Source organism: Nuphar pumila, chromosome 12, assembly GCF_984573655.1.
Source record: "Nuphar pumila chromosome 12, dmNupPumi1.hap1.1, whole genome shotgun sequence".
In the NCBI taxonomy this organism is placed as follows: domain Eukaryota; kingdom Viridiplantae; phylum Streptophyta; class Magnoliopsida; order Nymphaeales; family Nymphaeaceae; genus Nuphar; species Nuphar pumila.
Genome location: NC_143260.1, coordinates 3441494 through 3513582, shown reverse-complemented (window position 1 = coordinate 3513582; position 72089 = coordinate 3441494). Strand labels below are relative to the sequence as shown.

Sequence of the window (72089 nt, the reverse complement as noted above, 5' to 3'; positions counted from 1 at the left end):
TACGTATAGTAGTAAAATCACCATCCTTGTATTAGAATTTGAAGGGACTCGTTTTCTTCGCGAACAGTTTGCAAAACAAACAACCTACTTTACACAAAAGAACCCTTTTTCCAGGGAGAGCTTCGACGAAAGCTCGTTTCTTTTTGTGACCGCCGTTTTTCTCATCTTTGGTCAACCCCTTCACAGAGGACCCTCTTCCAGGGAGAGTGTGATGGACTCGTTCCTCTGTGATACTTTTTCAACTTCATTTTTTTTTTTCGGCCGCCTTTCTATAAGAGAAGCCTAGAGATAAGGAGTTTTGCCGAAAACTTAATTTCTCTTCGAAAGTTCTGTTTTGCAAACACCTCCTCTTTGGGGAAGAGAGGAGTATTTTCAACTTCCCATTCAGGTAAGGGCTAAGCCCGAGTCTCTCTTTTGGGGGAAAAAGAGAGGAGAATTTTGTCGTGGATGTGTCGATTCGATATCAAGCAATTACTTTCATCAAGGATTTCAAGAATATTTTGCCAATTTGCTATCAAAAGTCATTGTTGATCTCAAAAGTTTTCATCACATAAATAATTTTCTTCAACTACCTTTAGTATTATTTCCGAAAGAGTAAGACTTTTGCGAAATAAGAACTGAATTCAAGCTTTTTCTGTTGGTCAACCAAGAGGATGAAGAAAAATCTTCGATATGACCGGCAAAGGAAAATTCGATGATGCTGAAGAGCCATAAGTGAATTTATATTGATCACAACTATGGCACATTCTTAAAGATCATCCAAATAGTGCTTATACATAATTCATTTAAATGAAAGGAAGCAACATCAAAGGATCTTAAAGTTATCAGTAGATGGTATAATGCCTTCATGAACCTTTTAATGGTTATCTGCCTAAGAAAGAGATTTAATTGCAACACCATGCATCTCTAAGATGGTCTTTCCTTATAAACCAGGTAAATGCAAACAAAGGTGAAAACCACATTGCATCCTTTCAATTCTTGAAACTTCCTAACCCAACCACTTCTTCATTGTCAGCCTGAGAAAGCTGAAATGCGGGGTTTGTAACTTCCATTTAGAGTTATGAACCCATGACTCGGGATAACAAAGTGATCCAACTTTGTGTATTTACCAACAGAACAAAATGCTAGAGGAAGAATACAACAACATAACCCAAATATTGTCCAAACCATGCAGCAAATAAGAGATATGAGATTTTTCTTTTAGCATGGTAAAACTCCAGATTAGAACAATATGCACAACTGAAAATCTGAAAGAGTTCCCATGACTGGAAGGCAGCAAGATTGCAATAAAAACATTGACCACTTTCAAAGAATAAAGATGCCATCATTTCTTGGAACCTAGTGCACTTCCTTCAAAGAGAGCTCTCATGGCTTCTTCTTCCATTTCTCTTTTTCCTCCTTTTCTCGTTTCCGAAACAAGGTGGGCAAAATGGATGCTCTGAATGGCTCCCATACCCTTGTCTCAAGAGGAAGATGTTGGGTCCCTTCCTCACGACTTTCTCCTTTTTCTTTTTCTTTTTCCTTCACTCATGTAATGAAGTGATGAGAAACCATCCACAACTCCCATTGAAACCATCTTTTTCTAATATCTATCTGCATCAAGCTCCTTTGAATTGAAAGCTTTTGGTATCTCAAAATCTTGACAATCAGTCAATAAATGTGACATATTTTCTTTGCAACCAGTTAACTTTATTGCAGTTTTTTCTTTTGAATAATCCAATAAAACACTTGTTTTTTGTGGCTAATCTTGTGTAATTTCTTACCAACAATGGTATCTTCGCCCCACTTTTCACTAGGTATCAAGTCATAAAGGAGTGGAAGGGTGCTTCATCTTTTCTCGCTCTGTTCTTGTTTGAAACTTTGAAGCATGATCAGCAGGCCACCATATAAAAATTTTCTCGCTACTTGAAACTATGTAAGACAAAAAGCTAGAGGCTGCCTAACAGCATGAAGCCTTCTTCAGATTCTCTCTAGCCACAATGTGATAAAAACCTCCCATCAACAAAATGACCTTATGGTGTTTGTTTATCCATCAAAGAGAAACCCTTCCTCTTACTTTTTCCAGTTGTTTTCTCTTGCAATCCACTTTGCAACTTCCAATTTTTTTATTTTTGGGATTTGATGAGCCTTACAGCTATTTCTTATTTGTCAATGTGGTATAAAATTCGGAAGTAGAAAACATGACAACCTAATGAAAGACAAGAGTGTTCTCCTTTGAAAGAGGTTTCTCCTCTTTCTAGTTAAATCCTTCCTTGGATCACCACTAACGATTCTCAAATGTTAGTAAGATGTACTATGCATCAATAAAGAACCAACAACAAGGAAAAAAGAAAAATACCCAAATAGAAACTACTAGCCCTGAAACAAGAGAGAGGGAAAAAAGGAACAATTGGTTCATCTCGATTCTTAATAGGTACCCATGAAGAAGGATAGACAAACATTTTATCACCAAGAAAAAACCAAACAAAGAATGCACCAAAAATCTCCAAATCCCAACAAGCAATTGACCAAACAAACAACATAGCCAATGTATCCGTCTTAAATCAATCAACGCGATACCAAATAATCATGAAGGGCAAACATAAAATCGACCACTAGCTCGTACCAAATCAACCAATTCAAGTATAAAGAGAACTTATTCGAAAGTAAAAAACAAGGAAATCGACCCTACCCACTATCAATCAACCATGTCCCACTAAGGGCAATCAAAATTCGAAACAAAAGACGGTCTCCGATGACAGAAAAAGAAAGGCAGTGGAGAGAGAGGGGGGGGGGGGTCTTCTCAAAGTCATCTTTTTGTTTTGCCTTCCTCTTCCTTTTCTTTCTACACCATCAAGAAACCACAAAGAGAGAGAGGGAAACAACCTTGGGGTTGGTGATGTGGGAGTTCTTCCTGATTTCGGAGGAGATGGTGGATCGAAGCTGAGAGGGCGTGACGACGTCGTGGAGGTTGTGGACTTCCATGATGGTGGGTATTGATCTGCAGGCCTGCTTGAAGAACTCGATGGTCCTGCCCCTCGCCTCCTCCAGGCTCGCCGAGTTCGGCGGAACCTTCATCTGCCTCATCACGAACGCCATTGCACCTTCCTGTCGTTGTTGCACCGCAGACTCTGGGTATTAACGGGCTGGTTCGAACTCAAGTGGGTCTCAACACGGATTCTGGCTTTGAGGTGTTGGTACTACCGGTGTCAATAGGTTGGGTTTGACTCAGACCCAATCCGTACCAAACCGTAATGGGTCAGAGTTTGGTGATCAAAAGGAGGTTCCATTAGAATCTGGGTCAAACTCAAAAGATCTGATTAGTATATGGAGCTGAGTATGGTTTGTAAAAGTTTACACCAGACCCCGGCACGACTGGAGTTCTGATTGAACCCACGATTTTTCAATATAAAAATGATAAAAAGATATTATTTTACTGGGTATGGATTGGGTTTGGTTCGTTCAATCTTTTAAGATCCGAGTATGGTTTTTTATAAGACAGACGCAATTAGACCCAAGTCTGGACCCTGTACCCGTACCTCAAAGTCAGATCAAGGTTTGAAACCACCTAGGTCTGAATCAGCTCCGGCCGTTGACACCCCTAGTTCGTACCAGGTGCGGACTCAAGTATGATTAGGTTCAAAGTAAGAAAAACCATACCTGAGTCCTGTAAGAGTAACATGAACCAGACTTGCTCCATACGTGCTAAAGTAACAATTTTTTATCTTTTTAAGCTGAAAATCAGAAATCCTAATTGGAACTTGGGTCAAACTAATGTCTGGTATGAAATTTCACTCCATAAATTAATCAGACTCTTTGGGCTACATCCGTGTCCTCCTGCCAAACACTAACCCCTATAGAGTTTGGTACGGGTCGGATTCAAGACAAACCTGACTCATTGACACTCTTAAGCCCAAGAGACTTGAGTCAACTTGGCTCTGGTCAACTTGAGCCAATTAGAGTAGAACAGGTCCCGACAAGCCAACCCGCATCGAACACCTTTTCCAGGATGTGGAAACTCCTTGGTCCATCCCCACTGTCCAACTCTGTTGGCTGGGGCTAGAGCAGTAACATTAGGGATGGCAGTGCACTGGGGCGGGGGAAAAGGTCTCCACCCCCACCCCCCCATTTCAAAATCTGAACCTTCATCCCCACACGGGGATGGATTTTAACCTCCATCCCTGTTTCATGTCCTCCATCTCCTGTCCAAATGGGGGTGAGGCAGGGCGGGGCCCCGTTTCCCCTTGGTCTATAGTTATTCCTTAAAGGATTGGGAATGGGGCGGGGCGGGGAAAGGCGGGGATTGAGACGGGGATGGGGTGGGGGAAAGCGTAAGTCCATCCCTGCCTCCATCCCGGCACGGGGATAAATTTTAACCTTCATCCACATCTCCATCCCCGTTTCATGCCCTTCGTCCCCGATCCAAACGGGGTGGGGCAGAGCCTTGTTGTCCCCAGTCCACTGTCATCCCTAAGTAACACCAACGCTAGCAAACTAAAATGTGGGTGAGAGAAGCTATGCGTGCTCGAGGAATGTCCCGAGGGGTTAGAGTAGGTTCACGTAACTCAGAAAATCCTTGAGGACCAAGTACGGATGTAAATGGGTTGGACTGGGGTCAGATATGAGTATTGATTGGGATTCGGATTTGGATTCAAAGCAGGATGAAATCAGATAAAACTAAATATGGATATGACTAGCTTAAAACTCGATATTTACACTTAATCGGATTAAGATCATAATTGGATTCATACTTGGGTTTCGGTCATCTACGATTTGGATCGGTTGAAAGCCTGAAACCTGTTTTTAGGGGTAATTTGTCTTTGTTGGACTCTTTCTTGGTTGAATTCTCTGTGACCAACAACATTGTATGATCTGTTATGTTGCTTTAATAAAATATTTTTGTTTTCACTTAAAAAATAAAAGATTTGCTTCTAGACAAATATAAAAAGATATTGAGCCCGACCGATACAGGTAATGATATGATACTTATAACATTCCCTCAAACAACAGAATGCACAAGTTCAAAAGGATTTTTAGAGAAAAAAGTTTGATGGAAGAATGAAATGGATTTCATTTTCCCAATAATACAATCATTACATATGCATTCTTTTTCAATACAAGATGTTTTTAAAAAAGAAAAAAAAACTTAGATACATTTCGATGGCCTAATCTTTTGTGTCATAAATCAACAAATTTTTCCTTAACAAAATTACAAAAAAATTCTTTGAGAATATGAAGGAAGTTCATGCAATAAAGATCTCTCCTCCTATGTCCTTCCCCAATCAGCTTCCCTAACTATCAATCTTGCACCCAATACTTTTTAGATGAGAAGGAAACCTCACATCCACAATTTAAAATTTGAGATACCGAAAACAAGTTTAAATTGAGTTTTTGAACAATCCTAACTTCGAAAACTTTAAAATCTTTTAAAATATTTTTAAACGTTCCAATGCTTTTGATTTCTAAATTAGTTCTATCTGCGGTAGAAACATGAGAACTATAAAAAGGTTTAGTGCATTCAGATAAGAGAGATACAAGAGGAGTCATATGAAAAGAGGCCCTGAAACCAAGTATCCAAGAAAACGTACCAAGAGGATAGGATGTTGAGACGGTGGCATCAGAAAAGTATGAGTGACAAATGTTTTAAGAAATTGTTGAAGTGCTTTCGTTAATTGGTTTATGGTATCCTTAAGGTCTCCTTTTTTATGTGCTTCATCCTTTTTGAATGATTCTTCAATGGTTGTCACCTTCTTCTTGAACTTGAGACAATCTAGTTTGATATGTCCCAGCTCATTACAAAAATGACATTATCTTCCTCCCACCTGTTAAATTATGTATCTCAATATATATATATATATATATATATATATATATATATATATATATATATATATATATATATATACTTATTTCCTTTTTTGTTTCTTTTTACCCGAAAAAGGGTATTTTTGTAAATTCTTATTTTATGCATATTCCCCTTGGAATATGATTGTAATTCTTTTTTTCTTTTTACTTTTTCTTTTCTCTCTTTCTTTTCTTTTTTCTTTTTCTTTTTTATCTTTGGTTTTTGCGCCACATAGGGAGGCTCTCCAAAGAGTCGTTGCCCCAACAACTCTCTTGGGAGCCCCCTTTTGTGGCTCCTTTGTGTGATTATAAATAGGGGTTTCACTCCTTTATAAATAAGGCTTTGGGTCAAAGCCTAAGTGCTCAATAAAGTGATTCCAATATTTTTTATGTCGTGCATTTGTGAGATTTTGTGGGTTGTGCTTTTGTGTACAAGTGTTCTTATCGTGCATATGTGCTTAGTTTGTTATCAAGAATATTAAGGTTTTGATCTTAGTATCTTGTTTAACATACTTTTACATGGTATCAGAGCCTCATTGAAGAAGGAGGATCGTGCATCTCTTCATTTTTGAAGTGCCTCGAAAAATGTGTTTTCAAGCTATTGGAGTTTGAAGTGGATCATCTTCTTCGGGCAATATTTTATAAGTCTCTTTTGTCAAGAAAGACTTGAAAATCTTTTGAAGTACGTGTTATTTTTTATCTTCTATCCTCTCCAATAGGTGAAAAAGACTCTCACTTCTCCCTCAGTTTTAAACTTAGTGGTTTGAACTATTATGTTTAGGCCGACAATATGGAAGCCCATATCAAAGGAAAGGGCCTTTGAGGGTACGTTTAAGGTTCAATACCGGAACCCGAACCCAAATTTACCATCATTGAAAAGGAGGATATTAAGATTCTTGAAGGGAAAAATAGACAAAAAGCCCTAGAAGATTATTCAAAAAAGCATGATGAGTGGAAGATGAAGAACTTCAAGATCTTGTCTTGGATTTTTTCATCCGTAGAAACCAAGATCAATGCCAACATCATTAAGTTCAAAAAGGCCTCCGAAGCTTGATTGTACCGTGAAAATATGTATACTTTAAGGGATTTATCACACAAGTATTACCTCCAAAAGAAGGCCTTGACCCTTCAACAAAATGATTTGTCTATTCGAGAATATTTTGCTAATCTATCGTCTATTTGGGACGAGCTAGCTATGCTCGAACCAAAATGGAGCGGAGAAGCAATTGAGTTAAGACACAAACAACTAGAGGAAGATCGATTCTTCAATTTTTTAAATTGACTTATACCCGAATTTGAACAAATTCGGTCCTCTCTTCTATCCGCCTTCACATCTCTCTCTATTGAAGATGTAATCACTAAGCAAAGTGGTGAAGAAACCCGTATGGGGATTAGTAAAAATAATCCTAGCATCCTTGCTACATCTTCTCAAGATGATTGTGAAGGGGTTAATGTCGTGTCAAGACCCAAGAATAATATGAAGGCCTACAAACCTCCTCATTTCAAAAATCAAGGTCAAGGAAGAAATGATCGATATGGCAAAAGAGACTATAGCAAATTAACTTGCCATTTTTGTAAAGAACCCGGGCATATCAAACTCATTTGCCCCAAATGAAAGAAAATACTTGTTGCGGCTATGGCATCCCAACCAGAGGAACGACTATCTTCATCAAATGAGGTTCTTTCCCTTCAATAAATTGTGGATGCTCTACAACCTCTTCTCAAGGGAGGCATTTTCGGAGCCGTTATGTCATCTTCTTCGCCTCCCGGTAAGACATCTTGGCTCCTAGATTCTGGTGCATCTTTTCACATGACTCCAAGTGCTTGTTCTCTTTCCGATTTTTCTAAAAATTTTCTTTCATCTTTTGTCTCAACGGCAGATGGAACACCTCTTGAAATTAAAGGAATAGGCAATTTTGAAAAACAAGATTTTTTTATTTCAAAAATTTATCTTATACCAAAACTAAACTTAAATTTACTTTCGGTCTCTCAACTCTCAGACTATGGTTGCGATATAAAATTTTCTTCTAATAAATGTTGGATACAAGATCGCCAGTCCGAGAAGTTGATTGGGGAAGGCTGTAGGAGAGGAGACCTCTACTATGTTGATTTTCTCCAAATTCTTAAGAACCAGTTTTGTAATGTTGCTCAAAACAAAGATATTCATGTATGGCATAAGAGACTGGGGCATCCCAACATTGTTAAAATCTATTATTTGCCTTTTATTAAGCATATTTGTAATGAGAATTTTGTATGTAATGAATATATTCTTGGGAAAATAAAAAGTCTACCGTTTACTCAAAGATCCATGTTTAAATCTTTTGAAATTGTTCACTCCGATGTATGGGGTCGGGTCCGACTCCTATGATATCTAAAGGAGGTTTCTCATACTATATTATTTTTGTGGACGATTACACTAGATTTTGTTGGATATATTTTCTTAAACATAAACATGAAGTTTTTTCAATTTTTAAAACATTTTATATGATGATTTTAAATCAAATCAATGAAAGTTTAAAAATACTTAGAACCGACTTTGGTGGCCAATAACTTTCAAATAAATTCAAAAGTTATCTTGAAAGTCATGGTATTCTCCATAAAAAATCTTGTCCAAAAACCTCACAACAAAATGGGTTGGCTGAACAAAAACATAGGCATATCATTGAAATAACTAGAACCTTGCTCATTTCACAGAATATTTCGAAAAGACTCTGGGCTGAGGCAGCCCTTACATCGGTCTATCTCATAAATAGACTCCCATCAAAAAATTTGAACAAAGTTTTTCCATTTGAATGATTATATGAAAAAAACCCTGATTATAGCAGGTTAAGGGTTTTTGGATATAAATGTTTTGTCATTAAAATGATAAACTCTCCCCCAAGGCCATTCCTTGTGCCTTTCTTGATTATTCTGAAACTCAAAAGGGTTTTCGGTGTTATGATATTAAAAATGATAAACTATATGTTTCCAGAAATGTAAGTTTTTTGGAAAACCTCAGTGGTTTCGAAAAACTTGAACATAATGACAAGAATATAGACTATTCGTTTCTATTTGATCTTTTAACTGAAGGTGATGAAACTAGTGATGATGAGTCAAATCAGAATGACTCAAGTGATAATGAAACCAGTCTTGTGTCATCTTCATTTCATCAACATGTCAATGAGGAACCACATAGAGATCCCATAACCTATACTCATAGAGATAGAAATACTTTCAGGAGTGCCCTTGAAAGATATGATGATGCTGGTGGGATTGCTCCTCAAAGTGAGGAGAACCTTCGTAGGACCAAAAGACATAGAAAAATCCCTTCTAGGTTCATCTCATATGAGTCTTTTTCACCTAAACATAGAGCATGTCTAAGCGTCATTCATTCTTACATAGTACCTAAAAACTTCGATGAAGCACAAAAATTTCCTGAATGGATAACCGCAATGGGTAATGAATTTGAAGCTCTGAGAAGAGCCAAGACATGGAAATTTCAAGACCTTCTTAAAGGTAAGAAAGAAATAGGGTGTAGATGGGTATTTAAGGTTAAGAGTAAGAGTGATGGGTCCTTCGAGAGATACAAGGCCTGTTTGGTTGCAAAAGGATATAGTCAAGAATATGAGATTGATTATGAAGAGACCTTTGTCACAGTAGCTCAAATGGTCATTGTCTGATGTCTTATAATCGTTGCCTCAATCAACAAGTGAAACATCTATCAAATGGATGTTAAGAATGTATTTCTAAACAAAAATCTAAATGAAGAATTGTATATGGATGTTTCTTCTGGAATGGAGTCTCCTAAAGGAAAGGTGTTTCACCTTCGAAAAACACTTTATGGTTTGAAACAAGCCCCCAATGCTTGGTATGATAGGTTTAATTCCATAATGATAGAAAATGGTTTTTCATCATGTTTTACTGATACTGCTTTGTTTGTTAGAAAATCCAATGCAAGGATTGTTATTTTACTTTTATATGTAGATGACATGCTTATAACCGAAAGCGGTTCTAAAGGGATTAAAAGCATAAAATCAATTTTAAAGGATATGTTTGAAATGTCTGACTTAGGATTTCTAACATATTTTTTGGGTATTTAAGTAGCATACTCTCATAGAGGGTATTTTTTGTCTCAAACTAAGCTTACATATGAGATTATTGACAGGTCAGGTATTACAGATGATAAGGTTTGTGAAACTTCTGCTATAGTAGGAGCTAAAATGAAGATTGATGTTGGTGTTTTTCTCTCTGATCCTACTCCCTACAGACAACTTGTAGGATTGTTGATGTACTTGAGTATTACCAGACCAGATATCTCACATGCAGTTCATATGGCAAGTCAGTTTCAGCACGCACCAACTTCTGTTCACATGAGTGTCGTCTTACGAGTCGTAAGATACCTAAAGGGTACTCTAAATAAGAGAGTTTTTCTGTCATCTTCTTCTAATTTAAAATTAATTGCTTATACTTACTCTGATTGGGGAGATGACCCAAATAACCGTCACTCCACCACTAGTTTTTGTGTGTTCTTAGGTTATTCACTGATCTCGTGGAGATGTAAGAAGCAACAAAAAGTTTCTCTCTTTTCAACTGAAGTTGAATATCGTGTCATGACAACTACTACCATGAAAATTGTATAGATCCTTCAGCTACTTGAAGACACGGGGATCACTATTGAAGGCCCCACTAAGCTATGTTGTGATAACAAGAGTGCAATTTATATTGTCAAAAATCATATTTTCCATGAGCAAACTGAGCACATTGAATTAGACTGTCATTATGTTTGTGAAGCCTATCTAAAAAGAATCATTGATCTACCTTATGTTACTTCAGAATATCAGTTGGCAGATTTCTTCACCAAAGCTTTATGTGCACCACGATTCAACTTTCTCCTTGGCAAACTTTCAGTCATCATGCCCTAAGTTTGAGGGGGGGTGTTAAATTATGTATCTCAATATATATATATATATATATATATACTTATTTCTTTTTTTGTTTCTTTTTACTCAAAAAGAGTATTTCTGTAAATTCCTATTTTATGCATATTCCTCTTAGAATATGATTGTAATTTTTTTTTCTTTTTACTTTTTCTTTTCTCTCTTTCTTTTCTTGTTTCTTTTTCTTTTTCATCTTTGATTTTTGTGCCACATAGGGAGGCTCCCCAAAGAGTCGTCTGGGGCTCCCAAAGACTCTCTTGGGAGCCCCTTTTTGTGGCTCCTTTGTGTGATTATAAATAGGGGTTTCACCCCTTTGTATTCTTTATGGCTTTGGGTCAAAGCCCAAGTGCTCAATAAAGTGATTCCAATATTTTTTATATCGTTGTGCATTTGTGAGATTTTGTGAGTTGTGCTTTTGTGTACAAGTGTTCTTATCGTGCATATGTGCCTAGTTTGTTATCAAGAATATTAAGGTCTTGATCTTAGTATCTTGTTAGAGATACTTTTACACCACCACCATAGTTATTTCTCTCAAAATAAGGAGGTTTATATGACTTAGCATAATTGTCGAGTCTTGACACAACAAGGACTTCCTCACTTCCTTTGTTTATTCCAAGTCGAGTTTCGGCTTGGTATATTTTGGCAAGAGCAACACTAAGTGGAGTAATTATGATCCTATGCAAAATAGAGGACCTAACTGGCTCAAACTCGGGTCTTAACCCAAATAAGAACATAAAGAGTAGTTCCTTTTCCAATTGCTTTTGCCTCATTTCGATATCGGGTCCTTCCCATTGAGGCTCAAGCATGAAAAACTCATCCCAAAGAGAAGAGAAACAATATCAAAGTAATCTCTCACACTCTTATCTCCTTATCATCTTGTTGTTAAAACCCTTTTTTTTAAGGAAATATTGTCTAGACAAGTCTTTTTGCAGGAACATATTCAATAAAAAGACCCAAGCATCATAAGCTTTCTTAAATTTAACAATGTTGATGGCTATCTTAAGTTTCATGCTATTTAGGAACCAAGATAGGATTTGAGTGTTCTCAACCTCCCAATCCTCCACCTTAATATGATATTGGTTTAATTTGGTCTCCATCTTTTTTGGTAAGTATGAGTTGTAGCTCACATGTAGTTCCACTTACATACCCCGTATCTTTGTACCTTTAGGATGGTTTTTCATGGCGGTGACCCATATTAGATAGATAGAATCATTGAATTTGAATGTGACCACCATCATAGGTTCTTTTTCACCCATCTTATATAGAAAAAGAGAGAAGATAGTAGAAAAAGATAGGTGGGGAAGAGAGAAAAGAGAAGAAGATAGTTGGAGAATGTTGATGGTGAGCTTTCCAAAGCAAGAAAGTCTTCAATCACGCGATCCTCCTCCAAGAAAACTTGTTTATCGTACTCCTTCACTTTAAGCACACTAAGGCTCCTTAATCACGAACACAAACTTGAATCAACATGTTCCAAGAGCCCAAGGCCCTGATACCATGTAATTAAATAAGCAGAAATAATAAAAGTCTCTAAGGGCATACTAAGAGCACAAAGAACAACACAAGTCACCAAAGGGGCCATACAAGAAGCCAATCAATGGCAAACACAAGTGCATACAATAGCCACTAAGGGAAATCACAAGAACATAAAAAAAAATAGAATCTTTATTAATGTTAAATGCTTAAGAAAAAGCATTAGAAACAAGAGGGGATCTAAACCCCTTTGATTTAGGTTTGTACTCCACAAAAATCATAACCCAAACCCAGTCCATGGATTGCTCAAGTTGGATTCTGGTCGAATCTGAATATTATTTGGTTTAGTACTTTTTTGCCCGTAACCGGGAATTCAGGTTGGGTTAGTCGCCTGATACACACCTAACCGGCTGACAACCCTAGTCGGATCACAATTTTAGCAAATTATTGAAACGTTAGCCAACTATCTTAAATACTTAAAACTTGAGGAGACTAAACATAAATTTTTGCTATACGTAGTTTGCTTATAAGTAAATTACTATTTATCTTATAGTTGAGTGGATTGTTTTTGTTCCCTTGCGACTTACAGTGTACAGTTGCGCTAGAGTCTGTTTTGCTTTTGTTGAGTCTGATGTAAGCTGCCCGGTTCAGGTGAATCAATACCCCGAAGGGGCAGCCCGTATACTTGAACTGTAATAGCCTGCGGGCAAAATTGTGAATGAATTAAATGCGTTGAGCTTTCTTTTGTTCACCCTCGTTGTGATTGCTTCTTGTGATTGCAATTTCTCTCCCTCTATTCTCTCTTGCTCTCTTGCACTCTGATTACAAGCTTCCGCGACCGGCAAGCGAGCTGACGAGTAGGCTTGCGGTGGTAAGGAAGGACCGTCGCGCCGCGCTGGCCCATTGAAGGAAATAGGCCCGTGACAAGTGGTACCAGAGCCCGTTTTCGTGCTGGGGAAGGGACTCCGGAGTCAGTGTCGACAGACACGCCGACAGGCTGCGATTTGTGAGCAAGACATCGTGGCGCCTTATCAACACTTGCGCAACACCAAGGGCAAGGCAGTTGCCGGAGCTGAGGAGATGGGTTCACCTCGGGGCCAAGAAGAGTTGACTGCAACTGTTAACAAGCTGGTGGAAGATGTGACTTCGCATGATGAAGCGATTTCACGCGCATGTGAATCATTCAATGGATTGAATGATGTGGTGGCGAGCCTGCAAGAGCAGGTGAACTTACTAATGGGGCAGGTCACTTCGTTGACGACAACAGTGACCGATCTTGAGTTGAGGAACCGTACGTTGCAGCGGACGGTGACCCTGAATGGCGGAAATGGTGAGAGACCATCAAGGATTGATGTACCTAGACCCGCAAAATTCAATGGTTCTCGCGACAGCAAGGCCATTGAGAACTTCTTGTTCCAAGTAAAAGACTACTTGGATATCTAGAATGTGACCCTCGAAGATCTGAGGATCAAGGCTGCAACGGCCTTACTTGATGGTGATGCTATCACTTGGTGGAGGCGGAAACGCAATGACATGGAGAGGGGTCAATGTGTGATAGACACCTTTGACGACTTCAAAGTAGAGTTGCGCAACTACTTCATGCCAAGAAATGCGCAGAGACAGGCTTACCGGATGGTTCGTGAGCTCAAACATACTGGTTCGTTGCAAGACTATGTCAGAACGTTCCAGAAGCTTATGTTGGAGATACCTAACATGCCAGAAGATGACATGCTCAACTGGTTCATTGTGGGACTTCAACCATGGGCACAGTCTGAAGTGGAAAGGAGTAACCCCCGTATTTTGGAAGATGCATATGTGGCGGCTGAGCGCTTAGTTGACACTCAGCGCAAGCCTTTCACCCCATCAACCAAAGTTGGGAAGAAGCCTGACCACGGAGGCAAGAAGGATGAGCAACGCAACGATAAAGGTGAGGCGTCGACACACCATCAATCCGAAAAGAAACAGAACTACACAAAGCATAACAACAGCAACAAGGGTGCAGTTGTGACATGTTGGTTCTGTGGTGATAGACATATCGCCCGGCAATGCCCAAAGCGCCTTGTAAAGGACGACGGGCAAGCCAATGCTGCACAGGAAGAATGCAGCGATACTGAAGGCAGTGACACTGAGACCATGCAACCGAGGATGGGCGCCATGCGATCGATTAACGCAGCTAGAAGTTGCACAGCTAAGAACATGCAGGTCAGTAAGGAACTTATGTACGTAAAAGTCATTATGAATGGAAAGTCTACTTCGGCAATGGTAGACTCCGGGGCCACACACAACTTTGTCTCGCGGGAAGAGGCAGAGCGGTTGGGCTTGAAAACTGGGCCAAAGCAGAGGACTATCAAAACAGTAAACTCTGAGGCCAAGCCCATTCTTGGTGAAGCAAGAGATGTGGCTACTTAAGTGGGGAGTTGGGTCGGCAAAGCCAACTTCTCTGTGGTGCCCCTGGACGATTTCAAGGTGATTCTGGGTATGGAGTTTCTGCGAAGCCAGAATGTGATGATGCTGCCAAAGTTTAACACGTTGACGATCATGGGATCAGACCTGTCCCACACAGTGCAGTGCCTTACGCAGAAAGGCAAGTCTTCAGTGTTATCAGCAATGCAACTGAAGAAGGGTGTCAAGCATGGGGAGCAAACATTCTTAGTTGCAGTGCGTGCAGATGAAGGGAAGGTAGAAGCAGCAGTGCCACCGACCCTAGCCCCTCTATTGGAGGAGTTTCGGGGGGTGATGCCTCCGGAATTGCCAAAGCGTCTTCCGCCAAGACGCGAGGTCGACCACAAGATTGAGTTGACCCCGGGAGCAAAGCCTCCCGCAATGGTTCCATACCGTATGGGGCCAGCAGAGTTGAAGGAGCTGCGCAGGCAGCTAGACGAGATGTTGGACGCAGGCATTGTTCGTCCATCAAAAGCCCCATTTGGTGCCCCGGTCCTTTTTCAGATGAAACATGATGACTCTAAACGGTTATGTGTGGATTACCGGGCCTTGAACAAGGTCACGGTGAAGAACAAGTACCCATTGCCATTGATAGCAGACTTGTTCGATCAGTTAGGCAGTGCCCGTATCTTTTCCAAGCTAGATTTGCGATCGGGTTACTGGCAGGTGAGGATTGCCGAAGGTGATGAGCCGAAAACAACTTGTGTCACCCGCTATGGTGCTTACGAATTTCTAGTAATGCCATTCGGGTTGACAAATGCTCCAGCCACGTTCACGACTTTAATGAACCAGATCTTCTACCCTTACTTAGACAAGTTTGTGGTAGTCTATCTGGATGATATCGTGATCTACAGCAGTAACATGGAGGAACATGTCGGGCACTTGCGAACAGTGTTTCAGGTGCTGAAAGAGAATGACCTCTGTGTTAAACGAGAGAAGTGTCTCTTCGGGCAGGAGGAGATCAGCTTTCTTGGCCACGTTGTGGGGCGTGGTGTGCTGCGTATGGATGGGCAGAAGATAAGGGCCATCCAGAAATGGGTTCCGCCAAGCAAAGTGCCAGAATTGCGGTCATTCCTCGGCTTGGCAAATTATTATCGGCGTTTCATCGAAGGTTATTCCCTCATTGCTGCGCCCCTCACAGATTTGTTGAAGAAGAATCGGGTATGGCTCTGGACAGGAGCGTGCCAAGATGCCTTCGAGGGCTTGAAGAAAGCCTTAGTGAGAGAGCCAGTGCTGCGACTGCCTGATCATTCGAGACCCTTCGAAGTCCACACGGATGCCTCAGACTTTGCCATTGGCGGAGTTATTATGCAAGATGGTCATCCGATCGCATATGAGAGTCGCAAGCTGAAGGATGCAGAGAGGCGTTACACAGTGCACGAACGTGAGATGACCGCCATTGTGTATTGCCTCAGGACCTGGCGGCACTACCTTTTGGGTGCCGAGTTCATCGTCAAGACGGACAATGTGACCACGAGCTATTTTCAGACGCAAAAGAAGTTGACGCCCAAGCAAGCTCGATGGCAGATGTTTTTGGCTGAGTTCGACTTTGCCTTAGAGTACAAGGTTGGAAAAACCAATGTTGTAGCGGATGCCCTGAGCCGTAGGGCTGAATTAGCTGCTGCGCGCGCAGAGTCTTCTGAAGTGCATTTGGAGGGTGCATTGCTGAGCCGCATCCGTGAGGGTACACAGCAGGATCCGACCGCACAACACCTTGTTTCTCTAGCGCAAGCAGGGAAGACTCGGCGATTTTGGCTACAGGACGGCCTCCTCGTAACAAAAGGGGGACGCATCTTTGTACCACGGTGGGGAAGCCTTCGCCGAGAGCTACTCAAGGAGTGCCATGATACACTATGGGCCGGCCATCCTGGCCAGGAGCGGACCTTAGCACTCCTTGAGTGCGGCTACTATTGGCCGTAGATGAGAGATGATGTTGAGGGGTATGTGCGGACATGCCTCATCTGCCAGCAAGATAAGGGGACAAACCAGAAGTCTGCCGGTCTCCTTGAGCCTCTACCAATTCCAGAACGTCCTTGGGAAAGCATCTCTATGGACTTTATTGTTAGTCTGCCAAAGGTAGAGGGCCTCAGTTCTATTTTGGTCGTGGTGGATCGTTTCTCAAAGTATGCCACCTTCATCTCAGCTTCCAAGGAGTGCCCTGCAGAGAAGACTGCAGAGTTGTTCGTAAAGCATGTGGTGAAGCACTGGGGCATACCAAAGAGCACTGTGAGCGATCGCGATGCTCGCTTCACGGACAAGTTCTGGCATGAAGTATTTCGGCTATTTGGCTCTGATTTGCTGTTTTCAACAAGCTTCCATCCGCAGACAGATGGGCAGACAAAGCGCATCAACGGGATACTGGAGCAGTACCTTAGGCACTTTGTTAGTGCCAATCAGAAAAATTGGGTGAAGCTCCTTGATGTGGCACAGTTTTGTTATAATCTGCAGAAGAGCGAATCTTCAGGCTACAACCCATTTGAGATAGCCACGGGACAGCAGCCACTGACCCCGCACACTCTTGCCGCACAAGAAAAGGGAAGGTCATCCTTCGCCTATCAGTTTGTTCGCGACTGGCACGAGCAGAATGAGTTGACGAAGGCATTCTTACACAAAGCGGCGAAGAGAATGAAGAAGTGGGCGGACAAACACCGTCGGCCCGCAGGGTTCCAAGTTGGGGACCAAGTGTTGGTGAAGCTATATCCTGGTCGCACAGGCATCTTCCGCGGGCGGCACCGCGAACTACTCAGAAAGTATGAGGGACCCTTCACCATCACAAAGGAGGTGGGCAAGCTGGCATACAAGTTGGAGTTGCCCCCAGACTTCAAGGTGCACCCGGTGTTCCACGTGTGCAACCTCAAGATGTTCCATCCAGATGATGGAGACCCAGAACGCAGTGTGCCACAACGCGCTCCCATCATGCAAAGGGCCCCGGCAGCACAACGGGCCGAGAAGCACCTCAGTCAGATCCTTCGCCACAAGGTCAACTACTTGGGGCAAGCGAAGAAATACTTGGTGCAGTGGGAGGAAACAGTAGAACCAACGTGGGAGCCTGCATTTCGAATGAACAGCCGCTACCCGGCTGAAGTCAGGGCTTACCACGAAACAGATGGCGCCGAGGACGGCGCATGATTTGAAGGGGGGAGCATGTTCCCTTGCGACTTACAGTGTACAGTTGCGCTAGAGTCTGTTTTGCTTTTGTTGAGTCTGATGTAAGCTGCCCGGTTCAGGTGAATCAATACCCCGAAGGGGCAGCCCGTATACTTGAACTGTAATAGCCTGCGGGCAAAATTGTGAATGAATTAAATGCGTTGAGCTTTCTTTTGTTCACCCTCGTTGTGATTGCTTCTTGTGATTGCAATTTCTCTCCCTCTATTCTCTCTTGCTCTCTTGCACTCTGATTACAAGCTTCCGCGACCGGCAAGCGAGCTGACAAGTAGGCTTGCGGCGGTAAGGAAGGACCGTCGCGCCGCGCTGGCCCATTGAAGGAAATAGGCCTGTGACAGTTTTGGTTATTTTAATAAATGGTGCTTATGTGGTGGTACATACTTATTTACATAGATCTAAGCTCTAAATGCAAAATTTAATCTTTGGATCATGTTTAATATGTTTTATTTACCATTTTCATGTGTTAAAGTTGATTGAAATATAATATTTTATGTCATAGACAACCCTTATTTTAAATTATCAGCCATGATTTTCATTGTTTTAAAAATAGGATCTTATGATAAAACTTTTAGCATAGAAAATAAATCATGCTAAACACATTATTTATCTACCATTTGGTGGCTATTTACATACAAACAAAAACAAGTGCGTGTACCACTGAATGATATCATGGTACCGAATCACCTTACATTTTTTTATTTAATAAATAACGGTAATTCTTACGGTGATTAATTTGGACTTTTGGAGGTCATTTGCTTAACTGAAAATTTGTAAAACATCAAAATTATGGAGTACACATGAATTAAACCTAAGCATCTGGTGGGCACTTGAAAAGTTCTCATTTATTTATTTTTTAATAAGCATTTCCCATTACTCAAATGGTAAAAGCCGTTTAAATTTTTTCGCTGGCCAAATTATAGTGGGTGGAGAGAGAGAGAGAGAGAGAGAGAGAGATTGAGAGAGAGAGAGAGAGAGAGAAGCACCGAGAAAATGGCAGCGAGGGCGGCGATTCTCCGGCACCTCCGCGTCCCGATCGCGGCCGTCCACCGGCCGGTGTGGCGCCTCTCGGCTGCCCGATGGTCTCACTCCGATGATCACCTCGACAAGCAAGAGGTCATCGACCGCGTGCTCAACGTTGTCAAGTCCTTCCCCAAGCTCGACCCGTCGAAGGTACTCCCCCCAAAACCCTAACCCTAACACTGATTCCAGATGGGAAAAGGGGGGAAAACCCTACACTCTAACCCTAATTTCGGGTACTGTGCTTGATTCAGGTGACCCCCACGTCCCATTTCCAGAAGGATTTGGGGCTGGACAGCCTGGACGGCGTCGAGATCGTGATGGCGCTGGAGGAGGAATTCAAGCTCGAGATCCCCGACAAGGAGGCCGATAAGATTGATTCGTGCGAGTTCGCGATCGAGTACATCTCCAACCACCCCATGGCCAGTTGACGGAGTCCTCGGGTTCAGAAACTAGGGTTCTCCAGTTTTTCTCTCTTTTTTTGTTGGTTTTATGTTCGTGATTTGGTGTTTGACAATGAACCATTCTGAAATTCGCTCCGATCGATGGTGTCGGTGAAATTCGATAAATGGAGTTCGAGGTTTGCTCGGATAAGAGGACCTTTCTGTTTTATAATCGAATTCTGACAACTCTGAATTGAATTGATGACTAGTTTTGATGGAATTCGTATTTTAGACTGAATTTTAGGTACAATTTAGCTGTTTTTTCCCTATGTTCAACTTCAGAAAGCATGTGAAAGGTTGGTTGATGTCTTCTAAATCCAATCGATTGCTCGAAGTTTAATTGTTCTTTTTTTTGTTTGGATGCGTGCGTGTGTTTTAAACCAAAATTTAGGCATGTGATGGTTGTTTGCTGTTGGTGATGTTTGAAACATAGGTTGGATACTTGAATTCTTTCTTTTTTTTATTAATTTACTTATTAAGTGCAGAAATAAAAGGGAAAAAGTTGCATCTGTTTGTGAGTGGTCAGTGCGATTGAACCTTGAAATGAAGGTTGTCATTGTTCTCAGTTGTCTTGTGATTTGTGTTTCAATTGAGTTTTCCTTGCTTTCAGGTGAAGTGCAAAACAGAATTCCTCACCTCGTTTCACCATCTACTCAAGTATGAAAAATGTCTAAACTCTTCCAAACAATAATAAGCTTGAACAGTGGTGGATGCTTCAGAGGGCACCGTAGCAATATCTGACTGTCGCTTCACATTTATGCTTAACATTGACCAGCTATTGGTGGAAACTGAAAACCAACCATTAACTGAACACTTGAACTGTTTTTAGTCCATATGAATGCCACTGGAAACATAGATAGGGAGTTCCTACTGGTAGCTGGAGCCCATTGTAGCCCCACAAGATTGGAAAACGGGTTGTATGGGATCTTTCTAAAGGATGTGATATCCTGCAAAATTCAAACAGGCCCTTCCAAATTCTTATTCTTTATCAAATATTAAAATGCATGTAGGAATATAATATAATTTCTTTACAAGTATGTTACTAGTTTTTGAAATGTTGCAATGGTGTTCTATTATATATAGGCACATTAATATATTTACTCCCTTTAAAGAGCATCTTATAAAATGGAGGTGGGAAACAAAGTGCGTGGTTAAGTTCTCATTTGGAGAGTAACTTTTATGACTTTTTCTTCCCCTACTTAGGAACAATATCTTCATTAGTCCTTGACTTTCCTGACCTAGTATTTATGCTTGGAATGATCTTGAGAAGTTGTTTTACTGCACTCACTTATCTTCCATGTAGTGTAAAAATTGCTAAACTGATACTATGACATGATTTTTATGTGTTAACCTAGTTTCCTTTTTATGATGCTGTTACACTAAATTGATTATTATTTTTTTCTTATCCTCAAGTATTTGGACTGTTCTTGATCTTTTTGTCATTGTGAAGTTGTTTCATATCAATCTTATGTTGGAATTAACAAACACAATAACTTACAGTTTTAGTGTCTTGTCATACATGGTTTCCTATATTCTGTGTTAAAATGTATCATTCAATCTTTGTAATCTTATATATATTATATATATATAAAGGATGATACATATACATATATGGTATATATGCATATGTATCTTCCTAATTATATATATAAAATATATATTCTCTATTATTAGGCATAGGGGTAGTTTAGTCATTTCTCCTTTTTTACGCATATTCCATTTGGAATGTGTTTGTAATTTTATTTTTCTTTTTCTTTTTTCTTTTTCATTTTTTGTGGTTTGCGCCACCTAGGGAGGCTCCCCAAAGAGTCGTTGGGGAGCCCCCAACGGTCACAAATGTGACCGTTGGGTGCTCCCAACGACTCCTTTGGGAGCCCCCTATGTGGCTCCTCTCTTGTGTTATAAATAAGGGTCTCCCCCTTGTAATTTACTTACTCCTTTGGAGGAGCTTTTGCTCCATGTAATGGGTGTTACACCCTTCCTCTCTTCAATAATATTAACTTATGCCTTATAGGCATTTTTGCTCCTTTGTGGGTTTATGTGTTAGCACATTATGTGCTTGTGTTTTCCCCTTTAGTGGGTATATTCGCACTTCATGTGCATGTGCATTTGTTCATTATTGAACCTAATATATTCAAAACCGTTTCCTTACATGGTATCAGAGCAAGGTTGGGATCAAGTTGCTCTTTGTTGCATTGGGAAGCGTGTTATTCAAGAAATTTTAAAGAAGAATGGTGAAGTTCTCGTTTCTATCTTTTGCTTCTTAAAATTATTTGGTATGCATTATATTTCTTTAAGTATTATGCATTATGAAGAATTAGATATGTTTTTGCATATGTGTTTCTCTCTTTTGCTTCTTAAAAATATTTGGTATGCATTATATTTCTTTAAGTATTGAGCATTATAAAGAATTAGATATGTTTTTTTCTCCATGTCATTATGAGTTTGGATTCTTAACAATTCCATTGAACTTTTTATATTATTCTCTTTCGTATGTCTTTTCTTGAAAAATAAGTTTTTTAAAGAAAGTTATGTTAGAAGTAAAATGTTTGTGAGAGATGTAGCATTGCTCACATACTCTCATCATAATTATTTCATATTAAAGGTATGTGTTTACCCTCTAAAATGTCCTATATGAGGTTTTTTCATAATAACATGTGTCTTTGAAAAATGATGTTTTATTTTCCTACCTAATGAGCTCTTTTTCATACGAGCAATGTTTGATTAAGAAAGCATTTTTATAATATCAGTTGAATTAAGTTTTAAAAATGATCTCATAAAATATGGTTATTCTCTTTTCATTCTTCAATTCAATTTCAAGAATATGTTTTATTATAAGATTTATGGTCTTCAATAATGTTGCATACTTATTACATATGTTTTAAATATTTCATGTTGTGTTTATTTAAAACATATTCATGCCATTGGTTATAATCTATTAAGTCATATAATATTATGAATTTTTGTTTATAGATTTATGCCATAACGCAATCCTAGTATTCTCTTTGGGATTTTCTCCACTTTAATAAAGTTTTCCCTCTTCCTTTCGTATGTACCCTCATTTGAGAATTTTGTTTGTTGGATCTCTCTTTGAGAGGCCTTTTGATCCTTGTGAATCTTCTTATGAGTATATACTCTTTGAGAAGATTTCATGATTGTTATAAGCTTCTTTTTAATATTGGTTTTTTATGAGATTTTTTAAAATATTACCATCTTTGTGAAAGCTTGAGAGTCTCAAGCATTTGCTCCTTTTATAAAATACATGCATTATTGCATGTTTGCTATTATTATGCTTTTTGCGTATTTTGTTCAAATGTTGTGAGAGTGTCTTCGTACACTTCTTTTGTAAAGTATTCATGCTTGTATGCGTATTGTCTATTCATAGACATTTTCACATGGTACTCTCTTTTCAATAAATATTTAAGCAATGTCATGTGTGTTTATTAAGTCTTTTGATAATGATCATGATTGAACATAATTTCGTATTTATGCAAAATTATTAGAAGACATATTGTTGTGATTAGTTATGTTGGACCTTTGAATCGGCCTTTTTTGTAAAATCACATATTTGGAAAATGATTTTCCTAAGTGTTCATTATGACATTTATTTTTATCCATCACAAGTTATATGATGCATCAATCCTTTTTGTATGGCCTTATTGTTATATTAGAGATGATTGTTGAGGTGAGTTAAGGGCACCTTGTGTTATGTCATTTTAGATTGTTCAATTACCATATTAAAGATGGTTGTTGATGTGAGTTATGGGCACCTTGGGACTCTAGAATGATTTGTTATATGATCTTTAATTATGAGTGTGTCACTCGTTTTCTTTTGACCATTGATCTTATGGATGCTCTTATTTATATATAAATGTGATGGATATATGGTGTCTTGGAACCTTAAATGTTTTAAGGTATATTTAATTCAAGGGTGTTGGGGATTATTGCCCAACCTTTTATTGCTTATGAATCTTATGAGTGCATTTGCACATTTGTGATTTCGTGTTACATGCTTTTGTGCACAAGTGTTCCAAGTGTTCTTGTTGTGCGTATGTGCACATATTTATTTTCAAATTATTGTCCAAGGTTTTATTTATATGTTTGTCATTACAAGTTTTATTGCCTCAAAAGTCTTCTCCTCTTATACCTCTTATCTAAGTGTCATCATATGTAGACAAGATATATTATTACACCATTGTGTGTTGGTAGCCCTTTGTTGGCTTTGTTCTCTTGGTCTAGTAGCTGAACACACTTGTCTTGAGTGTTATTATATGTAGACAAGGCACGTTGATTCACACCATTGTGTGTGATTTTAGTTCATGTTGGCATTTGTGTCATTGTTCTAGTCGCTGAGATGTATGCCCATGATTGGCTTCTTTCACTCATTTCAAGTGTCATTTTATGTAGACAAGAGATGTATTGTGTTTTAGCCCATGGTTGGCTTGATACTCTTATTCTAGTAGCTGAACATACTTGGTCTTGAGTGTATTTTTACGTAGACAAGAGATGCTTTTGGTCCATGCTGGCGTGCATTTCCTTGTTATTATCGTTGATACACTCATTTCAAGTATTATTACATATAAACAAGAGGTTTTTTTACACACCGTTGTGTGTGTCCTTGGCCTTTAATGGCATTATATTTATGTTCTTGATCTAGTAGCTTACACACTTGATTTATGAGTTTTGGAGGACTAATGAGGTAGTTGCTTGTAATGGATGAATTATTGTTGAAATTTGTGAAATTTCATTCATATTTTGTCTTTTAAAGATACAAGTGAATCATATCATTAATATGCATATTTTAAAATCAAATTGATTTTTTGGTCACCTTTTATATTTGATATGCAAAATGAGTTTTTGTAATTGCAATCATTTGAGTGAGATGTTCCTAAATGTGTAAGGTTCTCTACTCAAATAACTCTCATTATTTTGCCTCTTAAGTGGACTTAAAACCTTTTGAACTCTTGTGTTTTATACACTCTTTTGAGCATTTCCCTCTTGAAATCGCTTTCAAAGGACTTGCTAAAATCAATAACACTTGTCTTTCTATCTTATCGGTTCATATAATATTACTTGACTAAAGTATGATTGAAGCATGATCATTAATGACTCTTTTAGGTGTTGATTCATTTCATGATATTATATGCATATGCTCATTATGGCCTTTTGGCCCTCATTCAATAAATTATGTGCAACTTATGCCTCTTCGTAGGCTTCTTGTGGTGTCCCTTGTGGACTATTATGTTATTTCTCGTTATGAGGTTATGTTTGTCCAATGTTGGACTTTATGAATGCATTATGCATTCTTGTAATTTGTTTCCGCTCCCTCTTCAACATGGTATATGATTATGAAAAATTGGTTTTCTAAAATCATTTTGCATACATAAGTAATTATCTTGTTCCATCAAATCTTGTGCTTCAAATAAAATAATTGCGTTTTTACTATGCATAGAATATCTTTTTGCACCATTACTTTTGGATGAATTGTATGATATGATTTTTGGTTAATTCATCTTATTTGGAATATTTCACTTGATTAAAGTGCAAAAATATTTTTTACTTGGACCTTTTTTTGATTTGTTCCACAGGATCTTGAAGATGAGAGGAAAAGAAGTACCTTGGATAGATCATGAAAGATGTTCTCATCGTTAAAGAATTTGGAGGAAGACATTTGCAAGTTTCAATGGCATTCGGACTGAAGGCTCTTGAAGCTTTGAAATTCTTCCTCTTGCATTCTTCAATCTTTTCGTTCCCCCACGCAAAGTTTGAGGCGGATGTTAAAATGTATCATTCAATCTTTGTAATCTTATATATATTTTATATATATAAAGGATGATACATATACATATATGGTATATATGCATATGTATCTTCCTAATTATATATATAAAATATAAATTTCTCTATTATTAAGCATAGGGGTAGTTTAATCATTTTTTTTTACGCATATTCCATTTCGAATGTGTTTGTAATTTTACTTTTCTTTTTCTTTTTTCTTTTTTATTTTTTATGGTTTGCGCCACTTAGGGAGGCTCCCCAAAGAGTCGTTGGGGAGCCCCCAACGGTCACAAATGTGACCGTTGGGGGCTCCCAACGACTCCTTTGGGAGCCCCCTATGTGGCTCCTCTCTTGTGTTATAAATAGGGGTCTCCTCCTTGTAATTTACTTACTCCTTTGGAGGAGCTTTTGCTCCATGTAATGGGTGTTACACCCTTCCTCTCTTCAATAATATTAACTTATGCCTTATAAGCATTTTTGCTCCTTTGTGGGTTTATGTGTTAGCACATTATGTTCTTTGTGTTTTCCCCTTTAGTGAGTATTATATTCAAAGCCGTTTCCTTACATTCTGATGCCAAGTGGATAACTTTGGTAAAACTATTTTACCCAACAATAGCTTGGTAGTTTTAATATAAATCAGGATCACCTTATGCTAGAAGAAACTCATGTGAGTTTTTCATATTTACCAAAATTTCTGCATCAAATGCATGACGTGGACCTGCTTGCGCTTCTTTCAGTGTAACACTGGCTTGGCCATGTTGGATCACTCTATGGAAACTGACCAGTCACTTGATTTTGGGACCAGTAACGATATAGGTGAAGTTCTAATTCGGTCTTTCTGTGTTTTGTTTGGTTTGTAGCTTCAAGAGGTTGTGTTCTGTGTTATTTCAGCTCGTTATCAACTTGTCGCCTGCAAACTTGCTATGAGGTGTAGTAGTTTGGATTTTTCTTTGCTTACCAAATGCCCTTTATTTATTGTTCAAAGGAAACTAGACATGCCTAGTAACCTATAACACCACACACACACACAGAGAGAGAGAGAGAGAGAGAGAGAGAGGCAGTTGCATGGATAAAATCATGAGCTTGTAGTGATTTTTGGCTCATAAAATTACATAACTGCTAATAATCATATTTGAACGCCAACTTCAACCAGCCCCAACAATTTTCAAATTACTGCCAATAAATCATACTTCAACCCCAACTTCACCCAGCCACAACAATTTTCAAAAATGAATACAGGAAAAAAAACGTAGACAATTTACAAAATGCAACACCTTATTACACATGATCAATGCCTAGTAGCCTATAACACCTGCTCATCAATGCTAGGAGCAGTTCCAGCTGCCACTCAAAACACGACGGAAGTAGAGCACGGTACTGTAGCAACTTTTCTATCCTCTAGCTCAACTTTCTCTACTAAGGTTAAACTAATGCTTCATTATCTGCACAAGGTGGCTGAGGTTATGGCTGGATACAAAATAAGATGAAAGCGATGTGGCCGTAGCTTTCAGAGGTGGACCACGTAAGGCAGGGTGGTCATGGGCCTCACTCGGGGTTTTCCAATCTTCAGAGAGGGTTCCTCGTCATAAAAAAAAATAGTACACTATAATTCTCATCCAAATTTTATGTCAAAAATTTTAGAATTCTGGATAACTGGAACACATGTTGCAAAAGTAAGTAATACCAGAATAAGCTGATCTCTATCATAATTCATAAGTGAATAGCGTCAAAAGTTTTTTCCCATACTATGATCAATTCAAGTTACAGCTTTAACAAACTCTTTCCAGTGGAAAGACGTTGCCATACAGTCTTGGGGAAAAAACTACCAAATTTAGATAACTTTGAGAGAGAGAGAGAGTACTCAATGTTGAGAGGATTTCTTCTCTAAGCACACGTGTGAAACTGTATAATATAATTTTCACTTCAACACATATTGGCCTGACAATTTGGTAAAAGAAACCAAGTTAAATATTTTTATGGCAAAGGAAATTTAGAAATGTCAGATTGTCAATAGCAAAAAAAAACATAGATTGAACACCAAAACTGTGTGGCAAGTATTGCGATATTTATAAAAAAATATCACCGAGAAATTGCCTGAAAGTTTAAAACAACAATTTCTTCTAAGATTTTCAAACCGTGACAAATATCACGATATTTATATTTTTAAAGGATATTTAACGTGAAAACCTCCAAGTTTTTTATAAATATATTTTATTTATATTTTCTTATAAAAAATAATTTTTATTCCCAAGAGTTCGCCAAAAAAATGCGAGATTTATGAAAATTTTCAAAATCTCCAGAGTTTTTTGCCTGCCGAGATTTTGCAGTTTTTAACTTTTGTCACTATACACCAAACAAGAGGCAGGCAGAAGTTGCCTTGCTTTTTCCTTTCAAAAACTCCAACTATACTTTCCCACCAATTCCCCAAAAACCATGGACACAAGCAGAGAGAGAAAAAAAGGGACTTCCGAATTCAGAAAGAAAGAGGCTACCATTATCATGGGTTAGACTATTTAAGATGACCAACTTTAGTTCTTCATTGCTGGTTTAAGCTGCCAGAAGTTCACCACTCAAAAGGTTTTCATGAACTAGAGCTTCGTTATCATGGTGTGCTGGATATCGTTGCTTACATGTTATCATACAGTATCGCTATGCCTTGAATTGCTTATCATAGTCAGCTTCGTTTCTTCTTTCCCCTGTAAGTTTGAGGGTGTGTTTGACCCCAGGGTGTTGCCCACATGGCCTTGGGCTCATGGATAGGGGGATAGCATATCTTGAGTTCGAACCCCCTTGTGGGCACTCCCATAAGGCAAAGCTGGAGGTTTCCTGGGAGACAATGTGGGCGTCACGGTTTTACGCCACCAGTATGGCAGGCAAAGCCAGCACAACCAGTTCTCCGATTCCAAGAACAGTTTCTCTATTCTGAATGGAGAAGAGAAAAGGTTTGGGGGTGCATTTGTGCGCTATGAAAGGAGTCTAGAACAACGTTGAAGCCCCCTGTTGAAACTCCCATGTTTGTTTATACCACGTCTGGCCGGTTTATGGAGGAACAGCTCCTTTCCAATGCACGCAGATGCACCCTGAATCACTTGGAACTCGAGGAATTGCTTCAAACAGGATGCTTCAGCATAGCTTTGCAAATCCCATTGCTGCTGCATACCATGCACTAAATTTTCACTTGTTACACCAGGGCTTCCATTTTCTAGCTTGGCATATTGACATACTAAAGCAATCCAGTAATATGGCTTCTTGGGGATTATATGATTTAATCATCCACCTATTGGTGTTTTATCGGAACCATGATACCATATATGGTTCTGTACACACTCTTGTTTGTATGGATCTAGTCACCAAATGTTAAATGTAACCGTGCAGATGTGTTTAGCATCATTTATTTACTATGTTAGAAGGCCTCATCATATCTAATACACTAAGATTATTTTTGGGAGGGTGAAAAATCAATGGCTCGCAATTCATGAAGATAAGACTGGTTTAAAAATGGTATAAATATGTTTGAATCAACTTTAACACACGAATATAACAAATAAAACAGGATAAACATGATCCAAATGTTAGATTTTATTTTTTGGAGCTTAAATCTATGTAATTATACACATTTCCCATGAGCCTAAAAATGTCCTGTTTCTTGTTTCCTTCCGAGACATTTCCTATTTCCATTACCTTTTATGGCAATCTTGGTTCAAACGCTGGTATGGAGGTTTGCTTCAGGAGTTTTATTCCATCAGGCTCGGCTTGGGGTTTGGCAACCTGTCTCGTGATTGGGAAACCATATTTTTTTTGTACTGGTTTCTGGTTTATGAAGCTTGGATAATGGAATTCACAATAGATGCTTGGCCACCATCCCCTTCCTCTGTGTGTGTGCACCGCGCTCCTGATGATTGACTCTCAAGGTCTCAGAATCACTCGGAAACAATTTCCTACTGATATTAGTACAGCATATTCACAAATAGAACATTTGTACATGCATGTTAGCTGTTTGCAAATCAGACTGGCCGGCTAACAAGGCATGCAACCCAAAATAACGAGCAAAACACACACACACACACACACCACCACCACCACCAACATTACATACCCGTTACACACCCAACAGGCCACTATGTCAACCCAAATGAAAGAACAGAACCCAAAAACCTGCCAAACTCGAGCCACCCCGTTTCTTCAACGCCAGGCAGACGTGAGCCAGTGTGTATAAGCAATTAGAGGGAAAAGGAAAAGAAATAATTATGTAAGAATGAAACAAAGCAGCCATTCTGCCCGAATCACGATTGAGCCATGGCCGTGCCCTGCTGGATTATGTATTTCTCATGTTCCTGTTAAAATTTAAAAAAAAGAATGAGTAAAATCCCAGTCAGTCAGCTATTACTTGCAAAGAAAAAGGAACTTGAAACAATAATAATTTTAATAGCTTGTATGAGAATGGGTTCCTCACCATCTATATTTTAAATCTCTAGACAGTAATTTATTAAACGATTGATTCAAAGATGCAATCTGTGGTGCTTTGTAACAATTAACTAACACTTCATTTGAAAGGAAAAGGGAAAAGAGGGATATCTTAGCATGATATCCAACCCTTCAGAAATCTCGTGTAGGCTTGAAGTCTTCCACATCAGTTGGTGGGACTGGACAACAGCACACTACTTTCTGGTTCAATTTTTACCAGAATTGAAGTTTAGTTTCTTATCAACCATTGAAGTTGATGTACAACCTGCCAGAAGGATATTCTGTACAGCGGTCCGCATTCTATAGCATATCTAATATCTTGGTCATTCTGCATTGTTTGCTCTATTTTTAAAAATTCTTCTTCCTAAAAGGTCTGAGATCTACATAAACTTCTAAATTGGATCTGGATAACCTGGATCAGCTGGCCATATCCATAGAAACTTCCTGATTCTGAAGTTAATTGTGTCTAGACAATGCTAATTGGACATGTGCTTTAGGAATATGTGTTATCCTTTGGTGGTTAAAGCACCTAAATATCCTAAAATAAGAACATTAGCTTAGTCAGGGTTTGACTAGATTTTGGTTCAGCTCAGCCATAGACTCGATGAGTCGATGGTTAATAAATTAAAAATGGAGCATTAATTCTCACAAAAAAAAACATGCAAAGTACCATATTTCATCTGAACATTCTGTAAACAATGGGAGACAAGTTAATTGACACCATCATCCAACAAACAATGGGATATATGTTAAAAGAACCGTATATCTCTTTAGCAGTTCATAAGGACAACTTCAACCTATAATATGATGATGTAGGTGAAAATTTTCAAGACCAGTTATCTCAACAATGAATATAAAACAAGTGAATACCGGCTGATTTCAAAACTTGACATTAACCAAGTAGCAATCAATATGAACTTCTAGACTAGGTTTGGTTCACACTCAATAATTTTGGAATTCTAGGGGATAAGACTTCCAAATGAGACTGTAAAAGCTATTCTACCCATAATACAAAGGATTTCAAACCTATAACGAAGTGGATTATAACAAAGTCAGCATGGATAGTATATTGTACCTCCCAGGAAGCAGTTGGGAGCTATTTACAGGTCCTTTTGAACTCCCAAGGCAACGGGCCCTTAGATCACATCCCTTCTCAGTTCTCATCGCAGCTACTTCCTTTTCCATGGCAGCTACTTCTCTTCGCATTTTCTTGGCCTCAACCTCCATTGCTTTTGTCAAAGTCTCCACCTTTTTCGCTAGCATCTGTTTGAAGATAAAGTCTAAGAGATTGGCATCAAGGGTAAAGAGAGATCTTATGAAGGAAAAAAAAAGGATTACAATATAACGAAATCAATAACCTCAATCGCATCATCCTTGTCCTTGAGGCTTTGATCCTTCTCATGACTAGCCTTCCTCAAAGTTATGACCTCTTTTTGCAACATATCATACAGTAACCCAGGTACATAATCATCAGGATCTGTTTTTGCTGTCTCACTTGGTTTCCCATCTGGGTTGTCCTTCCAAGTGGTATGGATCTCATTATCCCTAACCCCATCAACTTTGTTAACTGGAGAGTTGGACCCTGTACCATTTGACAAAAGCTTGGCTCGGTCCAACGGCCGACTGCCTCCATCAAAGGACTTTGAAGAACCCTTGGCATGCTTCAATACTGTGGTGACACTGTTTGGAGTTGCAGAACCATAATGAGCTGCAGGGGTTCTCCTTGAAGAAAAGCCATTTGAAGATGTTCTCGCCAAATTTTCTGCTCCACCAAGTGATTGTCGTCGTGAAGGACCATTGCTCACAGTTCGTCCATCAGATGTTCGGGCATTAACGTTTGATAAAGCCCTCAAACTTTCTTCCAAAACTTTGAGTCGTAATAGATATTTCTCCTTTGCAAATAGCACACAAGAGAAACAGAAAATAATCAGAAAATTTCATGCAGAACAAAATAGAAACACCACTTGCAAAATAATACTCACTTTCAGCTGGGCTTCAGACTTTGCAGTTCTTTCTACTATAGCAAGTTTGTCACGAAGCTGCTGCATTTCCCCCTAAAGAGAAAGAATAAACTTATAATTCACGAGCAAAAATTGAATCCTAAAGGAATTATTTCTTATCAAGGGGGAAAAAGTATTTACAAGGGAAAACTTTTTGAAAATTTCATTTTAGACCTGCATAAATCTTCTTTCTTCAAGCCATTGTTTTACAGGCATTACTTTGTCATTGGAATCTTTCCATTCATTTGCAACTACCACCGCTACCCGATTTGCTGTAACCTTTGCACGAGCCAATTCCCGGTCGATAGTTTTTCTCTCATCCTGTAGAAATAGGGGAAAGGGAAAAAGGGGAACTGCTATGACCATTTTCTAATAAACTTCTAATAGTGAAAAAAGCAGCGATATTTCACGTGCATAACATTTCAAGAGGAGCAAGACATTCTTACATTCATCTCCTGAACCTTCCGCTGGTAATCACGCACAGCATTTGCAGCTGCACCACCAGAAAGAACAGCCTCCTCAAGCTCTCGAACAGTTTGACTCAGTTTTTCGACCTCTGCAATCTTCTGCCTGAGCAATTTATCCAGAATCTTATTTTCCTCCTGGCACATGGGAGGCCAAGAAGTAAGACAATAATGGACCATAGGTTCAGTATGGATGGACTCTGCTAACCAATGGAATCAATGTATAGACCACACAAAAAGGGAAATAGGAAGAACACCTGGCAAATCTCAATCTGTTTCATCAGTTCTTGGTTCTTGTTTTGCAAATCATCAACCAAAGAGGCCTTTGCCAATGCTAGCTGAACAGTTCTCTCTGCTTCAAGCAAAGCTGCTTCTTTTGATTTCGTAAGTCGGTCAAGTGCTCGGTTGTCATCCTGCAGCTTGGCAGCCTGGAAAGAGAACATTTGTTAACCACTACACTAGAACAAATACATTTCTATATGCCAGAATTGGTGGTATACACTATACAACATCAAGAACAATTCAAAGCAATGCAACCTACCTCCAGCCGAGCAAGTTTAAGTTCTGCTTCAAGTGGTGTAATGATGGCCTCAATTGGAGGCATTTCATCATCTTTCTGAGCTGCATGGACTCTTCGAAGAGTTGCTTCTGCCGAAAACTGTGCTGCCAACGCTGCTTTCTTCTCATCATTTAACTTCTTGATCTCAAGATTCTGCAGGAAATGAAATGCATATTATGTAGGATTGAACATAAACTGAAATATTCATCCAAATAGATAACAGACAATTTCCATCAAGAAACAAACAGAAATCAAAAGATCACTTGCCTTGTTTTCAAGAAGAGCTTCAGTTGTCTTCAGCTTATCATCCACCTTTTTCAGCTCATCTGTAAGCTGAAAGCAAAAAATGAGAAGAAGAAAAAGGGAAATTGTTATGCAGATTCAAAGTGAAAAGGTTAAAATAATCAATGATTCAAGACCTAGAAAAAAATCTTGATAATAATCACCTTGAATAACAAAGACTACTCTCACAAGAGAATGCAACATATTTTATTGTCGAGGTTGGGGAGAATCAAAGAGACAAGAGCTTTAGAAAAACATGATGACGCAAAGCTATAAATCCCTAACAAATATCACGAGTCTGTCGCCCTCTGTCAGATGATAATGAATAATTAAAAACTAAAAAGTATAGCCAAACACATAGGACATTTTGTGGAAGCTGGCTGTTATTCAAAAGAGGGGGCGATGGAGGAAAAGGAATGGAGGGGATAACAGATGATTTTACAGAATTTTAGCCAAGAGACCAGTCGTATGATTGAATCAGAAAGACCAGACCTGGTGCATAAGGTGTGACAGTTTTTGGAAGGCCAAAACAGGGTAGGAGATATTCATGTACAGCTAGGTCAAATTTTGTACAGTTACAGAAATGTAAAGATAGCAAAAGGATACAGTTATACCATTTTTTTGGCCAAGTCGCTAGTGTTACGACCTGCCTCGGACGACCCGCTCGGCGAGCTGCGTAGGCGGGCACACCCACCAAAACGGCAGGCCATACGCCTGTGGGACCTCGCCCAACAGGGCTGTGCTGGGCAAACCGCAGGGGGGCGTCTGCACCAGGCCATGCAGGTAGCACTGGCATGTGCACCAGGCCACGCAGGTGGCACTGGCGTGTGCAGCGGGCCACACAGGTGGCGCTGGCATGTGCAGGGCCTCCAGACCAAGCAATTGACACGCCTCCACAAGGTGGACTGCAGCAACAAAGCGCAGTCTCCAAGCCATGCATGGGAGGCAGAGTTGGCGTGTGCAGGTGACACTGGCGCGCGCAGGAGGCTTTGACGTGTGCAGGTGACACTGGCGCACAGAGGAGGCTCTGGCGTGTGCAGGCGACCGTGCAGCGGGCTGGGCGCTGACAGGAGGGCATGCAGGTTTCGGCAGTGGTTGCTTCCAGCAGCCCCTGCGGCAGGTGCGCCGCAGGGGCCTTTTGTGGCAAGTCTCAGCAGCCCCTGCAGCAGGTGCGCCGCAGGGGGCTTTTGTGGCAAGACTCAGCAGGCGCCCATTGAAAGCACCTCGGGGCTGACCCCTGCGCACTGTGCAGGGGTCTGGTTTGTTTCAGAGAGCCGTTGGAGGCTCTTTATTTTGGTTTTGGGTGCCCCAACCAGGGAGGCCCGTTTTGTAAAGGCTATAAGCCTCCCCCCTTGCTGGGGGGGGGTTGATTATCGAATCGTGAAGTTTGTGTTGCACTCGGTGCCTCCTCCCTTCCTCATTCCTTCATGCCCAGTAGGCGCAAGCCCTGGGCCGGACCCATGCAGTGGGTAGCTGGAGGACGTGGTTCTTCCTTCAGCCGGCCGGTGGTCGCGTGGCTCTCGACCCCGGATGTCTTGGACTCGCACAGCGAGTAGCCAAGGGGCGTGGTTCTCCCCTGGGCAGGCCGGTGGTTGCGTGGTTCTCAACCCCGGATTTCACGGACTCGCATAGCGAGTAGCCAAGGGACGTGGTTCTTCCCTTGGCCGGCCGGAGATCGCGTGGCTCTCGACTCCGGATCTCTCTTCTTCACCTTCGGCAGCAGCAGGCCACGGCGTCGTGCACCTGCTCCTCCCACAGCCCCTTCCCAACCCCGCAAGCCCCGCGCAAGCCTCAGCTGTGCGGCGCTCCACCCCGCGTGCCTCAACGCCCCGCGCGCCACAGCGCCGCACGGTCGCCCCCACGCGCAACAACGCCGCGCGCTTCACGCGCGGCCGCTGCTGTCTCGCCCTGCGGGCTGCGCACGCGCTCAACGCCGCGCGCCTCACGCGCGGCCACCCCTACCGCACCAGCGTGCCTCAAGGCCGCACACTCCACGCGCGGCCGCCCCTGTCGCCCCACGCACCACAGCGCCGCGCGGTCGCCCCCGCGCGCCACCCGCCGTGCCCTTCGCGCGCGGCCTCCCCTGCTGCATCTCACCTTCCTTGCACGCCTCCAGGCCACGCACAACCTCTCTTCATCCGCGGGCCTGACGCGGCGCATTGTCATCCGCAGGTCCCCCTGCGCCCTCAGCGCGCGACCTGTGCGTGGGTCACCCACCGCTCGCTGACTGCCCCGTCTTCCGCCACTTCCCCACATCAAGCTCCGAGGGTTTTGGAGGTTTTATTTCCCCGGGGCTTATCAACTTGGTATCAGAGCGAACTTACGCTCTGTTGGAGCTTTTTGGGAGTGCAACGCATGTCCTCATAGGCATTGGCGTACCCTACACAGCGTGTGCACTCCTGTTGTTGCCCCCACTCGCTTCGCGAAGTGCCTGCATAGCGGAACGAGTGCTATCGCCAGCACACTTGCTGCCGCCGCGTGCCGCATCTCAAGCACCTACGCGCGCCAACTTAGTCTGTCGGGCAGCCCTGACGCAGTGCTCCGCACCTTGTGTGCCCCTGTGAGCTGTCTCGGTGCACATGCACCTGCGCACACCAATGTGAGCGGTAGCGCGGACAGCCACCGCAGGCCGCTCGCGCACTTCAGCTGTTACCTGTGCGCCTGCGCACCCCTTGCGGCATTCCACTAGGCATGCAACCACTCGCAGGACCGTGGCTCCTAGCTACCGCACGCTGCGGACAACCAGCGGGCGCAGTAGTGCCCCTGCCTTCTTCTACCTAGGGGGTGGCACACGGACAGGATCCCCGCACCTCACCGGACGCGATGGAGGCGATTCAACGCCAGTTGGAGAAGCTGGAACACAAGTGCTGCATATTCCAGAGGGAGCATAACAGAGAAATGGAAGGAATGGCACTGAAAATTGCCACATTGAGCGCCAAGGGTGAGGCTGCAAATAGTAGAGTTCGTGTAGCGCAACAGATGGAAGGATTCCAAGTACTGGTTCATGCCAGCATGGAGTTAGCCGCACGGATGGTTCGCGGGCTGAAAAGAATGTGCGAATCAAATAGGGTCTCAGACATGCGGCAACTGATTGACTGGAATGATAGAATTCGTCGTCTCTACGGGCTGGTGAGTGAGCAAGAAAAGGACGCCTTGGATCCGAATGAAAGAGTGTACCTGAGGGACATCGACAAGGCACTAGAAAAGCTCCAGTGGGAGCTGATGGGAGCAACCGTTTTTGAGACAAGGGTGGTCATCCAGGTGCTTACCTGTGGTTGCAAGAAACTGGTAAGGGTCACAGCGGCCTATGAAAGGGAATGGGTATCGGGTCAACGAAGAGGGATGGGTGAATTCCATAATTCAGTGAAACGTGAAGATGAGCTATTACAGGATGCCAACCTAGCCACGTACTTCTTGGAGGAGCCCAACCCACAACCATCGCATGTACCCATGTCTAGTGCACCAGCCATGCATGATCCCCGGCCTTTGCTCCTGCGAGCACCGCAAGCAACCATGCCGCGTCCCCGCTACCAGAGGTACCCCAAGGCAGCAGCCTCCCAGAGCATAGAAGCTCCCCATAAATCCTACTTGGAGGCATTAGTGCGGCCGGTGAAGGCAGCTCGGACTCCCCACCAGGCAGGCCAGAACGCGCATGTTGACCAGCCCGCACCTCCTCGAGGCATGCCGGCATCGCAGGCCCTCACCAGCTCCAACGTGCCATCTCCGTGCGCCGCCACGTGGGCTGTTGTCCGCACATGTTCCTCTCTGAGCAGCCTGGCGCACGTGGCCGCACCTGAGCCTCCCGCAATGCTGGCAGTTTCGCCGCACACACATCACCTCCCCACCATGCGTGCTGCGGGCATGGAGGTGTGTGCGCCCCTGTACCCCAAGACAGCGCACTTCGTCGCATGTACCTGGGGGCGCGCCTCCGCCCGCCAACGCCTGGGCCCTCTTGGGCATCGTCGGCTGCACTCCGCGTGCCTACCCGTACACTCCCACTGTGGCCTCACGCACCAGTTTTGGAACTCGCCCGAGCATGCGCTTCCACTTGGTGTGACTTCGTCACACACCCTTGCTTGCTGCAGCGTGTTGTCACCTCGCATGACCCGGCACACTGTTTCCTGCACTCGAGACTCCATGAGCGGCCAGGCGGGTGTCTTCGTGAGCAAGCCTGCGCACGTCACTGCGCGCACGTCTCCATCGTCCCAGGCAAGGCGCGCGCCGCCATCCGCACGGTGTCCTCCGCGCGCGCTCAGCCTCCCCCGCCCGCTCCATTGCCGCGCACCTGCAAAGCGATCCCCCCATGTGCCGAAGCGAGTTCGCCTCTCCGCACCAAGGTGGCGCACCGCACTGCCAGGCATTCCGCTGTCTGCATGCGTACACCAGCGTGCAGCCCAACGCAAGCGAGCCCTTAGCTGTTCGGTCCTCCCTGCCCGTGGTCATGCCTACAACAAGCGACTGCGTGCCAACTGCGTCCCACAGCAGTGCGCTGTGCCTTGCGCACCAGCGCGACTATACCCCCCTTGCGACACGCGGCCTCGCACGCGCCAAGGCGCTCCCGCACCAAAACAGCATGAAGGCACGCTCAAGCTCGAGCAAGGAAGGACCATCAGGCTGCGGGGCGAAAGGGATAGCTTCCCCTTCGATCCAGGAGGTTAGCCGGGTCATTGGGGGTGGTGGAGGGTCGAAGGGAACAGAATCAACCATCCCTTCATCCCTGCACGCACCAAGTCCCGCAGCACGAGCTGTCAAAGCGGCGGTAGACCAAGGCGGGCCCTGTCGCCGCACTCACCCAATTTGCATCTTCACGTGCCTAGGCTTAGGCACCAACGTATCAAAGTAGCGGCCTTGCAGTCTATTGGTGCTAGTTCAGCCAGTCGCGCCACCCATGACCATCTCCTGTGCAGTCACATGCGTGAACCCACACCCATCGTCTTTGAATCCAATGCGGTTGGCTCATCATTGCACGCGCCGCACTCGGCGCCCTGCGGAGCAATACAACACCTTGAGGACAAGGTAGAGCGGAAGCGTAGTGGAGTGTTATGACCTGCCTCGGACGACCCGCTCGACGAGCTGCGTAGGCGGGCACACCCACCAGAACGGCAGGCCATACGCCTGTGGGACCTCGCCCAACAGGGCTGTGCTGGGCAAACCGCAGGGGGGCGTCTGCACCAGGCCACGCAGGTGGCACTGGCGTGTGCAACGGGCCACACAGGTGGCGCTGGCATGTGCAGGGCCTCCAGACCAAGCAATTGACACGCCTCTACAAGGTGGACTGCAGCAACAAAGCGCAGTCTCCAAGCCGTGCATTGGAGGCAGAGTTGGCGTGTGCAGGTGACACTGGCGCGCGTAGGAGGCTTTGACGTGTGCAGGTGACACTGGCGCACAGAGGAGGCTCTGGCGTGTGCAGGTGGCACTGGCGTGTGTAGGCGACCGTGCAGCGGGCTGGGCGCTGACAGGAGGGCATGCAGGTTTCGGCAGTGGTTGCTTCCAGCAGCCCCTGCGGCAGGTGCGCCGCAGGGGCCTTTTGTGGCAAGTCTCAGCAGCCCCTGCGGCAGGTGCGCCGCAGGGGGCTTTTGTGGCAAGACTCAGCAGGCGCCCATTGAAAGCACCTCGGGGTTGACCCCTGCGCACTGTGCAGGGGTCTGGATTGTTTCGGAGAGCCGTTGGGGGCTCTTCATTTTGGTTTTGGGCGCCCCAACCAGAGAGGCCCGTTTTGTAAAGGCTATAAGCCTCCCCCCTTGCTAGGGGGGTTTGATTATCGAATCGTGAAGTTTGTGTTGCACTCTGTGCCTCCTCCCTTCCTCATTCCTTCATGCCCAGTAGGCGCAAGCCCTGGGCCGGACCCATGCAATGAGTAGCTGGAGGACGTGGTTCTTCCTTCAGCCGGCCGGTGGTCGCGTGGCTCTCGACCCCGGATGTCTTGGACTCGCACAACGAGTAGCCAAGGGGCGTGGTTCTCCCCTGGGCAGGCCGGTGGTTGCGTGGTTCTCAACCCCGGATTTCACGGACTCGCATAGCGAGTAGCCAAGGGACGTGGTTCTTCCCTTGGCCGGCCGGAGATCGCGTGGCTCTCGACTCCGGATCTCTCTTCTTCACCTTCGGCAACAGCAAGCCACGGCGTCGTGCACCTGCTCCTCCCGCAGCCCCTTCCCAACCCCGCAAGCCCCGCGCAAGCCTCAGTTGTGCGGCGCTCCACCCCGCGGCCGCCCCTGTCGCCCTGCGCGCCACAGCGCCGCACGGCTCCCCGCGCGGTCGCCCCTGTCGCCCCCGCGCGCAACAACGCCGCGCGCTTCACGCGCGGCCGCTGCTGTCTCGCCCTGCGGGCTGCGCACGCGCTCAACGTCGCGCGCCTCACGCGCGGCCACCCCTACCGCACCAGCGTGCCTCAAGGCCGCGCACTCCACGCGCGGCCGCCCCTGTCGCACCTGCGTGCCCAATGCTGCGCGCTCCGCGCGCGGCCGCCCCTGTCGCCCCGCGCACCACAGCGCCGCGCGGTCGCCCCTGTCGCCCCCGCGCGCCACCCGCCGTGCCCTTCGCGCGCGGCCTCCCCTGCTGCATCTCACCTTCCTTGCACGCCTCCAGGCCACGCACAACCTCTCTTCATCCGCGGGCCTGACGCGGCGCATTGTCATCCACAGGTCCCCCTGCGCCCTCAGCGCGCGACCTGTGCGTGGGTCACCCACCGCTCGCTGACCGCCCCGTCTTCCGCCACTTCCCCACATCAAGCTCCGAGGGTTTTGGAGGTTTTATTTCCCCGGGGCTTATCACTAGCTAGATTAGCTAGGACGGGGATGAGGAAAGTCTGGAAGACCATCCCCCTGATTGGTGACCCCATGTAGAGGGGTGGTGTAGTAGGTTGCTCACTGGGACTAAAACAGTCTTAACAGCAATGAGCGTAAAACCACGAGGGATGACACTTTCATCTCAGAGCTACTGGCAGTGCTCAGTTCGGGAGGTAGACAAGACAGCTGTCATTGAGGAGGAAAAAGTAAGACCGCGAGGGTGATTTCAGTTGTAATGTTAATGATGTTTAAAATTCAATGAACTGGTACGGGTCTGCCAAACCCCAGCTTGCTTACCGAAAAAAAATAAAAAGTAAAGCCAAACAGCTGAATGAAGAGAAATGTGTGCTTTATAAAATGCATTCTACTTGAAAATCTAGTTCTTTATAAAATGATAATAATAGCAAATAACAAACTACTACAACAAAAGGAAAAACAATGACATTAGTTGGTGATGTTTTCAGTGGTAAGAACAATGGTTGTAGCCATAGTAGTAACAGCAGCAATAATAAAAAATTAACAATGATAATGATGGATAATAACAACAAAATGACTAAAAAACAAAACCTACTTCTTCAATAGCTTTTTCCCTTAGACGTTCTGATAATTTCAATGCCCTGATTTCAGCCTGGGCTTCTCCCAACTCCCTATCCTTATCTGCACAGAAAGGAATACCGGGGCACGGCATTAAAATCAGATGTAACACACGCACGCACACATGCAAACAATACGTACAAAGAGACAACTAATCTTCGTCATGAAATGTGCCACACGAAATTCGAAGACCCACTGGCCCTAACCTGTGCACAGATTTCACCCAAAACCTGTGCAACGAATACAAGGCCAAAATATGAAGACCCAGTGACCCTAATCGGTGCAAGTTGATCCAAAAAATCTGCCAAACCTGACATGGGACCTATCCATCCAACGTCCACCTACCTGACACTGGAACCTATGAATTCCAATCTATTATTTGGATAAGAAGTACCAAAGACAAGGATCCGGTTTGATTTAAAAAAAAAAAAATCAGATAATGCAAGTAACCACTAAAACTCAGTTTTTGGAAAAAAAACGGAAAAATAGGAAAAGAGAAACCTAGCAACGTCAAGAAATTGAAAAACAAAGAAAACGGCTAAGAATAGATACAACCTGCGAAAAATCCTTCAAAATATGAACAAAGAAATCAGAACTGCAATTAATAATAATAGAAAAAGATAAATCAAACCTCAAAATAAGAAAATCCCCCAAAAAACTCGACAGTTGAAACCAATTCAAAATAAGATATTGCAAAAATTCGGACCTACCTTGAATTTCAAATCAAGGTCACATCAGAAACTCTAAAATTCGCACACAGACTGACACTCAAGCTCTAACTACACGAAAAGAGGGTAGAAGCAGCTGCGTTTGGACGAGCAAGGAGGGAAACTATGAAACCCTGAAATTAGATCCATCTAAAAAGTAGAGGAAGTCTCTAAAAAAAAAATCTGCAAACCAGACAATGTAATTAGGAAGACAGAAAATGCAAGTAAATTACTTCAGAAAAACGAAAACAATCGGACAAAAAATAAGCAGAGCAAGAGTCCAACGAAAATGTCACCTTTAACTTCGTTCTCGAGCCGATTGAGCTCCATCTTCACCGGATCCGAGCCGTGCAGCAAATTGATGAAGTCCTCCGCCTCGGAGCCAGATCGCAGATGCTGAGTCTTCTTCCTGCTCCTGCTCTCGCTCTTAAACGACGCAGAAACACTGAGGAACGGCTTCGGCGTCTCGACACCCCGATAGTCCCCTACGTTCTGCAAGTCAGCCATCGGAAAACCCACACAGAACCACGGGGAAACGCGAAAAAACCCTCGAACCTCACTTAAAGCATCAAAATCGAACCAAAAAACCCTAACAATCCTATTTACAAAAGATCTTCTTTCTAAAGTGATTCGGCAGTACGTAAGAGGAGTTGTATCGATGAAGTAATGCGAAGCTAGCTTATCTAGCTAGCTCGCAGAGCATCCACAGCTGACGAACCGCCATCTCGATCCACCCGCATGCCGAACTCGTCGGAAATCGAAAACCTCCAGAAATTCCGATATAACACAGGAAGGAACCCCAGAAACCGACGGAGAAGCGGGTCAGGAACCGGAAATCTTAAAGGATCAGAGGAAGGAAGGGGCAAAGAAGAAACCGGCGATCGGATTCGGCATTCTATCGGAGAGACGGAAACCCTAGAAATCCAGAGAAACCCTAGAAAGGATTACGGTTCGCAGGAGAAACGGAACCCTCTGCAAATTTTTTACTATCGGAGAGGGTGAGAAAAATGCAGTTTTTTTTCTCCCTCTGCAAACAGGAAGAGAGAAAAAGTGCGAGCAAAAGTGAAAGGCGTAAGGGAAGAGTGAGCGTTATATTTAGCGGGGAAATTTGAGTGGCAAAATCCGACACGACCCGCCAACCCGCTTCTTAGCAGGGTTCGGGTTTGGCTTAAACGAGTTCGTGTCGTAAACGGGTCGACCCGCCTAACCCGTTTATTAAACGGGTCGGATTCGTGTTAGGGCTATGCCAATCCGCCTGACCCGTTTAATAAACGGGTTAGGTGGGCGGGTCAACCTGTTTACCCAAAACCGACCCATCAACCCGCCCGCTAACCTGTTTATCCGACCCGCCCGCCAACCCGTTTACTCGTACCTGACCCGCCAACCCGTTTACCCAAACCCGACCCTCCAACCCGCCCACTAACCCGCCAACCCGTTTACCTGATCCGACCCATTTATTAAACGGGTTAACCGTGTCGTGTCGGGTTAACCGTTTAATAAATAGGTCGGGTTCGTGTTGAGGTATGCTGACCCGCTGTTGACCTGACCCGCCAACGATTGCCATATATATATATATATATATATAAAGAGAGAGAAAGAGAGTTATGCAATGGTGCTGCTCCTTTTCTCGTTCTCCCGCTCCTTCAAAACTACTAGTATTTTTTTTAGCATTTTTTCTCATATAAGACCATAGATGTGATGCAGAGGTTTTGTTTAATGAGAACCTGATAAGGATTTTTCTGATGATTCAAAATCGATGGCTAAGAAGACATCAAATTTTCTGAGCTCATAATATATATATATATATATATTTTTATATATATATTTGAAAAAAATATGAACCAAGAGTAGATTCTGCTAAATTGAGCATGTTCTAACACTTCTGATCTATAATAAAACACTTTAAACTATGAGGCTTAATGGGGGCAGAACGAGAAAATCGGGGCATAGTATGTTCAATTCTTATATATACAGTGCAGTACAACAAAGGGTTGTATGCTGCATTCAAGAATGCCATAAAAACTTCATTCGAGGAATGGGCGATCATTTCTCAAGAACAATAGCTTAGGACCCTGATACTGGATTTGGAATCTACATGCTCACGATTTTCGAGGAGATCTACCAGGAAGTATTTAGTATTCAGTTTGGTCAACTATTCATCATCTTTCTTTGGCTGAGTGGCATGTATTTCCATGGAACCTGTTTTTTTAATTATGAAACACGATTGAGCAAACTACTCACATCAGACTCAGTGCCCATGTGGTTTGACCAATAATGAGTAAAAAAATATTGAATGACAATGTAGGCGGGGTTCATGAAGAATACAAATAACTTCTGGATTTTTTTAGATTTGGTAAGCATCAGGAATAACTAGTGAATAACAATTACTTGGATATTGAGCATTTTTTTGTACTTTTTTTCTTTTGATATCTCAAGAATGATGAACCTAATTTTTAGGAATTGGATGGAGGAAAAAAACCTAAAATTCAAAATAAAAATATCTGATTATGCGAGCGAAGGGACATGCATATGATAAAAGACAACAGATAGCAATAGAAGAATCTTGGGATACTATTCCATTTACTCAAGCAATAAGGAGTTCCCTATTATTTACCTACTCAATTATTCAAAAATACATCGTACTACCACCTTCGTTGATAATAATTAAAAATATTGTTCATATGTTATTATTTCAATTCCCCGGAGATTTTAAGGAATGGAGTAGGGAAATGCATGTCAAATGCATATATAATGGTGTTCAATTATTGAAAACAGAAATTTCAAAAGGCTATTCAAATAAAAATCCTATTTCGTCTCTAAAACCTTGGCATAAATCTAAGCTATATATATAAGATCCAAACATATTAGGCCTTATTTTCTTCGTTAGGCCTTATAGTTTGAAGTGTTTTAAGATAAATCTGAACTGTTAGTTATGTTTAGCATGCTCTATTTAGTGGGAATCGACTCGTGGATCATGTTTTTTGCAATTCCTACATAATAGAAGCTTTAGATTTTCAAATTTTTAAATTTTTTGTTATCAGACCCTATAGATAGTAGAAAACAAGTTTTAGATGTATGTTTTTTAAAACCTTTAAAAATCAATGGCATCAAAATTTTATGACTTAAAAAATCTTATTTTTATGTCCAAAAAACAGGATCTAAAGCATGATTCCTGTCAAATAAACTATATATGCTCGAGTACAAGCACCCTAGCATTACTCTCTCTCTCTCTCTATATATATATATATAGTTATTACTGCTCAATTAAGGACTGGTAAGCCAGTTGAGCTCAGACTCGTTAAGAAAAAAAGATCAGGTGCAATGTGATTGTGCACTTTTAATGTACTACTGCACCTGATCCCTCCTCCATCGTGTATGCAAGATTTTATAAAGCTTAAAAAACCAATGGCCAATATTGTGGAATACTTTCTTAGGTCATAAAATTGTATGTATTTTTTTAAACACAATTCAAAAGCCAATCCCTTGTATTTTGAACATGTTGAATCCATTTCTGAGGTCCAATTAGATCAAAACAACTTGCAACATGGAAATATAGATGCATTTGTACGTACAAACATGAGTAGCAAACATTTTTCTAGAGAGAGAGAGAGGTGTTCTGCTTGAAGCAAGAGGATTAGACAGATTCTTCATGGAGTCGACGAGATCCAGTAGTAGGTTTTCAGCCGAGTTGTTTACAGCTCTAGGACAATGTTCTCTCTTTTGAGCCATTATACTCATCGTCCGCGTAGATATCATATCTCTGAATGACTTATACCCGTAGAGATAAATGACTTCCATCTTGAATCAAGATGATTGCTTCTTCCACCTTCAGCAACATCATTCTCACTTTCTCTGTGAAGACAATTCCCAATCCAGGAGTCCATGACATAGAAGTTGTAGAAGATCTTCCGACCTCAATAAAGGGAAGTGGTCAGCCTTAAATTTTTATTTTATTTTATTTTCCAGTTCTTATAGAATTTGACCATTAGATGTGATCTACATGGTTTACTTAGTATGATTCAGATTTTAAATCATGCGATTGCAACATGTGAATAGGTTTTTATAATGCTTCAAAATTCAACATCTTAAAATTTTGACCAAAAAGAACAGGATCCAATTATTGATTCCTAGCAAATAAATCATGTTGAATACATATATAGATGATGTCTTATTTATAAAATATACCTTGAAACATTGAAAATTAGCACTATCCATATTGTATGGACGGCAATAAATAAATAAAATATACATATTGGCTACTAATGAAGGTACAAAACTAATGAGTAAAAATTACTTTTTTTTTAATTTTCATTTTTGTTAGATCAAATATCTACGTACATGGTTTGTTTAGTAAGAAACTTGTTTTAAATCATTTGATTCTGACAAGTAATTTGGTTTTTAAAGGGATCCAAAAATCAATGGCCCACCAAAATTTCATAACTCAAAAGATCATCGCATTTTTACATCAGAAAAACATGATTAAAGGCTTGATCCTTAGCAAAAAAACCAAGTTGAACACATCTACGTGGTTAGATTCAATTGATACGACTTGCACCTATGATTTCTAGCCCATTAGTTCCGTACCTTCACCAGTAGCCAATATTTACCCTATATATATTGATGTGTATGTGTGTGACCAACATATGGGTGAGAGAAGGGTCTATATTGGATCTATGTTTGGTGAATCAACTAGACCCATCAAGGTTGCTCCACAATTAATATTATTAATATATATGCTAGCACATGGGTTATCCTGTCATTAAAAGTTTCAGTCACTCATCGAGACTCTTAAAAATTCATAGGTTAATGTGTGTATTTTTGCTTGATAATTTGAACCTGGCAGATAAAAACCATATTTTGGATCAAATTGACTTAATGAAAATACTTGAGTATTTATCATCAAATTTTGTTGCAATATGAGCCATACTTTTTTTTAAAAACAACATTGGCATGAAAAATGCCTAACACAGACTTTTTACACAGTAGACTGTGATAAGCACACATAAGTTTAAATCAAGCATAAACCCCTCCAATTATGATTTCCAAAGGGTCTAACAAGTGATCTAAAATTTTGATGGTTGGATGATCCTCTCTCTCTCTCTCTCTCTCTCTCTCTCTCTCTCTCTCTCTCTCCGAGAGAGAGAGAGAGAGAGCCGTCCTACCAAAAGAAAGTCCGAAATCTAAGCTGATGATTGACAGTTTCCTTCTTTAACGATCAAGTTGTTCATCAATCGGACTTTGCATATCTGATGCTAATCATTTATTTAGTAAGCACCATGTTTTAGATTATGAATTTTTGATATTTAGATGCATTTTTTGAAAATGCTAAAAATCAACAACCTGCAATATTTTGTATTATAAGTTTTAAATGCAGTGAGTCAATCATTTTTCATGTTTCGAAAAACATGTCTAGATAAAAAGTCTTCCTGTAAAAGATATTTCTTAATTAATAAATAAATTATAAAGAACAAATATATAAGGTCCGATCGTGAAATGCTCAAACGTTAGAGAAGAGGAGTCATTCGATCATAATTGGTTGTAAATATTGGACCTTCCTTTGGTTGAATGGTCCTCCTTCTCTCTCTCTCTCTCTCTATGCTCGTGGGAAGCAGAGAAATCTTTTGCCATCCTCGTCATCACGAGCTTTGTCTAGGGTGAGCCCACAAATATTTGACCATGATAGCAATGTTTTCTCTAATGGAGTTCAGTCGTCAGCTTTTTCTCAAGCTCGGGGCCTGGTATCTACTTCTCTTTGTACCAATTGCCATTTCAGCTTGGAGGCGCGGTTGGGCAGGCTTGCGCGTGATGGACATAGGACGAATTTGCTATCGTCCCTTATTATTTTTCCCTCCAGACGCTATGACTATCTGGTTATCAATCTTATTGCGTTTAATGTTAGAACTAACATGGCAATCAGATGCATGGTGCTTGGCTCCTCGGTTCCTCGTCCTTTTCCTGTATCGCATTATGTCTCTGAGGTTTTTTCTTCTACCAAATCTTTTGGTATTTCGCCAGACGCGGTCTCCTTCATTAGTCCAGCACAGGGTCAGCAGCATCCTAGTCCACAACCCCTGGGTGTCATAGTTGTCGATGCAGCTAAGTTGCTGGATATCTCTCTCTCATCTTCACAGCTGCAAGCGATAGCTGTTGATATGGATTCTACGATTTCAGATATTTTTGCGATTATTGGGGACTCTCTCTGCAACTCTGGTGGAGCAGATTGCGAGCAGTTGGGCATTTTCGATGGTCAATTGAGGTCGTCTGTTAGTGCTGGTGGTCAGCGAAGAAGGAGGCCTTCGTTAATTGTTTCGGCTACCGATGCTAGGTCCCCAAGAAGGTCATCTCTGTGCCACCAACCACGGGTTTTTCCAGATTTTGTTCCATGAAGACTGTTTGTTGGAATGTTAGGGGCTTAAATTGTCCCACTAAACGCCTGTTTCTGGCTAATTGGGTTAGGGAGCAAAAGCCCGACCTTCTTGCTTTATGTGAAACTAAAATGAAGGTCATCTCGCTCGTGGTTGTTTCTAGCATCTGGCAGGGAGCTGACTATTTCTATAAGCCAGCGGTAAATCATGCAGGCGGTATCCTTATCTTGGGCAAGCAGTCTTTAAATTTATCACAGCTGGATGTGGGTCTTTTCTCTTTGTCTGTTGCTTTCAATTTGCAGGCAGTTGATAGAAGAGTAGTGGTTTCTGTTGTTTATGGTCCTAATCTCGCCGCCATGAGGCCCGCTTTTTGGGATGATTTGGATAGGGTTGTCGTTTCCAGCACGGATTGTCACCTTCTGGTGGGGGATTTCAATTGTTTGTTATCTATCCATGACTCTAATAACCTCGTAATTCTCAATCCCTCTATGCGAGGTTTCCAAGACTTTGTTCACCGTCATTTTCTCTACCCTATTCCTTTAACCGGGGAGCGCTTCTCTTGATCGAATATGCGGTCCCGTCCTTGCTGTAGGGTCCTTGATAGGGTCTTTGTCACACCTAATTTATTGGACCTCATTCTCGACGTTAAGTGTGTGTTGTTTGCTCCCTCTATCTCGGATCATGGGCAGATCATCACTTATTGGGGAGATGGCTTTCAACCCACTAGGAGCTTTGCGTTTGAAGAATGGTGGCTTCAAGAGCCAGATTTTCTCACGGTTGTTACTAATTCTTGGAACAAAACTGTTGATGTGCATTGGGCCGCGCTACGTGTTCAAAATAAGCTTTCTCGTCTAGCTAAGGATATCAAAGCTTGGCTTCATAGTCGTAAGGTGGAGAAATTTCAGCAAATAGCCGCATGGGATCAAGAGATTTCTGAGTTGTATCAGACTATGTCTTCTCCTGACTCTCTTTCTGATTTGCAACTTCTCAATCTTCAGTCCAGGTCCTTAGAATTAACCATGCTCTTGAAAAACTGGAGGATCAAAGAGGAAATTCGTTGGAAGCAAAGGTCTGGGGTGGAATGGCTTGCGGCTGGTGATGACAACACTAAATTTTTTCACTCATATGCTTCCCATCGTCATAGGAGGAAGGTTGTTCCTTCTATCTCCATTGAGGGTGTTTCTTATCTCAATCAGCACGTTAATCCGGCAGTCTCGCTATACTTTAAGGACTTATATTCTGCTTCGTTAACTGCAGAGGGTGTCTTTGGTAATTTCCTAGTTGGCTCAATTCAGCTTGAGCAAGCCAGATATATGCAAAGAAGGTTCTCTCAAGATGAGATTTTTTCGGCCATTAAGGATCTGTCGGGTTGGAAAGCGCCTGGCATTGACGGGTTTCATGTCGACTTTTTTAGAATCTTTTGGGACTGTGTCAAATCAGACGTGGTGAGTATGTTCGATGAGTTTCATCGTAACTCCAGACTGCCTTATCATTTGCATGTTGCTATTATTTCACTCATTCCGAAAGATGATGAGGCCAATGATATTTCTCGATTCCGACCTATCTCAGTTATGAGTGCTCTTTATCGGATGTTTGCCAAAGTTTTGGCGAATAGGTTGAAATCGGTGGCTAACCAGATTTTTTCAGACTCTCAGTTCGCTTTTATCCGTAAGAAGAGGGTCCAGCACTCGTTCATCATGGCGTCCGAGGTGGTCCATTCCTTGCAGCATAGCGGTCAACCTTTCTTTGTCCTTAAATTAGACTTTCATAAAGCTTTTGACTCTGTGCATTGGCCATTCTTATTTCAAATGTTAGCAAATTTCGGTATTGGTCGTCGTTTTTCTGGTTGGGTGAGAGAGCTGGTCTCAAATGCCCAGACCATGTTAAATATCAATGGTATTAGAGGAGACCGGTTCAAGCTTGGGCGGGGTCTGCGGCAAGGGTGCCCCCTATCACCTTTGTTGTTCAATGCAGTTGCTGAGGGTCTTGTGGTCTTGCTAAAGTGGGCTATTGTATCGGGTTTCATTGATCCTTTGCAGGTTTTCGACTTCCCGGGTCATATTCTTATTTATGCTGATGATATGATCATTTTTGGTCGTGCAAATGTTCAACAGATGCTTAGGTTCAAGCTTATCATTCAGTTCATTCTCTCCATGTCTGGGCTTTCTCTAAATGAGACCAAATGCTCTATTACCATGTTCAATGTTAATGCCAATATGCTTGCAGCTGGAAAGAGAATTTTTAATTGCACTACTTCTGACTTGCCTATTATGTACCTTGGCTTGCTGTTACAAGTGAAGCCTCTATCTTCAGCGGCTTGGGCTCCAACGCTTCAAAAAGTGAAGCGCAAATTGCTTTCGTGGCAGTCGTCTTATCTCTCTAGCGCTGGACGTCTAACCTTAGTCAGACATGTTCTTTCAACTATTCCAGAATTTTTCATGTCTCTGTTTGTGATGCATGTGGGAGTAGAGAAGCAGCTGACGCGCTTGCTGGCAGGCTTTCTTTGGTCTGGGTGTAAACTCACAGGTAAGCGTCACTTGATTGGTTGGCGTTCAGTGGTTCTACCTCGGCGTATGGGTGGTTTAGGCATCCCGGTGCCCAGACTGCGAAGCATTGTTCTTGTCTCCAAGTAATGTTGGTTGGCCCACCAACCGGATAACCCTTGTGCTAGTTTTCTTCTTGCTAAATATGGGGATCCAACTCTTATTCCGGTTCGTCTGGGAACCCGAGGTTTGGCGCTCTTGCACTTGCGTAAATCGTGGTTGAGGGCTTTAGCCTGCTTTAGAGACCATTTTGAGGTCTCCGGAAATTTTGGTTAGTGGCTGCAGTGGGCGTTGGCACCAAGCGAAGAGTTTCTCACCAAAAAAGTCTATTGATCGTTGCTACCGCCAGGGGCTGATTGGTTGCCCGAGGATGTGCTTTGGGCGAAGGGTCCTTCCCCCCGTTCGCGAGTCCTGGCTTGGTTAATTTTGCACGATAGGATCCAGACCCACAGTAATTTAAAGAAGTGGGGCATTCAACTCCCGAGTTGGTGCGTGCTTTGTCAAGCTGCAGAAGAATCTACGTTTCACTTGTTCTGGTCTTGCCCAATATTTATGGAAATCTTTAGTAGGACCTGGAGGCATCCGGAAGTATTTGTTAAGGAGGAGTCCTTTGCGCTAGATCTGATCTTGGGGCCGGTTTGTATTAGGCGCAGCAAGAGGTGGAGGTTCATCTGGCGGACGTGGTTGCTTACCTCTTGGTGGTTTGTTTGGATGGCGCGTAACGATGCTCATTTTCGTCATATTCGAGTTAACATTCAAAACCTGGTGCATAAAATTTTGGTAGATGTTTATGCGATCTCGCGTATGCATCTTAGTGATCTTCCACTCCCTCCTGCTGATGCTACCTATCCTTTGTCTCAATCTGGGCACGCGGCTATGGCGTGAGCCCATTTTATCTGTCTAATGTTCTTTTATCTTGTGCTCTCTTTATTTGTTTTGACTTTTGTTCTTGTTCGGTTCATGGGTTCAACATTTTGTTGATCTTCATGAGTGGTAATGTTGAATTACTTTCGTCTCTCTCTCTCTCTCTCTCTCTCTCTCTCTCTCTATATATATATATATATATATATATATATATATATATATATATATATATATATATATATATATATATATATATATTGACTAAACGATTGATGCCCCCTGATGAGCCAAACTGAACATGGATAACTGAACTGTTCAAACATAAATTCATAAATATACAGCCAACCATTATGTTGCAGCATTTATTATCAATTTCTGTGGGTTTTAGTCTTTTTAACATGTAATAGCCTTTTGAATATCTCCCTCTCTCTCACACACACAATTTCCTAATCTTAACTTGTCCCAAAACTCTCTTCACTCATGAGAAAGGCCTGCAAATGGTAAAACATGAGTGAAAATTTTGTCAACAAAAAAGTATTGTGGCCCATCTCGACTTCTATAATATACTGACAGACATTTCAATTGCATGTTTAAATCCATGTTATTCTGTTTAAGCAGTTTATTTGTGCAATAATTGATATAGGAGCGTAGTAGTGTACAGTCTGGGTCCAAGAGATCCATTTGGGTCAAGTTCTAGTTTAGGGTTTTTATTTGGATTTTATTTAGATTTTGAATTTTTAATGGAATGAATCCATCTCAGATCCGAAATAGGCTTACTGCGTCCTGTGTTCTCTTATAAATATTCATTATAAGGATTTCTCAATTGGAGTTGTTGGATTGACTTATTGTTATTTTCTTAAATTTTGTGCATTAGTTATTTGATTATTTTGTATTAATCTTGTTTTTGGTAGTATAATTAGTGGGAGTACTTGATTGTTTCTTTGCGAATTGGGCAACCGATTTGCATCAATAATATTACATACTAATCTGGTTTTGGTTCAAGATTAAGAGAATCAAGCCTGGTCCTCGACTTTGTTGGGTTCGTGCCAAGATCGACATTTGGCACTTTTTATCCTTCCATCTAGAGCTATGCTTGAAATGTGTTTTGAGTTAAACCAAGATCTTTGTAAGAATTAACCTAGATTATTTTTTGGGTTTTGGATCCTTTTCACTTACTAGTGCTAATCAATGCTTCAAAAATCCAAGCCTAAACAGTTGAGGTGAACAATGTTGTTCAATAGAGATCAACCAGTTTGAGTTGTCAAACAAGGCCTTTTTTTCAAATCCGAGATACAATTTGGCTCATGCTTGACCTGACACTAACTTTTTAGATAGTTAAGCTGGGGTTAGGCAGACCCCCACCAATTCTTCAAAGTACCACTGGGTTTTGAACCTGCAACGTCCCACCACAAGGAGACGTGCACTGACAGCTTCTACCAACAAGGGAGCGCCCGTTGGTGACCTGACCTGACCTGACCTGACACTGTATTTGATTTCATTTAGTAGGGTCCTTTTTTTCAATTTCAATTTTAAAGCAAACTCTCTCGAGTCCATCCAAACTCGACCCACATCAACAAACGAAGCAGGACAATATGACAAATAATGCACTCACAAGGAAATCTTTGCTGATTGAATCCCTCAATCTTAACCTAGAAAGATATGGTAAAGAAAAAAAGAAAAAAAATGCAGGTATCAACGTCCACACAACACACATACACATAGAAAACCCCCATGATCGACGAAATCAGATCAGGTGATCTGCCAAATCACTTTGGAAAAATGATTTGACATCCTCACCGTAGATTATGGTGATCAATGGCTACTATTATGGTTGCTAATGATGTGATCATTATAAACTTTTTGGTGGGCTCTACAACTTGTACAAGGACCCGGATTGAAGCAATGGACGGTGAGGATGTCAGATCAATTTCTTAAAGTGATTTGACAGATCATCTTATCTGCGCTATATTGGCTGGCCTCAGGTTGGTCAAACTCTTGAGGCCTCCTGCCCACCGGAGAGTACTCCCACCTTCAACAATGAGGCAAGGGATGCCGCCCATGCACATCCTGTCAATATGGTGCAGTGTTGTGAAAAGCATTGAGGTGTAGCGAGGTGCTCCACAAAAAACTGAGGCGAGGCGTAAGCCTCAATTTTTTTTTTGAAAACTTAAAAAAAATACAAAAAAATATCTAAAAATATAAATAAATAAAGAAATAATTTATTGATGAAATAACAACCAATAAGAAATAAAAAATCTCAAATAAGTACTAAAAAATATGAGATTAACATATAAAAGTAACTAAAAACTTATTATATAATTGAAAAATATATGAGATTAACCTACAAAAGTTAAAATATACTAAGAAACTTATTACATAACTGGAAAATATATGAGATTAACATACAAAAGTTAAAATATATGATATTATTCTAAAACATATGTGATTAACATGTAAAAGTAACTAAAAACTGATTACATTACTGAAAAATATATGAGATTAACCAACAAAAGTTAAAATATACTAAGAAACTGATTACATAACTGAAATAACTGGAAAATATATAAGATTAACCTACAAAAGTTAAAATATATGAGATTATTCTAAAAAATATGAGATTAACATATAAAAGTAACTAAAAAACTGATTACATAACTATAAAATATATGAGATTAACCAACAAAAGTTAAAATATATTAAGAAACTAATTATATGACTGAAATAACTGAAAAATATTCAAGATTAACCAAGAAAAGTTAAAATATAGTAATATACTAAGAAACTTATTACATAACTAAAAAATATATGAGATTAACCTATAAAAAACTTTTTTATTATGTCTCAAAAGTTTTGTTGTAAAAAAAAATAATTTTTTTCACCTCAGGCGTGTGCTTTGAGGCACAGAGGGCTGCGCCTCAAAGCGAGGCATGCCTTTTGCGCCTTAAAGAGCGTTTTTGATAACACTGGCTGGTTCTATTAGCGTGTCTAATTGATCTAAAACCAGAGAACTGTTGGTCAAGGGAAAACACATGCAGTACTTGGGCCAAAGTACTTAGCAAAGTACTCAGCTCAATTGGGTGACATCGAGCATCCGGGAGAGAAGAGTGGGCCCTGGGATGCATGACAGAACCCAGTTGGATCATATTGGATCTTGGTATAGATTTAGTGTGATCAAATGTGTCTCACATGAAATCCAATGACCCACTTAGTGGGCCATTAAGATATACACTATCAGGATCATGGTGGGGCCAGTTTACATTGGATTCCCAGCATGTTTGAGAATTCAATGAGACAGTTAGGCTGGATAACGACTACCAAGGAGAGGTTAAAATCTTTAGCCCCATGTCTATGCAGGATAATCCGAAGAGGATCAAGGATCCCCCTGATGCAGGCCGTAAATCACTTCCCTTAGAACTAGTCCTTCAGTGCACACTCGATCCTAATAAACCTACAGATTGAGTGCTTTGTGAAGTACTTGGCGTGAGCCAAGGTGGACTAGTTCTAACCAATCCAGAGTGGATCTCATTATACCCCAAGTCATAGCAAAGAGGATCAAAAACTTCCATCGCTAGCCACAGTTAAGTCACCCGCTTAAACACTTCAAGCACATGACTGCAACCCTGCAGATAGCAGTGGCACGTCCAACTCCAAGCGAGTCTTGTCATGTTTTGTCCATCAATGCTGTAAAGAAGGGTTCTATCATATTCTACATCTCTTTCAAACGCTACAAATGGTCCACACTAAACGTAAAGCAGTCAGAGAACATCTTTTGTCTTACTGGAACAGTTGGAAAGTACTGCATAAACCCATTTGCAGCAGAGGGATTTAAGTTTTATTTCTTTCCTTGCCTAAAAGAGAGAGCAAAGCAACAGATAAAAAAGGGAACTGAACGAGCAAAGGAGTTATTTGTTGTTTTACCTTTAAAAAAAGAGGGAGCACATCCAACTTTATAAAGGATAAAAAGGAAACGCTGTACATTACTTTCAAATATCCCAACGCCCTTCAAGTTGATGAAATGTCACAACCACTGTCATCCAAAGATGTTTCTCTTTTTCGTTTTATCCGGAAGAAGGGCAGTTGCCCTGGAAAGTTAAAGAGGGTTTGTGCTTGAATGGCTATTAGGGAACCGACTTTAGGCTTTAATTCACAACTCACAAGGATACAGGTACGACACGATACACGACTTGAGTTCAACATGTGAATTTGAAACTTTTTTGAAGAGTAAGATGCCGGGACCCGGAACTCTAATTTTTTTAAATAAAAAATTCCGTATTGGTAAAGATGGGGATGACTGCAAATGGAGGAATAGGAAAATCGTCTTGATTTAAGGGATACTTGAGGCAGTGAGCTCAATTTCTTATGCTTAAATCAAGGCTAATTCAAGTTAAATATTGGAGTTAACGATGGGTATCTTTTTAATATAAAAACTTAGGCCAAGTTAATGGAATTGACAAAAGAAAATATGGTACTTCACTCGAAATTTCAGCTAAAAGATGGGTCTTTATATGAAAAATTTCCAAAGATTTGTTGAGAATGTAATTAAAAATTTATAAGGACTTTTGGATAAAGTTTTTATAAAAAGGGAAGTCTTACTTACACGACACATTCTAATTTTTTGAAAAATTAATTACCATTTATAACAAACCTCTCCCTCTCCCCACGTCTTTCACTCCCTTTTTTTTAGTTATCAAACATCTTACTCTCTACAAAATGTCTCTCTTCTCCTTAATAGGTATAAAATCTCTCTCCCTCTCTCTCTTTGGTCACGACATTTTCGTGCTCTTTCATTGATCATACAAAGAAACGCATTTATGCATGGGGTTGATCATTTCATCATTTTCATGCATAACTGTCAAGGCCTTTGATTATTAGCAATTTAGGGGTGAAATCAAGTGGTGTTTGGGTTAGGTCTTATCAGATCCAACTTGAAATTGAGTCAAAAAGTCTGACCCAAACCTAACTCAATTTAATTAAAGTTCAGGCCCGGATGCAGCTGAAAATTGTAAACTCATATAGGTTAACAGGTTTGGGTATGTATCAGGCCGGGTTTTCAATATACATGTTTTTTAAACGAAAAATGACAGTCTTGTATAAGTAATTTGATGTGTTTCAAAAAACCATACAATTTTTTACATTCTTCTCATGTCCAAAATCACAAATATTTGAATTAAAAAAAAAACTTTTTTACCTTTCGCAGAACTTTCTCTCAAATATGTGACAATTTTTTGCATAACAATCTCGGTTTTCATATCTGGATGGATATCTCCGGATGTCGAAAACTTGTGTTTTTAAAGCTGTTGAAAAATTGAAGGAGACTTATAACTTTCATGTTTTGAGTCAAAACAAAAAACCCCTTTAGGGTTCTCATTTTTGAGTTCCAAAACCACCCTCTAAGGCTAGAACACCAAAAATTTGAAAAAACAGAAAAAAAGAAGAGACATATAACATTAGCTTTTCATTATAATCAAAATCACCTTAATTTAATGAGTAGTAAAAAACAAACGTCATCTAAAAGGTAAATTGTGCCTCCTAAACATGCAAACAACAAACATATGCAAAGATAAAAAAAAGTCTACATAAAAATAAAGGCGAACATGAAGAAATCAACATAAAATGTATGTGAACTTCCTCATTTTGTTCAAGTTTAAGAGAAAACTTGAGGACTCTTTCGTGCTCTTTCATTGAGTTCAAAAAAGTTGGACCCAAACCTAACTCAATTTAATTAAAGTTCAAGCCTAGATGCAGCTGAAAATTGTGGACTCATATAGGTTAACAGGTTTGGGCATGTATTGGGCCGGGTTTTCAATATACATGTTTTTTAATAAAAAAATGACCATCCTGTATAAGTAATTTGATGTGTTTTTCAAAAAGCCATACAATTTTTGACATTCTTCTTACGTCTAAAATCACAAATATTTGAATATAAAAAAACTTTTTTACCTTTCGCACTTGCCAACTTTCTCTCAAATATGTGATTCTTTTCATAACAATCTTTGTTTTCATATCTGGATGGATCTCTCCGATCAAATGTCAAAAACTTGTGTTTTTACAGCTATTGAAAAGTTAAAACATACTTATAACTTTCATGTTTTTTAGTCAAAACCAAAAACCTTTTAGGGTTCTCGTTTTCAAGTTCCAAAACCACCCTATAAGGTTACAACACCAAAAATTTGAAAAAAACAAAAAAAAAAAGATATAACATTAGCTTTTCATTTCCATCAAAATCATCTTAATTTGATGAGTAGTAAAAAACAAATGTCATCTAAAAGGTAAATTGTGCCTCCTAAACATGCAAACAGCCAACATATGCAAAGATAAAAAAGTTCACATAAAAATAAAGGCGAACTTGAAGAAATCAACATAAAATATATGCCAACTGCCTCATTTTGTTCAAGTTTAACAGAAAACTTTAGTCCAAAAAAAAAATGTGCAGACCTCATTTTAAGTTAAGTGTACCTAAAAAACACTTGAGCGGGCGATGTGAACTTTATTAGTTCCACGCATGTGAAAGTTAAAAGAAACATTCCAACACTGGCTATTAGAGATTTTTTACATAATATTGCAAATTGTGGATTTTTTAGAGAAAAGGCAATTTTTGCCATACATTACGATCATTTTGTCTTTAAATTGAGTCTAAAAGTTAGACCCAAACCCAACCCATCTTGATTCAGAGCGAGTTCAATATATTTAAGATTCCAATTATTTTTACTTCAATCTTGATAAATGCATTTGATATATATACCCTTTTTACCATTTGATTTTATAGGACTCAGACTGTTTAACGGGATGAAAACCAATACAAAGAAAAACCAATCATTACATGGAATAAACGAATGAATAAATGGATGCCATTTTATTCCTGCGTTTAAAGAAATCACCGGTTGCTTCTCAGAAATGTATATGTATGCTACAAGTATTCGTGTTTCTAACTGGAAGAACTGGGTATCTTGTACTGCTTTTTCAGGAAGTGAGACGCTTCCGAGTCGACCCTGTGGCATAAAACTCTCAGCAGTGTTTCTGTGTCGGTCCCCAGTTTGCTCCTGTTACCTTGCATGCTAATGATCTTCAAATCCTCGATCAGTTCACGCGTCTGGATAAAATAAAATGGAAGAGTACAGATCATGCCAAGCACACTTGAACCGTGTTAGAGTTTGTGACTGGAATGGGCAAACTTGGGCAGTGGAATGAGCTTTGTTGGGGGTCAATGTACAAACCCAGCTCAAACTGATTTAAGCTAATAGACAGCAGTCGATGCCTTGATCAACTTCAGTCCCTATAGCTTGCAACAATTTGTCTGAGCCATCTTACTTATGAGACCCCAGATGAAGTGGAGCTTCCAGGCTTGATCAAAACTAAAAAATGGTCTAAATCTAAAGCAAGGAATATGATTATTCAGTCAACTCCCTAGGCAAATGTGATTTAATAGCCAGAATCCACTGAGGACCAGACTTGGACCAAGTTGGTTTCACAGTTGAAAGGAAGTCGAATTCAGAGCAAGCAATGAAATGCAGCCTGAGCACAGTGACAGGTCCAAAATGACGAAAGGGCCAGGACTGGTGGACTTGGGACAACTATGAGGCCTTGGTTCCTGAAGAACCTATACATGACAAATTGAGGAATCGTTTACCAATTCAAGCGTGATCTGCTACAGCTCTATTTCATAATTCACACAAACAGTTGAACTGGGAAGATTGTGAGAAAGAGACTCTGGAAGGAGACGCTCAAGATCAAGCTTTACAAGTACAAAAAATGAAAAGGTTTTCGTTGATGGTTGAGCTGTCTCAGTGAGCAACTCAGTTTGAGTTGACTGGGCCTCTTGACAAGTGAACCAACTGGTGTGTCGGTCCTTCGGACAGTCAACTCATGACTTTAAAGAACTACCAATCCAGAGTTTACCTACTCATAGTTGATAGAGGAACTAACCTCAAGACATTGTAGTTTAATGACCAACTGTGCACGCACTGCCAGGTTCTCGACCTTTCCACGTGGCAAACCATCACCACCGGAGATAAAGAATTCCTGCACCGTAGAAACGAATTTAAGAAGAGCTAACATAAATTTACTTTCAAAGGACTTTCTGAGCCACGGAGAGTAGGATTAGCTGAAAAACGACTAAGGGTCAGTTTTTGATACATTGATTCAACGAACAAAATCATGAATAAATCATGGAAAAACTAAACAGCACTGAATACTTAGCCCCGATTAGGGCAATGGTTGCACTTAATCAGTAAGACAGCCCATAATATTAAAAAGAAAACAACAAAAAGGATAGTGTATGAGTAGTAGTCTCTAGTCCAACCACTGAGTTAGACTCTACTAAGCCAAAGAAAAGAGTAAATGGTGAGTTGAAAATCACCCAACTTATGTTCAAAAACCACTAATAATGACCTGCAGTAAAGTACAAAAGACATGATTAACCTGATACTTCAATGAGATGAGTGTGCCATATCGAGTCCAAGTCTTTGAACAATATTTTCTTTAACCAACCGATCAGTAGAATTCTCATGCATGATCATAACAAAAGAAGCAACTGTCCCAAGTATCACCCCAAAACTCAATGTATGATACTCGAGAGAAGCTGCAGTATACTCATTTCTAGGCAAGTGTTAGAGAAAGAAGCACATATAAATAAAAGCAACCATTTCTGTACGTGTTTTAGGTGGTGCTGGCCTAGAAACATGGTTGGCCCAAGCTTGTCTTGTTTGTGCCGGAAGCGCCTAGGGTCACGCTTCCCCGATACATGCTTCGGAAGAAATGATTTGTTTCAAATGATTCACTCACTTTTCTTGTCTCTCAACCATCTGTTGATCCTAGAGAAGAAATTTAAAGACTATATAAACACGAGACTCGACCCCTATGGTGATATGTAAAAAAGCACACCATGAAACCTCCAAAGCAAACCTCCAAGCTTCAAACAATCCTCTGCTTTTTTTTTTCCTCTTCAATCTCCGTTGCCGCACCTCACACTTTCTGTTGTTGCCACCACCTGAGGACCTTTTGCTGCACCACCTCAACAGTGGCAACAGAGCCAAGGTTCGAAGATGCTCCTCAAGTTTTGCTGCCTTCAACCTACGGGAAAAAAAAAACGTTAAACATGCAAGTCTACATTTTTTTTTGGTCTTTGGAAACTCAAAAGGGCAAACATAGGCTCAACTTCTTCACGAAAGAAGCTTTTTCTTCTCCCTGTTTGTCTTTGAAAACCCAAAAGGACAAACAAAGTCTCGGCTTCTTCACGAAAGAGGCGACCTTTTTTTTTCTTGTTCGTCTCTGCAAACCAAAAGAAAAAAAAGGGAAAACAGAAAAATAGATAAATAAATAAATAAATAGACAGTTTCTGTCACCGGATAAAACCAGTTGACTGTCGTTTTTTTCGGCAGCACCGAGCAAGCAAGGACATAAGCCCTTCAACATTTTTCTGTTGCTCCCTTTCTGAAAAAAAAAACTCTTTCACGAACCATAAAATAGAAAGTCAGAAAAGGGTAAACCCCTAAGTTACCGAGAAAACCGATTTTGGGCCATTGTTTGGCCTCGAGTTTGCGCACAGAAGAAGCCTGCGTCAAGAGAAGCAAGCCCAATCACAGGGTTGAGCCATCGCCGTCGGAGAATGACTAGAAAAAATTCTGGTCATTTTGTCTTCCCTGAAAGTTTCGATGAGGAAAAAAACTCAACCATGTGTCAGAGGGAGCCTGCACTGAGAGGAGCAGACCCAATGAGAGAGTCGGGCCATCACCGCTGGTGAACAACCGAAAAACCATTTTCTCGACGTTTCTAGAAGCTCCGAGAGTGGAACAACTACGAGTTTGCTGTCAGAGAGAGCCTGCACCAAGAGGAGCAAACCCAACCAAAAAGTTGGGTCATTGTCGTCAGAGAACGACCAAAAAATACCTCATTCGCACTGGAGCTTCGTCGAAGAAGAGAGAGATAAACCCGAAAAACATAACCTATTTTGAAAGGTTCAGGGTTTATATAGCCCAAGGGGTAAAAAGACTCCGATGTCTCTGAAAGTTTTGAATATTTCAAAAAAGGGGTTAAAAACTTTTTATTTTTAACCTGCATACCTTTCTTTTCAAGATTTGCAAAAACAGGTTTGCGACTTTGAAATTTCTGAAAATATGTTAGAAATAACAATATTTCCTTTTTAGTACCCAAAACTATTTTAATTTTTTAAATAACTTTGTTTCTTTTAATCCAAAACATTCAACTTTTTCGAAATTTTGTTTAAGACTAAAAAATAGGTCTATTTACAATTAGAGGTCTGTCTTCAGTATAGACTAACATAATCCTTTTTTTTTGTCTCTTTTTGTTGACTTGCCATAAATAAAATATATGTACAATACAATTAAATAAATATATTCTAGTATAAAATGGCAAGCCGTGTCTGTGCCTCTAAACTAGCAAAATTTGACAAGCTAAACGAGACCAACTTTCCCGTTTGGAAAAGACAGATCCCCTTAGCTTTAACCCTGGAAGGACTGAAATATGTCCTTAGTATGCCTATAGAAAAATCGAATGACAAATCATCTCAAGAAGAAGTAATCAAATTTGGAAATTTTCAAAAAGACAATCTGATGGCAAGAACCATCATGCGCACCTACATGGGTGATGATTTGATTAGTCTTTGAAGATTATAAAACCGCTAAGAGAATGATAGAAGTCATCGCCACCAAGTATGATACCACATCCGAAGTTCATATTCAATTGTTACTCGAACAATACAACTCATATAGGATGAAAGAGAGTGATAGTGTGGTAGATCACGTTAAGAGGACGTTGGTGAGGGCTAAAGATCTAGCCATTGCTAGAAATATAATTTCAGATAGAATGCAGGTGTCCGCCATACTGAATAGCCTCTCACCTTCGTGGAAAATAGTAACCACTGCGTTAAGATTAAATTCAAAGAATTTAAACTTGACTGAGTTGCCCCTGCAATTAGCCACAGAAGAAGAACACATGGCTAAGGAGAAGAAGTTCGAGTTAGTGGTGTTTCAAGATATACCATCTCATAGCCAAGTACCCTTTAAGCATAATAATTTTAAGAAGAAGGGTAATGACAAGTTCCATAAAGAACAAAGTGTAGGTTTCAAACCTCAAAGCTACAAAGGCTCACAAATCAAGTGCTTTAATTGTGGCAAGACGAGACACATCCATAAGAACTGCATGACAAAATTTCCCAATAACAAAAGCAGCTGGAATGGTGGGAGATACAACATCAATTCAAGCAAAAAGCATGACGAAAAAGAAGTCATTTGTGTTGTATTTGAATGTCACTTTGCGAATGAAGAACTCTCAGGGTGGCGGGTGGACTTTGAGGCTACTCGACATATAGTCAAATCTACTGATGGAGTTGTGGGTCTCAAAGAGTTAGGATCAGGAGAGCACAAGGTCTACTCCTATAGTGATGTTCTAGGAGTTGGGTCATACATACTCAATGTGGGAGGGACTAGTGTGTTACTGAAAGATGTACTTTATGTCCTTTCAATGAGGAGAAACTTGGTGTCTATACCAGCTTTGACTGGAAAAGGTTTTGAGGTCCGATCTATCCTTGGGAAGGTCACTATAGGAAAACATGGTAGAATCCTGTTTGAGGGTAAATTTGACAAAGAACATGGGATGTTTAAATTATCTGAAAATAAAGAAAAATTATCCATGTATATTGATTGTGTCTTAGTTATTGATGTAAATGCATGATATAAAAGACTTGAGCATATAAGCCTAAAGAAAATAAAAAATCTGGCACAACAAGGACTAATCCACTACAAGAAAATTGTTAATTAGCGACGGATTTTTTTCGTCGTAAATTAGCGACAAATTAGCTAAAGAAAACTTTTTTCATGAATCTGTCGCTAATTAACGACGGATTAGCGATGAAAGTTGTTTCATCGCTAATACATCACTAATTAGCGATAGATTAACGACAACAATTTTTCGTCGCTAATTCTCAATACAAGAAAACCATTTTAGCGAGGGATTTAGCGAGGGAATTTTTCCGTCGCTAATTAGCGACGGATTAGCGACGAAAAAAATCCCTCGCTAAATCCCTCGCTAATTTTCGATTTAAACCGAGCGCGAAATTTTTCCTCTCTCCTCGTTCGAAATTTAAATCGACCGCGCGATTTAAACCGCTCTCTCCCCGTCAAAGAGCGCGCTGGAGAGCATGACGGCGATGAGGCAGATTGTTGGAGGACGGCGACGCCGGCAGACGACGACGACGGAGGACGGCGACGTCGGAGGACGACGACGATGGAGGATGACGACGACAGAGGACGGCGACGACGGAGGACGACGACGCCGGAGGACGACGACGATGGAGGACGACGACGACGGAGGACGGCGACGATGGAGGACAGCGACGACTTCGAAGGACGCAGTTTCATGGAGGACGGCGATGCCGGAGGACGACGATGACTTCGTAGGACGCCGTTTCACGGAAGACGGCGACACCAGAGGACGGTGACGACGTCGGAGGACGGCGACAGTGACGACGTCGGAGGATGGCGACGGTGACGACGGAGGACGGCGACGAGTTCGGAGGACGCCGTTTCACGGTGGATGGCGATGAGGCTGAGCGATTGTTGGAGGAAGGCGACGCCGGTTCACGGAGGACGGCGATGCCGGAGAGCACCGGTTCACGGAGGATGATACAAGTCTGTGAAATGCCTGTCGGGTGCGGTATAAGTCCGGCTTATTGCTGCCGGAATACCGCCCGACAGGGATCAATTTTTTTATTTTTTATTTTTAAATTTAGCGACAGATTAGCGACGAATAATGTCCGTCGCAAATTTGCGATGGAATTAACGACAGATAAGTTTTTCGCCAATTAGCGAGCAAAAATTCGCGATGGCCTCTATCCATCACTAATCCGTCGCTAAACTGTTTAGCGACGGCTTAGCGACGGATTTAGGTCGTCGCTAATCCACAGGTTTCTTGTAGTGATCTCTCACTTCAATGAATCTCACTTTGAAAAATGTGAATCTTGTATTTTTGGAAAGATAACAAGAAAACCCTTTCCACATAATGTTATTCAAACCACTGAGCTATTAGAAATAATTCATACGGACATTTGTGGACCTTTTAGAGTCCAAACTCATAGTAGCATGTTATATTTTATAACATTTATTGATGATTTCTCGAGATATGGATACTTGTATCTCATCTGAAATAAATCGAAAGCACTTGAAAAATTTAAAGAATACAAAAATGAAGTTAACACTACAACAAAGCAGTAGATTAGCGACGACCACATTCCGTCGCTAATCCATCGCTAATCCGTCGCTAACATGGTTAGCGACGGATTAGCGACAACGAGGCGACAGTATGCTTACGTCGCGAATATTTCGACGTTAACTGGCGATAGAATTATTCCGTCGCCAGGTCCGTCGCTAATTGCGACGGAATAACGAGCGCTATATTCCGTCGCCAATCCGTCGGTACTCAACGTCAACCACCGCTTGGCGACGGATTTACTTCCGTCGCTATGCCGTCGCTATATTAATATGAATAGCGACGGATGGTTCCGTCGCAAACACGAAAAAAAATTAAAAAAAATTTATTTGAAAATTAATTACCGAGAACTGTACAATTTCTATTTCCTGTACAATTTATATTTCCTGTAAATAAAAAACAAACCACACAAAAAAATTCATATAACAAGAATCTACAACAATTAATCGTTCCACCTTAAAATTAAGAAGTTTAATTATTTACAATTCAACAATTACAATTAGGAAAAATAAAAAAAATAGAACTTCTTCAACACAGTCCTCTAATCATCGTCAAGATTTTGTGCGTCTTCTTGTTCATTGTCTTTATTTGTCCCTTCAGCTCCACTACCCTGATTATCGCTAGCAGCCTACAAAAGAAAAGAACAGTCAGTATTGATAAACAAAATATAATGAAATAAATTACACACTATATGTGATTCTATCATGTGCTCATGTGTGATCTAAGGCAATAAAAAAACTCTATATGTGATTCTATCATGCTCATATGTGCTCTAAGGCAGTCAAAAAATTGAATATGTGATTATAGCATGTTCATATGTGTTCTAAGGCATCTAAAAAAACTCTATATGTGATTCTACCATGCTCAGATGTGCTTTAAGGCAGGAAAAAAACTATATATGTGATTCGATCATGCTCGTATGTGTGCTAAGGCAGTAAAAAAATTGAATATGTGAATATAGCATGCTCATATGTGCTCTAAGGCAGGCAAAGCAAAAAATTTTATATGTGATTCTATCATAAATGATATATAACATGTTCATATATGTTCTAAGGCAGTAAAAAAACTCTATATGTTATTATAGCATGCTCATATGTGTGCTAAGGCAGTCAAAAAACTGAATATGTGATTATAATATGCTCATATGTGTTCTTAGGCAGTCAAAAAACTGAATATGTGATTATAGCATGCTCATATGTGTTATAATGCAGTCAAAAAAACTTTATATGTGATTCTATCATGCTCATATGTACTCTAAGGCAGACAAAAAGTTTTTTATATTTATATATATATATATATATATATATATATATATATATATATATATATATATATATATATATATATATATATATATATATATATATATATATGTGATTCTATCATGCTCATATGTGTGCTAAGGCAGTAAAAAAATTGAATATGTGAATATAGCATGCTCATATGTGCTCTAAGGCAGGCAAAGCCAAAAATGTTATATGTGATTCTATCATAAATGATATATAACATGTTCATATGTGTTCTAAGGCAGTCAAAAAATTGAATATGTGATTATAGCATGTTCATATGTGTTCTAAGGCATCTAAAAAAACTCTATATGTGATTCTACCATGCTCAGATGCGCTTTAAGGCAGGCAAAAAACTATATATGTGATTCGATCATGCTCGTATGTGTGCTAAGACAGTCAAAAAATTGAATATGTGAATATAGCATGCTCATATGTGCTCTAAGGCAGTCAAAAAACTGAATATGTGATTATACCTGAGAGGGACCTGGAATCGAAGATCCTCTATCCTGAACAGCGGCCTTGATCTCATTTCGGAGAAAGGGGGCGACGGTGTTTTGAAAGTAGTTATTCAGTGATTCATTAATGATCTCGCGTACATCATCACCAGAAAGAATAGTCGGCTGCTTGGAGCTTATGTCGGCGCAAGAAGTCGGTGAGCCGTAACTGGAAGAACCAATAACTGGTGAAGTGTTCATATTACTCCCAAACCCGAACACGCGACCTTTTTTGGGTTCACCTGCTACAGTCACCCATGCTATAGGATCAAATGATGGATGCTGAGTAGCGTCTTCGCCATATCGCTCTACCATCTGTTGCTCATATGCCTCCTACAAAATAATGTTTAAAGTATTCATTAATAATTAATGATAACATTATGATAACTTGCATATATATTGCAATGATTATTAATAGAATTAATACATACCGTTGTCATTCTCGCCTTCTCTGATACGAAGACTCCCGTAGTCTTCCGTTTATGTGTTTCTACAAACACATCCTTATATGGTACACTGCCTCCTTTTTCTACTTCCTGCGAAGTTAAATGACAAAAGATTTAGTACACAAGTTTGCAACAATACTTATAAAATTAATATTATATATTGATGAGTTACCATTTTCTTTAGGTGGCTCCCAAATGTCTTAGATCCACCTGTGTGTAGATGGGCTTCAGGCATCTTCGATCGATTTTGTGAAGCCTTCGCAGAGCGATTTTTAAATGCATCTCCCGCCCACTTATCGCACATTTCATCCCAGTAATCTCTCCTGATAGTAATAGGACCATGACCCTTCCACAGTAATGGATCAGCTACTACGCCAGATGCTTTTTTTGCTGCAGTCTTCATAGCGTGCAGCATGTCTGCAAATCGATTGGCAGCCACCTTCTGCCACACCTTCCTTGCATCATTTTCTTCCACCATAGTTGCGAAGCGATTCGAAGCCTACAAATATTTTCAGAAAGTTAGTAGACATTGCTTAAATAAATTAAATATGAAACACATTAACTATGAGGAACAACTGTATACCATGAATGAGGACCACAATCTGTCTAACACCTCTTTTGGGTACTCTTTCCATTGAGCAACTGGTCCTGGTAAATATTGAAGAAGTGAATTCCTAATCTCCCGTACTACTTCTTGTGGCTCAAACCTCGTGCTGCATATGAATTGTTACACAGTAAATATCAATATAAAATATTTAAAAGATATGCAATAATTTAAAATAAAATATTTATGGTCGATTATCGATATACACTATTCGAATGAGTCTTCTTGTGCCAGCCTGAGAAGACCCTGTTTCCTGTGTTGGCTGTTGACTTGTGTGATCAACTGGTGTAGGTGGGTCGTGTACAGGCGCAACATCATCTGTAAAAAAATACATTAGAAATTCTCAGAATGTGCATTTGAACTAATCAAGCATCTAATTAGTTATATGATATACCTATCACAGGAGCCCGTGAAGATGAAGGCTGAGCCTGACTACTACTGGATGAGCGACCACTATAACCTCCACGAACCATATTCTAACAAATAACATATGTCATACAATACATTCAAATAATTCACATCAAATATTACAATGCAATCAAGTCATTCACATCAAGCATTGCAATGCATTCAAATAATTCAAATCATTGGCATCAAGTATTGCACTAATTCAAATCATTCGTTAATTGCATAAATTATAATACATTCAGATAATTCAAATAATTCACATCAAGTATTACAATGCAATCAAGTCATTCACATCAAGCATTGCAATGCATTCAAATAATTCAAATCATTGGCATCAAGTATTGCACTAATTCAAATCATTCGTTAATTGCATAAATTATAATACATTCAGATAATTGAAATCATTCACATCAAGTATTACAATGCAATCAAGTCATTCACATCAAGCATTGCAATGCATTCAAATAATTCAAATCATTGGCATCAAGTATTGCACTAATTCAAATCATTCGTTAATTGCATAAATTATAATACATTCAGATAATTGAAATCATTCACATCAAGTATTACAATGCAATCAAGTCATTCACATCAAGCATTGCAATGCATTCAAATAATTCAAAAAACAAATGTCAAACATGTACCTGCAGCAAACACACTTCAATATCCCACTAACTACTACCATGCATAGCATGGACTCCGTACTCCAAAAATAAGAACACTTCTATTCTCATACATTAAAATCATGCTCAGCATGATCTCCAAACTCCAACAAAGCAGTCCTAGATATCAACAACTAAGTGAGTGTGTGAACAATAAAGTGTTACATTCAATAAATTAAATAACATGTGATGCGCTTGCATCACTTACTCACCACGGGTATTTACCCGATTTGCATTGTTTTTGTCACTTACTTACCACGGGTGGCGGGGCACAAGCGAGTTTCGTTGAAAAATCTGTAAAAAAACTGTGTTAAAATGAATATTGAAGCTAATTAGGAAAACACAAACACTTATGCAATGCAAAAAACAACTAAACTGTTGATGATATATCTAATGATGAAATGCGATGAAATAAAGGGAAAAAGAAGCATTGATGATATATTTTTTTAAACTAGCGTCTTCCCCTAAAAAAAGGGAGAAAAATTATAAGTGCACTCCGAACCTTGTTTTTGAAGCTTGAACATCAAATTGTAGTGAGAACTCGATGAAAAAACTAAAGGCTAATTTTTCAAATTGCTCACATGTTTTCAGTATAATTCAAAATTGCACCAATGTTACAAAACTTTTCGCCCAAAGTAGAAAAAAAAAAGAAATCTGATTCTTTCATGCTTGATGCACACATTCATGATCATCACCAAAGTGGAAAAAAGAAAAAAAAATTAACACAAGCATGTGGAATCTTAAGGAAGAAATGTGATTTTGATGATTCCAATAACAAACCAAGCAAAAGACCCACAACTTGAAGGTTTGAGGGACCAACGTGAGGGCGATGGAAGGATTGTGGATCTTGAAAACGTGCACACAAGGGACAGCGAACAGGCTGGCGATGTTGCGTGGATGAGCAAGACCTCAAGCCTGACTGAAGTGAGGAATGGAGGCTAGGCTGAGGTGAGCTCACCTCAGGGGAGGCTCAGACGTGAACCTGGCCCAGGCGAGGGCTCGACCCTGGCCTCAACGAGCACACCTTATGGCTCGAGCATGAGGCTGGCTCAAGCGAGGACTCACCTCAGGCTATGAGCCTGAGGCAAGCCCGGCTCAGGCGAAGCCTCACCTCAGGCCATGAGCTTGAGGCAAGGCAAGCTCAGGCGAGGTTCGCCGCCGATAGCCCGGGCTCAACCTCATTGGCCATCGCCGGGGCGTACAGCGTGAAGAAGAAGAAGAAGAAGAAGAAGAAGAAGAAGAAGAAGAAGAAGAAGAAGAAGAAGAAGAAGAAGAAGAAGAAGATGCAAGTGATTACCTGCGCGTCGCCGGGCGGTGGCGGGAGGTTGACGGGGAGCGGCAGCTGGCGAGCGCCGGCTGGCGAGCGGTGGCTGGCGATCGGTGGACGGGAAGCGGCGGCTGGCGAGCGGCGGCGGCCGGACGGTGGCGAGAGCCGACGGGCGGCGGGAGGGAGAGGGCGGCGGGCGGGAGCAATACAGCGAAACAGGAAAAAGAGAAAGATGGATGGGATTAGGGATTTACACGACATTTAGCGACGGCTTAGCGACGAAATGTTTCCGTCGCTAAGCCGTCGCTAAATCAAAATACAAAAAAAGCGACAAAATATATTATGTCGCTACGCCGTCGCTAATTAGCGACGGATTAGCGACGACAGAGTTCCCTCTCTAAATCCATCGCTAAAATGGTGTTCTTGTAATAAAAAGTAGCGACAAAAAATTGCAGTCGCTAATCCGTCGCTAAGTAGCGACAGATTAGCGATAAAAGTTGTTTCCTCGCTAATCTGTCGCGAATTAGCGACAGATTCTATCTCTAGCTAATCTGTCGCTAATTAGCGACGGAAAAAATCTGTCGCTAATTTTCGTCGCTAATTAACAATTTTCTTGTAGTGTAAAAGACAAATATCACCACCTGAGGACCTTCCGCTATGCCACCTCGACATTTGTTATATGATTCCCACCTCCAAACGTTCCCTAAAGAGTGGCGTTTGAAACACCAAACACAAATATAAAACAAAAACAAAAACACCTGGAATAAAAACTCAACTTTGTCTGGACAAGACTGTTATGCACAGTTTTTTCTGTGCAATCAAATATCTCCTATAGGTGCAAGTCCTTCGGTGCAAAAGCCAGAGCTGTGTATACTCCCTGCTAGGCAGAGGGGACAAGGATCTCTATGCAGTGAACTCACAAGTGAGGTGGTCTTTCCAGTTATCGAAAATATAGAGAACCTAGTTAAAGCTGTGCTAGGCAGAGGGGATATTTTTGGCTCGTCAAATCTTGTTGTATGTGTAGTTTTTTTCCTTAGGAAAAGGTTATACAAGTTCTTTTAATTGTTAAAAAAAAAAAGGATGCACAATGCATTAAAATTTTGCCGTGGAAAATAATTCATGCTTTTATTTTCAAACCACTTGATTGACAATCAATTGACCAACGGGGGGCATCCATATGGTTGGTAGGAGCTGTCAGTGCACGTCTCCTTGTGGTGGGACTTTTGCAAGTTCAAACCCAGTGAGCGAATAATAACAGGTGAAGGTCTGCCTCTCTGTGACAAATATCGCTAGAACTTGCTCGAAAGTTTAAAACCGCAATTTCTTACAAGATTTTCAAAGTGTGACAAATATCATGAGATTTATATTTTTAATAGATATTTATCGTGAAACCCTTCAATATTTTTATTTTTAAATGTATTTTTTATATTTTCTTATAAATATAAATATAAATATAAATATATAAATATATATATATATTTAATTTTTTATTGCTGAAAAATGCAAGATTTATGAAAAATTTCAAAATCTCTTGATTTTTTAACTGCCGATATTTTGCCGTTTTTGACTTATGTCACTGTGGTCTACCGAACCTTAGCTTGCCTTTCAAAAAAAGAAAATCACGATTGGTAAACGATCCATGCATAACACATCTTTGCAAATATTCATTTAACGACTTTTCTCTAGAAGGTATAGTACAACCGAGCGTACCAAATATAAATTCCTGACTAGTGGCAGTTAGGTTGTTGTAACCTTGTGGTTCTAACATTGCCCTTAGGTATAGGGAGAGATTAGACTTGCCTAGAGATAAGCTTGGCTTTCTACGAACTTTGGAGAATGCATCAAACAACTGAATTTTTTTGGTCATCAAATGACCAAAATGCCCATCATGTTGTGTCTTTGACTTTTTTTGTTAGTTAAAATGGTTGGTGATCGCCTTCGGTGTGCCCAACCTACTCTGATGCCTTTAGAACTACAACAACGAATATATTAATCCAACAATCGCTGACCCAAAGGCGTTTGACGTAGTGGGTTGGGCCTGCGCCATTAGGCAGAGGGTATAGGTTCAAATCCGATGGGTGTCACCCTTTGAACAAGTCCAAATGTGGCGACTTTTTGAAGGCAAGGAGTAAGCCCACAGAGTTATAGGTCGCCAAGACTGTGATAGTAAGTATGTCACACAGAGCGTGTGTGGCTAGGTCTCTGATCCTAGGGGGCGGTTTTGCTGCGTAACTATCAAAAAAAAAAAATCCCAACAATCTCTTGTATTTTTCATATTTCATATGCAGTCCTTGAAATAGAATAAAGTATGAGTAAAGCCTGGATCCACTTTTTCAACTTATTTTGACAAGCTTAAGACATCGATCATAACCACTTAAATTGGATTTATCTTGTCGATCGAACATTATGTTAACTAATTATTGGATTTATCGTGTTTTTAATCTAATTGGCAATTAACTCATTGTATAACTGGTCAGGTCTGCCTAACCCCTGCTTGCTTTTAAAAGCAAAAAAACTAGACATCTAAGATTATATAGAATTTGGGCATCATAATAAAAAAATATAACTATTAATATTTGTTTGAGATACTACAATATGCAAAGTATTTGATTATTAGTTTTTAACATAAAAGCACGTGAACAGAAACAAATTGCTAATTGAAAGAGTGAATAATTTGTGAGAATACTAAAACATTTTACACAAAAAAAACATGATTATTGTGGGTGTATTGAATTATGGATTCGCAAGGAAAATAATTTTCAGTGGGTGTAATGAAAATTTTCAATGGGGGTTTGTGGTGGATGTTTTAAGATTCTCACAAATTATTTACTCTTTCAATTAGCATTTTTTTATGCATGTGCTTTCATATTAAAAACTAATAATCAAATAAGGGGTTTGTAGTGGTAGTGGAATTGTCTAGTTTTGTAATTTTTTTCTTTTATACTAGCTAGTATTTAGTTTTGTAATCTTTTCTTTTATACCCACTATAGTTTTATGGCCTTAGTCATATATAGGGA

General features: G+C 40.8%; 3 protein-coding genes across 3 annotated transcripts in view; 1 reads left to right on the top strand and 2 right to left on the bottom strand.

Moving 5' to 3' along the window:
• The window catches only part of LOC149819684 (NADH dehydrogenase [ubiquinone] 1 alpha subcomplex subunit 6-like), a 6738-nt gene extending 3622 nt beyond the window's left edge, over window positions 1–3116 (bottom strand). Inside the window, exon 1 of the mRNA XM_089982194.1 lies at window positions 2866–3116. Within this exon, the coding sequence (XP_089838320.1) occupies window positions 2866–3078 (213 nt within the window). The 5' untranslated portion in view covers window positions 3079–3116. The remainder of the gene's footprint in view (window positions 1–2865) is intronic.
• Window positions 3117–18730: 15614 nt separating this feature from the next.
• On the top strand, window positions 18731–19610 carry LOC149819683 (acyl carrier protein 1, mitochondrial-like). Its single transcript, XM_089982765.1, has 2 exons — window positions 18731–18986; window positions 19088–19610. The coding sequence occupies exons 1-2, from the start codon at window positions 18807–18809 to the stop codon at window positions 19262–19264; spliced, it is 357 nt and encodes a 118-aa protein (XP_089838891.1). The 5' UTR covers window positions 18731–18806; the 3' UTR covers window positions 19265–19610.
• Window positions 19611–28981: 9371 nt separating this feature from the next.
• LOC149819682 (microtubule-associated protein 70-2-like) lies at window positions 28982–41784 on the bottom strand. The gene is made up of 12 exons (XM_089982462.1): window positions 41206–41784; window positions 40180–40265; window positions 32809–32874; window positions 32524–32694; window positions 32240–32410; window positions 31965–32120; window positions 31693–31839; window positions 31501–31572; window positions 31069–31410; window positions 30877–31035; window positions 30594–30781; window positions 28982–29388 (listed from the first exon to the last, which is right to left on the bottom strand). The coding sequence occupies exons 1-12, from the start codon at window positions 41414–41416 to the stop codon at window positions 29370–29372; spliced, it is 1788 nt and encodes a 595-aa protein (XP_089838588.1). The 5' UTR covers window positions 41417–41784; the 3' UTR covers window positions 28982–29369.
• Window positions 41785–72089: the final 30305 nt, after the last annotated feature.

Bases quoted from the DNA above. Each gene is read 5' to 3' on its own strand.
- LOC149819682 (XM_089982462.1), bottom strand. From the start codon at position 41,416: ATGGCTGACTTGCAGAACGTAGGGGACTATCGGGGTGTCGAGACGCCG. The intron at 32,875-40,179 runs GTAGGTTTTGTT...TTTTGCTTTCAG, and splicing joins GGGAAAAAGCTATTGAAGAA to CTTACAGATGAGCTGAAAAA. The intron at 31,036-31,068 runs GTTAGGGATAAT...ACCACTTGGAAG, and splicing joins CAGTTAACAAAGTTGATGGG to GACAACCCAGATGGGAAACC.
- LOC149819683 (XM_089982765.1), top strand. From the start codon at position 18,807: ATGGCAGCGAGGGCGGCGATTCTCCGGCACCTCCGCGTCCCGATCGCG. The intron at 18,987-19,087 runs GTACTCCCCCCA...TGCTTGATTCAG, and splicing joins CCAAGCTCGACCCGTCGAAG to GTGACCCCCACGTCCCATTT.